Source organism: Chamaea fasciata, unplaced genomic scaffold (genome assembly GCF_029207755.1).
Source record: "Chamaea fasciata isolate MVZ Bird 193981 ecotype frontalis unplaced genomic scaffold, bChaFas1.0.hap1 SCAF_32, whole genome shotgun sequence".
Classification (NCBI taxonomy): domain Eukaryota; kingdom Metazoa; phylum Chordata; class Aves; order Passeriformes; family Sylviidae; genus Chamaea; species Chamaea fasciata.
Window position 1 is genome coordinate 2828245 of NW_027094117.1, and position 70838 is coordinate 2899082.

Here is a 70838-nt window from a genome sequence, read left to right on the forward strand (position 1 = left end):
TTCTGTGTTTTGGAGAATATGTGCCGAATTCTCTTTGTCTACTCGATGATGGTGATGTCATCCACACCATTCTGATTAGGCCATCACATTGGCCTTGCTGGGGCAGCAGTGAACCTTTCTTTTGACACCCAACTATCACTCCAACATTTTCAGAAGTATGCCCTTTATGCTGAGTTGAAGTTTTCTTTGTTATGCTTAATGTCATTCTGACATCATGCAGTATTTCTGGAAAGTAGGGCTGTTAGTATACATGACTGTTTTAAGCTACTGCTGAAATGGCGAAAATCTAGATAACTTTTAATCTAAATGTTACTAAGTGTTCTTTAAAGTAGGAACTCTCTCTGCTTGATGCGTGAGGTAAACAATGGATGGTAAATCACTGAATCATGGGATTGCTTAGGTTGGGAAACACCTGTAAGATCATTGACTTCACCATTTACCTGACACTGCCAGGCCCACCACTAAATCATGCAACTGGCCTCATACTATAGATCCAGCCTGCCATATCCCTCTGTAGAGCCTTCCTTTCCTAAAGCAGATTGACACTCTTGCCCAGCTTGGTATTATCTTCAAAATAACTGACCCAGTGTGCATTCTATCCCCTTGTCCAGATAGCTGATAAAGTCATCGAAAAGGGCTGGTCTCAGGACAGAGCCCTGGGGAACACCACTTGCCACAAGTCACCAGCTGGATGTATCTCCATCCACCATCACTCTCTCAGCCCAGCTGTCCATCCAGTTTTTTACCCATCTATGAGCACATCTGACCAAGCTACCAGCAGATAGTTTCTCCAGGAGAATGCCGTGATAAATGGTGTTAAGAGCTTTACCAATGTCCAGGTAAAAATCCACATATCCAGGTGACAATCTCACGATAGTGAAAACATAGGGGATCATAAAGAGTAATTTTTTACATATAAATACATATATGGCTCTGTAGTTTCTTGACTCCCAGGACAATTCCAGATACTGCAAAATACCAGAAAGCCATGGCTTCTGAAACTTCATGCACTCTTAGTCATCTGACTAGGCTTTCCAGCTGGCACATAATTAATTTGGGGGTTCTAAAACCTCCAATGCAACCAATCTTCTTTTACTGAGATGGCCATAGAAAAAGGAAATCTTGAATTCTGGGGGTCTCAGAACTCCAGAGATATCATATCATATCTATTTGGAAAGTAAATCTGAGATTTTCATTAGAGCTGCTTTTTCTGTGTAATTAGATTCTTGGCTCCTGACCATGAATGACTGGATTATCATATCTTTGCCTGTTTAGACTTCTGGCCCTGGACTTAACTGCTTGAACCAACTTGTGCTGTGGTGCCCCCAGACTGACAAACCTTGAAATCTCTGTAAAATGGAACCCACTTGCAGAAATATCCTGTATGTAACAGAAAATATTTTAGTTAACATAAGCAAGCTGAAAGTGCTGCCCCTTACCACTGTAGAGTGGAAGGAAATAATTTTTCAAATCTCTGTATTAGGTTGCTTGAATAAAATTAATCAGATTTAATTATTTTTTATTGGGATGGAAAGAGATGTGTATAAAGAGATAAGTCACATGTTAGTTTTATCATCAGATTAATTCTTGATTTTCTGATGAAAGCCAAATGAGTCTTCACAAAGGGCTTTAAAGGGTGTTTTTTTTTTTTACCTTTAATAATCTTGCACATTTCTTTAACAAAAGTTGTTGTTTTGCACAAAAATTATAAAACACAATTTCATCTAATTTAATACAATGTCCACTAATGACAAGCTAGTATCAGGAAAATGTGATATCTCTGCACCAGGAGCACCTACAGAAAATTTAGCTTAGCATATCATCCCATGCCTAAGGTAACACCCGTTTTACCTTGCAATTGCCATGTAAACAAAATTACAAAATGTTCTGGAAAGGCATAATATTCTCGTCAGAAAATAGTTCTAAACCTTTGAACAGATCTGTGAAACCTTCAAGTACTCTACAGCATTGGATGGACTTTGATGACAGCCTCAGAGCTGGGGCCATGTGACCTTCTGTCCCATAGATGTCAGTTTTCCATGAGGCTGCAAAGAAAAAGCAAATCCTGCCTTTATTCTTGCATAAGAGGTTTCCTGTCAAATGAGCTCCCTTTATCAATACACCCTGAGGTAGAATGCTCTGTTAAAAAAAAAAAGGATAGATCTGCAGGATGCCACACTAAAAGTAGGCTAAGAAGCACATACACAAGCTGCACAAGCTAGAAAGAATTTCAGAAAGACAATATGATGGTTGTCACGTCTGACTTTTTTCTTACACTCTCAGTGAATTACACAGACCACCACAGAACTCATCTTCTGGTTTGACATAAGCAGTTCTTCCTAAGTTTTTCAAAGGACTATTTCTATCTTCTCTTGCAAAAGCAACTTCAAAGCTATTCTTCTGTACCTGTACAGAAGACTGGTTTAGCAGTCTTCTCCAATTTACTTTTTACCCACTCTGTTACTGGATGCAAAGAGCACTTTATTGAAATGAATATATGCTATTGTCTTTTTCTTTCACATTAAAAAACTTCTTTTAAAAAACCCAAGAAAACCATTTGAGGGCAAGATTTCAGGAGACCAGGCGTGCCTGCTTGTCATTTGGAGGGGATGTTGAAGTTTTTGCAAAGTAAAGGCAAAGTCTTCATGGAGTCTTGGTTCTGTCATTACTTTAACTCATATTTTACAACTTCTGCTTGTCATTTGCGAAATTTTGTTGGCTGTTACTTCTGTTATCTCTTTGTTCCTGATTAGTTTATGCAATTTCCATGTCTTTATCTATACTTTCTTAATATTTAGACTTTTCATTTCCTCTTTCTTGCTTTAGATAATAGCATCTTCAGACCTCATATTCCAATGTTTAAGTGGTTTTCAAGTGAGATAATGATATTAATTTGAGTTTTTTCCCAAAAATTACCGCAGTTGCTTTACACATAGCAACACGGTTGCATAGCATTTTTTGACCTGAACTTTGATTTTGCTACACTCCAGAACAAATTAAATCAATTATTTTTATCTGTTATGTCAATATATGATATATATTTTGCATGTGTTTTACATCAGAATTTAGCTTGTTGGTCTCTTTACAGGTATGTTGCCCCTGCGAAGGATTTCTATTTTTTTTGACGGTCCAGTGTGATCATTGGAAGACCAAGCATGTATATATTGAAATGGGTGAATTTTTAAACTTTTTATTCCTGTCATAGTCTTGACAAATATATATACATCTTAACCTATGAACATTCTAGCTACATTTTGTCTGCCAGGCTGACCCTCATAGAGAACACCTGAGATTTTTTTTTATTATAGTTATTAATTTACCAAGAACATAATAATAACTTTTATAAAAAGAAAACATTTTTGCAGGGATATTTATTTATTTATTTATTTATTTATTTACTAAATAATGTATTTTTTTCAGACTAACATAGCAGATGTTATAGCAGGTTCATAACTTTCCAGACTTTCCTGGTTTGGTCAATTCTCTTTTGTACATGGAAATGAGCTGATATGTATTTCTTTCATACTTTGTTTGTTTGTTTATTTGGATTGCATTTGTTTGGAATTTTTTTGGTTGCAAGACATATCCATACATCTTAAAAAGAAATAAGTTTTGTTGACATCTAGCAAGTATTTCATGGGCCCCAGTGATTTAAAGTAAGAGTTGTGGACTTAAGGCAAGAAAGATATGCTTGTGACTGCTACTATTCTACCTACTATCTGTCAGAGACATAGAAGAGTAGTGAATAGAGTTTTGGTATTGGGAGTGGGAGACAAAAGAGTGAGATGAAATTAGAGGGATCACCTGGAAGAACCTACTAGCAATAGTATTGCCAAAGTAACTCAGTAGGATGTTGACCTGCTTGGCTACAAGGGCTCCTTTAACTCCTCTGAAAACATTGCTTGGGTAAAGATGAAAACTGGGAAGTATATATTCAGTTCTGCCTCTCCAAGGTATCTAACCAATATTAATATTAATGAGACATGAATTGGAATGCATGAAGTAATTTAAAATTCTCCTGATTTCAGAAAGCTTTGTGACTTCATCACTTTTAGTGGAGCCCTTTGCACCTTCACTGTTTAATATGTTAATTTTATTAAAATGTCTTTATTGTATTAGTCTTTATTCAACATTCCACTAACATGTTAATTTAAATAATTTTGTGATTATATGGCATATTTCTTCCTTCAAATACTAACTCATAAATTTTGATATTTTGTTGACATTCACAAATAGCAACTCTGAATTGCTAATCTCACTCTAATAAAAGGTGAATTTGATCAGAATTTTGAACTACTTTTAAGATAAGATTTAAATTACTTAAACGTCATCAAGGAGGAAATTTTCATCTGTTTCATTAGCATCTACCTTCTAGTTTAGTTTATGGTGAAACACACTGTTGCATATAAGTCTTAAAGGTATTCCAATAGGCATTTTTTTTCCTAGTTGCCTTGGTTAAAGACAAATTTTAGGAGGTGTTTACTCCAAAATGAGTTACTTTCCCTTTGTTTTAACCAATCCCTTTCCACAGATAACAAATTATGTCCAGCAGTGTGCTCTTAAGGCAAAGCCCACTGGGTTACTTTAGTAATATTATTGCTAGTAGGTTCAGGGGGGGATCTTTTCCTTGGGGGAAACATCTCGACTGCCAGACCTAGTTCTGGACTCTCAAATACAACAGAGATAAGAACATTCCTTTGAAAGGCAACAAAGTCGAGTAGAGGCTGAAGCATCTGTTGCTACAGAAAGATGCTGAAGGTGCTGGGATGATTCAAACCGGGGAAGGCAAGGAAGACAGAAGGAAACATAAGTATTTATAACTGATAAAGAACATGGAGACGTAGTCCTCTCCATTGTATTCAGTAAACATAGAACAGACAGTGGGCAGAAACTGAAATATAATAAATTCCATCTGAACATAAGAAAAAATACATTTTGTTTCTGAGAGTGCCCAACAGGTTCCTCAGAAAGTCTGTGCAGTCTCTTTCTGTAGAGCCATTCAAGACCCTACTGCATATGGTCATTGGCAACCTGCTCTAGCTGATCCGATTTTAGCAGGGCATTTGGAATAGGCAGCCTCAAGAGAGCCTTCTAATCTCACCTTTTCTGTGACTCTGTATTTATATCTATTTCATTCAGACCATACAGCAGCAAGATTTCTAGTGTTAATATCCACAACAACAGCTTTTTGGAACTAATTTCACCATGATTGTTGGTTTGTGGGGTTTCCCCCCTTTACTTCATAAACAGTTCTTCTCCATCTCCCTTCAACTAGTAGTGGTAGTTCATTTTAAATTTCAGTGGAGCACACCTTCATGTTCATTTGCTGCTTAACAACCCCTACAATGAAATAGTTGTAAAAAAAGTGCCCTCTCAAATAAACCTGTCACATGGCACAAAGACTTTTTTCTGGTATCCTTTAAAGGAAAAGAAGGGAATAGTAAGCCAGGATATTATGTTTGATTCATTAACTTTTTGGAAACTGACTTGTTTTCAAACACCTAACGTGTCCAAATCCATTTTTATTGTTTTTCAAAGTGTTTGGTGAGTCTGTGCACTGTCAAATGGAAAAGAGATTCTGCAGGTAGCAAGCCCTGTCTCACATGGAATCTGTCAACCACTGAATTATATTTATAAATAAATAGCTTGCTATGCTTTTGTGTTCTAAAGATTGCCAAAGTTTTGAATTTTCTCAGTGACATAGAGAAGGAGCATAGATTATAGATTAAAAGCCATAAAAGGAGAGACAGTTTTTGAGTGGAGGTGCACACAGTATATAGGAAACTGGCAAACTTATATAAAAATAAATGAACACAAAGTTTAAAGCTTACACAAGAGCAGAAAAAAAAATGTACAGTTTTCTTGCAGTGATGAAGCAACAACTTTACTACCAAATCAACATTTTAAGGCATCCTTCTGTTTTCTTAATCTATTTTTCAAATTATTTATCAAATTACTTTAAAGAATGATTTGGTAAATAGATATGAGCAGTAGCCTTCACACTGGCTGATTTCTGTAGCTTCATGTTTTTCATAATGACATTCATTATTTATTTTATTGATACTAATTAATTAATGCCTGCTGCTTAAAGGGAACCACCACTGAGGCGGCGGCGGAGCTCGGAGGCGGCCCCAGCGCGGGTGGGAGCCGCGCTCGGTTCTGCCGGGGCTCGGGGCCGGCTGCGGGCGGAGGGGGCGGCAGGGGGCTCTGGCGGGTTCCTTGTGCCGTGTCGGCGCCGTGTTCCCCGTGGCCGGAGGGCGCTGCGGGAGCGGCTGCCCGCGGTCTCCTTCCCGCCGCTGCCTCGGCTGAGCCCATTCCCCTGCTTGCGCTGGCAGGTGCCATCAAATGCATCCCAGGATCCCATCTCCCCACCTGAAGCCTCCAGTGCCCAGCCTGTCCTGGGCTGGTGGCAGCCAGCCTGACAAAAACCAACAGCCACGGGCCACCAGCGCCCAGGGGCTCAGAAGCAGGCGAGGGACGCTTTGGTTGGCAGGAGCGGAAGGGCCGGGGCTGCTCCCCTGCCTCTCTTTGCCTTGGGTTAGGATTCAATTTTCTTGCCTCTGTCCGAGGGGATAAAGGCATGGTTTTTCTCCAACACAGGGCAGGTTTTTTCTCTAGCATGGAGCCTTCCCCATGGCCCTTCTGGCCTTCCCCAGGCCCCTTCTGCCCTCTTGCAGAACCAGTGGCATTTTCCGCCACACGCAGTTTGTAACCCAGAGTCGAGTGCAGCCCAGAAGGCTCCAAGCAAGTCCTTCCAGGCTGACTCTGCAGATGCCGAGGCTGCTCTGGCCTCTGCCAGGCCTCTGCTGGGGCTCAGCTCTGGGCAAGGCTGGGCCCACTGTGGCCTCGCATTGCTCCGCGCAGCTGAGTCACAGGGGGAGAAGGATGGCACATGTCAAGGGAGTTGAGGTTGAAGGGAGTTTTTATTCCAAAAGCTGCCGTAACAAACAGGGTGTCACAACAACCAGAACAAACAGGCTGTCCTAACTACCAGAACTAACTGGCAGTGCTAACTACCAGAACTAAGTAGTTGTCCCAAGTAGAAGAGAAAGCGCTTCATGTCCTCCGCTGCTCTTTCAGTTGCTTTGCTGCAGTGATCAGAGGGGTCAGGCTGGAGAGAGGCTTGGCTGATGCTAAAAATGGGTGCTGGCCAAAGGATAAAAAAGAAAGAAGTGAAGCGTTACTTTCCAAAGTCAACTTCCTCCCAGGCTCTGTTGCAACAGGACAAAGGGGAATGGATTTGAAGTGCAGGGAGGGAAGCAGGCTCAGATTAGATGTAAGGAAGAATTTTTGTTTTTTACCAGGAGAGTGGGGAACACACTGACAGAAGGTGCCCAGAGATGTGGGAGGTGCCTCCTCCCTGGAAAGAGCCAAGCTCAGCTCAGGCAGGGCTCTGGGGCACCTGATCTGCTTGAAGATGTCTGCGCCCATTGAGGGCACCAGGTGCAGAGGACCTGGAAAGGAGCCTGCCAACCCAAACCGGGCGAGGATTCTGCTTGCTTTGCGCGTGCAAAGCAGCCAGCCTGGAGATTACGGGAGAGGGCCCCAGAAGAAAACCCCTCCCTGCCGCTGCTGTTTCCCCTGCAGCCGCTTGGCATTCACCTGCAGCAGCTCCTGGGCAGACCAGCGCCGCTCCTCGTCCCACTCCAGGCTGCACTCGAGGAAGTCCCGCAGCAGAGCCGACAGGCGCCGGGGCTCCTGCAGCCGCGGGGTCCCATTCTGCCGGATCAGAGTGCGAGCCTGCAGGAAAAGCAAACACAGCGCTCTGCCAGCTTCCGTCACACCCACAGTGCTCACATTGAGCCCAGCTTCTCAGCCCCAGCTCCAGGGGCACTTTCCTCCCTGGCAGAGATGCTGCTCATTTTTCTTTACCAACCAAAAAACCCAAAGCCTGATGCAGCCACAGCCATTGCAACATCCAAATGATCTGGCCTGGAGAGCCAATCTCATTGGCTTTCTTAGTAGGCACTTCCATCAGAAAGAGCAGATTTTGCTTCTCCAAATACCGACACCAGCGTTCCAGGCCATTTGCAAGAGTCACTGTGGTCTGACTGTTATTTCAAAGGATTCTTACATCAAACGCATCTCTGCAGGGCCACTGACACTCAAGGAAATTCATTTGTGATGCCCCATCCCAGAAACTGCCAGACAAGAAACAGGTTTGTGTTGCTGAAAGCTCAGGCTTGGTGACATGGAGAAAGGAGCTTGGGCTAGGAAAGAAACATGTTAGACTTTGGGCATGTTAAATAATCATCTTGAGGTGTTAGACAACTTTCCCAGTGAGAAGAGCCGGGAGGGACTTAATCTCGCCAAACCTGTTTTACAAACTCCTTCATAGATTTCTTGTGTTTGGGGGTGGCTTTTGGGGTGCGTTTGGGGTTTTTTTGCAAGATAACATTGGAGCTGATACTGGCTTGACGTTTTCAGGTCATCCTCACAGATAGAAGAGCTGAACACCTTAAAGCCCAAAGCACATTGTTGCCAGAGACTGCAGAATATTGGTCTGTGTTCAGGCTCGAGTCCTCTGGGAATTCCCTTCCCCATGTCCAGAAACCTTCAGCTGCTCCTGCCAGGGCAGGGCCACGCTGTGCTCACAGGCCTCTGCAAACACTGGAGAATCTGCCTCTTACCATGGCCGCCGTTTCCTTGAAGTAAGGAGGTTCTCCTTCCACCATCTCGATGGTCACAATGCCCAAGGACCAGATGTCCACCTTGGGGCCGTAAGGAGAACTGGTGACAACTTCTGGGGCCATCCAGTGAGCAGTGCCCACCATGGAGCTGGGCTGGTCCTGCTCAGGGCTGAGCTGAGCACAGAGGCCAAAATCAGCTGAGGACAGAAACAAACCCTGTCAAAGGCAGCTGGAATGAGGAAACCAACACCAAAGATTCCCCACTCTCAGTGTGAGAATGCAGTCGTGAATACAGCTGCAAAAGTCCTCACGGCTGGAGGCAAGGAAAGATGGAACTGGCCCCTTCAAGAAACCCTCAGCTTTCATGCAGTGGCTTTTACTGATTCCCTTGAAGATTTCCATTCCAACTCCTGCCCCTCTGCAAGGGCCATAGCCAGAGCAAAGCCACTCCTGACACTCCTGCTCCTCCCCTGAGCTCTCTGCAGGGGCAGCAGGAGCGCTTGCGGCAGTGCCACCAGCAGCACTTGTGGGGCTCTGGCCGCCACTGGCAAGCAGCCCCACACCCGCAGCCCGGGAGCGCCGTGCCTGGCCAGGAACACTCACCCAGCTTGACAGAGCCGTCCATTCCCAGAAGGATGTTGGAGCTCTTCAGATCTCTGTGGATCACCTGGTTGGAATGGAGGAAATCCAGGCCCTGCAGACACTGAGAGAGAAAAAGAAACACCAGGGTAAAAATCAATGGCTGGAATATATCAGCCAAGAAAGGAGAGTTTAGAATTCTGCCAGCAGAAACTTTCCTGTGACAGGCCAGGAGTGCAGTGCACACAAGCTCCAGGCAAATGGTTCCAAGGCAAAGCTGAGAAGAGCAAATCAAACCCAAAAAAGACAGAGGACCCCAACAGCAGGAAAGGGGACAAGAACAGAAGTGCAGTGATGCTGGCAGGCCATTCATTTCAGTGGCTCTTTCCTCTCCAGCTCATAAAAACAAGGCAGAAACAAAGCCCTGAGCGTGGAGCCGCTCCTCTTCTCCTGCCCTTCTGGAAGGAGCATCGTGTCCAAGCCATGGGAGGCACAAGCAGGATCCCTCACCTCCCGACTGACAGCTGCCATGTCTCCTTCAGCCATGCGTGTCTGTCTGACCACATCCTGCAAAGTTCCTCCATCCATGTATTCCATCACCAGCCAGAGATCTCCATCAACAAGGAAGCTGGAAAAGGAAAACAATGGCACAGAGATGAATGTGCAGTGCTCAATTCCCCCATGGCAAAGCCTCCAGTGGGGTTTTCTTTCCAGGTCACTTGTCAATGAGGACAGAATCCCATCTGATTTTCACAGGAGACACCTGTGAAAAAGGAGAGGCCTTAGATGGCAAGCAAGTGAAAGATGCACTTTTAGCAACAGCCCAGATCAATGTGAAACCACAACACTTGCCCCCAGCTGCTTCAGCATCTGAACTCATCACTTCCACCATTCACTCCACAACAAGGCAACACAACTTCCGGAGCTATCCAGGGAGGGAGGCCGTGCAGCACTTGGGATAAAAGTGGTCAACTCTTTGGAAAACCTTGCAGAACGTCTCTTCAGCAACAGGCAGGGCCATTGAAAAATGGGCAGATGAGGCCTTTCTGGAAACAAGAACCTGCTCTTCCTGGTAACTGAAGCAATGGAAAAGATTTGGGAAGAAGCCGCCGAGGGAAATAATTTCTGCCATGGATTATCAGCACTTGTTGTAAGACACAGAAAATAGGGTCCGCTTGAAGAGAAAACCAAAGTGGTGCAACAAAGGAACATGGAGGGAGTGAACTGCCAGGCTGTTGTTTTGGCAAGATATGGCCGGGTCAGGCTTCTCAAAACAGGCTACGGACTGCGGATGCCAGGAAAGATTAACGCAGGGCTCGTGCACGGGATGAGAGCTGAAGCACTCACCTGTCCAAAGAGTTGATAATGTTGGGGTTCTTCTTGTCCTTCAGGAGCAGGAGCTCATTCACAGCTCGTTCCCTCTTCTGCCCTCGGAGACTCATTTTCTTTATGGCCACCTGAAGGGACATTGCAGACCTTCAACTGGAGGAGTCTGTGGCAGGAGGCCACAGCAAACACGGAGCGAGTCTTTTTGGAGCGCCGCAGCCAGGCTGTGCCAAACTGCCTTGGGATGGGACACCAGAGCTCAGCAAGTGCCATTCCCACAGCCCATTGCTCTGCTGGCTGGGGGCTGCTTACAGGACACGTGGCCAGAGACATTTGGCCTTGTGAGCTCTGCAGAAATGGTCCCTCAGCTTCAAAGCTCTAACAACCTTCTCTGCACCTACACTCTTCTCAAATGGCCCTAGTTTACCACCACTCTTAGAATGATGATGATGATGTTCATTATTATTCAAACACATTTTGCAAGCAGGAGGTAATTCTGGTTCTGTGCAAACAGAGCAAAAGAGCTGGGAACCCTTTAGCAATTCTATGGCATTTGCTCATGATTTCAAACGCAGCTGCTCTGCTTGGGCTTGCACAACAAAGCAAACACACACATCCCATGCTCAGATGATCCCTGTCACAGGCTGGCACCCACACCAGAGCCAAAGACAACTGCAGGCTTTAGGAGAGAGCTTTGCTCTGGACATCCATCTTCTCATTGCTCTCCCTCTCTCTCTGTCAGCAGACACTCACCTCTCGTCCAGTGGCCCTGTCAAGTCCTTTACAAACGGCTCCGAAAGCCCTGCAGACAAAACAGCAGAGAGGAAAGAAGCAGTGCTTTAGACCCTGGGAGTGGAAGTCAGGAAGACAGGAGATCTTTTCTGCCTGTAGCATTCAGAAAACACCTGGGCGCGTCAAGCCTTGAAAGAAGGGCGCGGCAGCCACCAGCCCTCTGCCATGCAAGGTGTGCAAGGGAAAACTGAGGCCAAACATGAAGGAAAAGTGCTGGAGCAAACCCCAAATGTCCGTGATGAATTCCTTTAGTTCAAAACCTGGGCTGGGGGCCGACTGTCTAAAGAACTAGAAAAGAATGTATTTCATCCTTTTGCATTTCCTGCCTAAGAGCTGCAGGATCCACAAGAGCCCTGCATCAGGGCATCATGCATTTTCCCCTTGAGTGCAGCAGCTCTGTGTCTGTTACTGGATGTGTGGGGTCTACTACTTGTGCTGAAAAGAGCCCTTCTTAGTTCATCTCTGCTTTCTGTTTGGAAGCCATTCTCTTGATAATCCTGAGCGGTGAATAGTTTTGCAAGTAAAAGATTTGAAAGCAATCTTGTTGAGAACTCTTGTCTGACAGTCAGCAGATGGTGAGTTGCTCTCTTAGGCAATCCAATTGCATGGACAGAAGATCTTCCATGTCCTGCTCCTTGCTGCAGGCAGGACACTGCCAGCCTCAGGGGCCTTTGGAGGTGCCATCTGACCACAGTTGTCAATTCTGATCAGGACTGAGAGACAGCAGCATCATCCCCCAGTGCCTGAAGGTGTCTGCAGCTCTCCTGACTTCTCACTTGATCCTGCACCAGCAAAATACCTGGGCCCTGCTTGTGTAGAAGTAACTGCCTTGCACTCACCCTTGGCCAATCTGCTCCAGTTCCAGGTATTTCTCCGCAGGCTCTCCCACGCTCACGCTGTTTCCTGAAAGAAATCACATGGAAGACACTCTCTCCCAGACAGAGACCCCACCTTGCAGCAGAGCCAGAATGCAGCCCCACTCCCTGGGGGCCCTTGTTCTCAGCTGGGGAAGGACAATCAGTCACTCTGGGACATTCAGCTGCAGAGCAACACCGGCTGCAGCTGATGCTGAGACACACACACAGCACCTGCTCTGGCACACAGGAACAGAGCAGACGTACTCAGCTGCATCAGGCACTGCTCCCCTCTTTCCTCTGCCTGCAGGGCTGTGCTGCTGCCAGAACCTTCAGCCCAGGATCCCGCAGCAGAGGGAGGTTCTCCGTCCTCTTCACAAAACGCTGCAGGTTCTCCGTCCTCTTCCCAAAACGCTGCAGGTTGGCCATCGTCTTTCCAAGCCATGGGACGTTCACCCTCCACTTCCCATGCTGGGAGACATTCACCCTCCTCTTCCCAAGCCACAGGATGTCCTCCGTCCTCATCCCACACCGGGAGATGTCCGTCATCCTCGTCCCACGCCATGGCAGCTTGGCCATTCTCGCCCTGTGCCGAGTGACGTCCACCATCCTCGTCCCACGCTGGGAGATGTCCACTGTCCTTGTCCCACACGGCGGGAGCCTCGCTGTTGTATTCCCAATCGGCGGGATGTTCACCCTCATCTCCCAGAAGAGCGGGAAGTTCACTGTCGTCTCCCGGCACAGAGGGAAGTTCACCATTATCTCCCTGAAGTGTGGGAAGTTCACCGCTGCCTTCCTCCTCTTTGGCCTCCTCTTTGGAGGCAGAGGGAGCTGGAGGAGGTGCTGATGCTGCTTTTGTGCCCTGTGGACAGACGGTAGTGTGAGGGACGGGAAGTTCCATCTCAGTTATCACCTTATTTATCCTCAGCTACACATCCAGCTGCACTAAGCAGAAATAGGGTTCCCAGCTGTTCAAACAAACAAACAATGGGCTAAAGTCGACATTGCCACCTATTGTTGGGAATTTGATACTCCACCATGGCTAAAGCCAGCAAGCAATCTTCTGCCTGCAAAACCACACCTGCAGCTCTTCTAAAGCATTTCAACAGAAAAGGAGAAAACTGCCAGGGATGCCTTTGCTGCTGCTGCTGCTGCTGCTGCAAAGACACTGACAGGAACTTTCCTTCAGCCTCCCAGGCTTGCACTCGGCTGCCACACGCTGAGCTCACAACTTGCTGCACAATTCCAAACACCAAAGGTTCCCTTTGAACTCACCAAAGGAGGAGCTGCTCGAGATCCACCTGTCAGGTGCCCTGCAATGGGAGAAGGAACATGAACCAGATGCTGTCAGGAAAAGAAATGCCTGTGGTGGGAAATGCCACAGAGCAAAGCAACCCCAAGAGAGCATTTTGCTTTCACAGCATCCCTCCAGGAGCCACAGTCCCTTCACACAGCAAGCAAGAGAACAGCACCAAATACTGGGCTGTGTCAGTTCTGGGCCGGACCAGCAAACGGAGGGAGTTCCAGGCTCGGCTGCCACACACTCTCCCCTTGAGAGTACAGAACTCCCCCAGGCCTCAGTGCAAATGCTGTGCCCACCCTGCTGGCTGCAGACACCCCCTTTTTTCAGCTACAGCTGCTGGCAGCAGCTCTCCCAAACCAATGGTGTCTTCATGGCAATTTGGTTACAAAGTCAACCCAGTTCCCGAGGAAGAACAGAAAGCACACAGCAAGCTGAAAGCCACAGATGCTGCACCGAGGGAAAAGCTTGACTTACGTGCCAAGTGGGTCAAGAAATACACCGAATAAGCCACAGAGTACAGGCTGCAAACTGCAGCAACCAAATTCTGGAACATTTTGGCTGCGCTGCACACGTCTGCAGACTGTAGCCCTGCAAGCACAGAAGGACAGCCGTCAGGGTGTGGGCTGACCGCTGGGAATGCCTCGGGCAGGAGGATCCTTCTTCAACGAGCAGGCGCCCAGAGCCACTCTGGACACTGCGGCCTCTGTGTCCCACAGCAAGAGCAACACCACGGGGACGTGGCAATGCTCCTGTGACATCACAGCAGCAGCTCATGCAAAAACCGCCTGGAAGGTTCTCCTGTGTCACCAAGGAGCAGAAAGAATCCTCCCAGGGCACAGGCTATTGCCCAAAGGATGCAAGAGGAACTGTGAAAATGCAGCCCTAAGGACGCCTCATAGCCCAGCCTGAACACTGAGGAGGAACAAGGATGGGAGAAAACCAAAGGAAACGTGTCCTTTGGTCACTGATGCTTCTGACTAAAACCAGCAAGGCTCCTTCCATCTGGCATCTTTGTTCTAGTTCTAAAAACAAACAAGATTCTCCACTCTAAATATACAGAAGGCAGGAACTGGGGTGGAGGTGGGATTAGGAACGAGGAGGAGCAGGACTAGGAGGGAGACAGGAAAAGGAGGAGTAGGAAGGCGAGGAGTATGGGCGGGAAAAGAAGGAGAAACAGGAGGTTCCAATGCCCCCTGTGTCCGCAGCACCCCAGCCAGGGGACAATCACCCCCACAGCGTCCCATGGTGAGGTGAGCAGGGAGGGGAACTTTGTCCTAAATCTACCGGGGCTTCCCTGAGAGTCTTTTTATTGGGGTGTGTTTGGAGCTCGCAGGTTCCAGAATTGAGTCCCAGATATCATCTGCCATCCCTGGGAGTTACCCATTGGTGTGTGTAGGTGTGGATCTTGCAGGACCCCAAAGCTGAGCCCCTTGGGGGGATCTTTGGGGGTCCACGTGGCCGTCGCTCGATATCTGCGGAGGGAGGACATTGGTCCTGGGGACCCCTGGGAGAGCAGAGGAGGGAAAACCCTTGGACCCTCAGGGTGGGGAGAGCAGAGAGGGATGATCCCAGAGCTGGGGGACCCCTGGCAGGCTGGAAAGGGATGAGCCTGTCGAGGAGGGATCCCTGGGATCTCAAACTAGAGCATCAGGGGAGACGGGACCCCATGGGCCCCCACCAAAAGCCCCTGGATCATCCCTTAGCAGGACCTCGGAGAGAGGTGAATGCCTGGAGCCATGGGACCCCCAGGGAAGAGAAACCTCTGGAACCCCAAAGCATAGAGATCAGAGATCAGGAACACAGGGGAGGGTTTTTTGGGCTGAATCTTGATAATTTGGAGACTTTCATGGATGCAAAATGCCTGCTGTGTTCTAGAGATGGATTTGGGCAGCAGCCCAAGGAGGCCTCAGCCCAAGGAGGCCCCCCGCTTTTTCCCCCAAACAAGGATTTGTCATTCCCAAGCCAAAGCTAGATGGAGGAGGAAGAAATGTCCCACAAATGCTTGGAATGTGAGAAGAGCTTTATCTACAGCTCCCACTCGAGGGAACACCAGAACATCCACATTGTTGAGAGGTCCTACGAATTCCTGAGTGTGGGATGAGCTTCACCCAGACCTCCCACTTGACCCAAAACCAACGGAGACACCATAAGGGAAGCCCTGCGAGTGCCTCGAGTGTGGGAAGAGCTTTGTGCGCTGCTCCAGCTCCGTCCCCCAGGGGAGAATCAACACTGAAAGATCCCCAGTGACCCCCATTGGACAGAGCCGTGGTGACTCCTGCTCTGGGTCATCCCCATTGAGCGGAGGGAAGGTGTTGGAGAGATTTCTTCCCCTTGTCTTTTTCCTGCTCTGATTTGCTTGGTAACAAATTCCCTCCCTGTGGCCAGGCTGGGTCTGTTGTGCCCATGCGGGTGCTAAGGGCAAGATCTCTTCTGGTTATTTTATTACCTCCTGAGCCTTTCCTTTTATTTCCTCTCCCTGTGCAGCTCCAGAGGGCAGGGACAGGGTGGTTTTGGTGGCTCCCAGGCATCCAGGCAGGGCCAGCTCAGCCTCAGGGTTCCGAGGGGCTTCTGGGGATCCCCTGTTTGTGGGACATCCCTGCTGGAGGAGGGTGTCCCCCCTTTGCTGCAGCCCCAGCCCTCAAGCAGCGCTCAGCCAAGCAGTGAACAACTTTAGCTGGGGCCTAAGTTTTGGGCACACCTGAGCCCCTGGACATCTCCATCCCCATTCTGGGGTGCACCTGAGCTGCTGGATATCTGGGACCCCACTTTTTGGGATCTATTGGGTTTGCACAGAGCCTTGTTTTGGTAGTGGGGTGGGTTCTGAGAGAAGCTGCTGGAAGCGTCCTCCGTGTCTGGCAGAGCCAATCCGTGGTGGTTCTGAAGATGGAGGTGCCGCATGCAGAGATCCATGGGGATGCAGAGATCCACCCGCAGCCCCTGGAGCAGCCCCTGCAGGAGCAGGGGGATGGCTGGGAGGGGCTTTGGTGGGTCCTGGGGAGGCTGGGAAGGGATTGGGAGGAGGTTTCAGGGCCTCCTGGGTGGGTTGGGGGCAACTGGAAGGGTGCTTGGAGGGGCTTGGGGTGTCTGAGAGGTTTTGGGGGTCCTGGGCCCTGCAGACCCCCCAGAGATGCCGCTGGACACCACCTGCAGCAAGCTGCTGATGGGGATTGGGGGCTTCATCTTCCTGGTGCTGGGGCTCGGCTTCCCCACATCTCGCAGGTGAGCTGAGATGGGGAGCTCGCCCCAAATCTCTCAGGGGGTCCCCGAGCGGCCATTTTTCTTGGGGTGTGTTTGGAACTCGCAGGTTCCGGGTTTGAGCCCCAAATATCGGTAAGGGTCCCTGGGAGGGTTTCATTTTGGGGTGGGGGGGATGTTTGGATCCTGCGGGACCCCAAAGCTGAGCCGCAAATACCCCTTTGGGAGATGTTTGGGGTCTCCACGTGGTGATTGCGCAGTGCCAGCGTGGGAGGCGGACATCGGTCTTGGGGCCCCCCGGGAGAGAGGTGGAGGGGAACGCCGGGAGCCCGGGACTGGGGGGAGGGGCGATCCCGGAGCTGGGGAACCCCCAGCAGCTTGGAGACGGGGGGAGCCTGGATAAGGGGGAATCCCTGGGATCCCAGGAATGCCAGAGCAGAGAGTGAGCAGAAAGGGCCCCTGGGACTCCCAAAACCCGCCCGGATCATCCCTCAGCGGGACATCCCCCAGAGAGGGGGAAATCTCAGGAGCCACGGGACCCCCATCAGCCCAGGGAAGGGAGACGCCCAGAACCCCAAAGTGGAGACATCAGAGAGGAGGAACTCCGCGAAGGGTGTTTTGGGCTGAATTGTGGCTGCTTGGGACTTTTATGGATACAAAACACCCAGAGACATCCAGAGCTAGACCTGGGCAGTAGGAACCCCCCACCCTATGGCACTCAGCCCTTATTTTTCCTCCCAAACCAGGATTTGTCATTCTCAAGCTGTGGTCAGATGGAGGAGGAGGAAGCGCCCTAGAGAAAAGCCCTCCACACAAAGGAGGGGCTGCAAACCCAGCCCAGGGAGTTGCAAGGAGGAAAGACCCTCCCTGTGCTGGGAAGGCGGCCAGAGACCCAGCTGGAGCTCAGAGCCCCAGGCTGTGGAGAAGCCCCAGAAGTGCTTGGAATGTGAGAAGAGCTTCAGCTACAGCTCTGACCTGAGCCAGCACCAGAGGATCCACACTGGGGAATGGCCCCACAAGCGTGGGGAATGTGGGAACAGCTTTAGCTGGAGGGTTGACCTGAGAAGACACCAGCACTTTCACACTGTGGAGAGGCCGTGCCAGTGTCCTGAGTGTGGGAAGAGCTTCTCACAGACCTCTCACTAGACCAAACTCCAATGGAGGCAGCACTAAGGGAAGCCCTGCGAGTGCCCTGAGTGCGGGAAGAGCTTCGTGCGCTGCTCCAGCTCCATCCCCCATGGGAGGATCAGCGTTGGATGATCCCCAGTGACCTGCGTTGGGCAGAGCCCTGGTGATTTATGGTCCTGGTGATCCGTGTTGGGAAGACACCTGGCTGGGGGGCTCCACCGCTTCCTGGCTCCCCGTGGTAACCTGGGTGAATGCAGGGGCAGCAAGATCCATAGGGATGCAAACCGACATCAGGAATTCACTGGGGAGAGTGGATTTGTTGTCTTTCAACCCCCAAAAAATCTTTTGAGTTCAATCATATCTTCTGGTGGCATCAAGCAACACTTGAGGTCTTGAGGTCTTTTCCAACCTCAGTGATTCCATTCTGATTTTCTATGGCCCAAAGGCTTCTTCTGCAGACAAATGTTGATGGATTGGGCAAAGACCAAGATTTTGGAGACAGCGGGGTGGAAACCCTTCTGAAAAAGCTTCTTCCCTTCCACTCAAGCACATGGATCCTCACCCAGCACAGACATGGAAATCCTTTTCTTTTGGCCTTGATTTGCTTTTCATTTCTTTTCATTCTTTCAAAACATCTGAAATGGGAGTAAAAATAAAGACATTGAACTGAGACATGGGTGGGGACATGGAAGGATATAGACATGGTGGAACACTGACATGGGGACATGTGGACATGGATGGGGACGTGGCCATTCGTGGGGATGTGAGAGGACACGAGCATGGACAGAGGTATGGGGGACAATGACAGGGATGGGAATGTGGTGGGGAAACAGCCAATGGGTGAGGACATGGTGGGACATGGCCAGTGGCATGTGGGGACATGGCCATGGCCGGTACCATGGGGGGAACTTGCAGGGGCTGTGGGGGATGCTGGGTTTGAGGGAGCTGAGGGTTCCTGGGAGGGCCTTGGGGCTTGCTGAGGGCTTTGGGGACCCCAGACCGAGCAGTTCCAGCTGCACTGGGAGACCCTGGTGGAGGTTCTGGGGCAGCTGCTCAAGGAGCCCCTGACCTGGACCCCCAGCCGGGCATTGGGCTCCTGGGAGGGAATGAACATCCTTGTCCCCAGGAGGGAAATCCCAGCAGCCTCGGGGTGTCAGGGGCAGCTGAGAGGCCACAACAGGGAAGGGGAAAGCCAGACAGAGCTGTCCCCCTCCAAAACTGCATCCCAAAAATCCCAAAACTCAGGGATCCTTCCAGAAAAAAGCTGCCAGGAGCTGCCTGAATTGAGGGCAAGGGGGATGGTACCTGCAGACTGAGCAGTAGGGGCCTGGAATCCCCCAAACCAAGCACAGGGGAGAAGGGTGGTGGGGACTGGAGGGATGATGAGGAAGGCAGAGAAGAGGGTGAAAAAGAGAGGTCTGGGATCCCCAAAGAGAGTGAGAGAGGTGTGGGACCCCCAAACTGAGTTGGGAGGGGTCTTTGGGTTGGAGAAACAATGGGGGAGGGGAGGGAAAAGTGAGGCTGGGACATGAAAAGGGGTTTCATGTGGGTCCTTTCTTGTCCCCATCATTCCATCCCTGGAGTGATTCCCTGGGTCTCGGGGTGGGGAGGCAGGATGGATCTGCACTGGAGGGGTCCCCAAGCCCCCTGCTCATCCCTGGGGGGCTCATAGGGGGTTTCCCACACAGCATCCAGTGCTTCAGCGGCCATGGGGCAAGGGAGTGGGAAAGGGGGGGTCTGGGTTTGGTGGTTAGGAGGAGCAGGAGGAAGAGGAGGGAGGGAGGACAAGGAGGGGGAAAAGGAGGAGCAGGAACAGGAGCAGAAAGAGAAGGAGCAGCAGTAGAAACACGTGGTTCCCCCACCCTCCTGCTGAGTCCGCAGATTCCCCGGCCCCAGCAGGTGAACAGGGAGGGGAAGCTCGCCCCACATCTCTCAGAGGGTGTCCTGGAGGGCCTTTTGCAACGGCTGGGATGTTTGGATCTTGCAGGACCTGAAAGCTGAGCCACAAATGTCCCTTGGGAGAATCATGGAGGATCCACACGGTGATTGCCCAGTACCGGAGGACCTGGGGGGTGACATCGGTTTTGGGGCTCGCGAGGAGTGGGGAGAGCAGCATGGGGAGATCCCGAAGCTAGGGTTCCTCAGCAGCCTGGCAGGGTGGGGGAGGATAGAGATGAGCAGGGTCTCGGCCCACCCAGTGGTCAACAGGTGGTGACTTCTTGAGCGAGACTTGGGCAGCGGGACCAGCTAACCCAAGGTGCTCACCCCTGCCTTTTCCCCCAAGCCAGGATTTGTCAACCTCAGACTTTGTCTAGATGGAGGTAAAGGAGGCTGCAAGGAAAAAAGAAGATGCCTGGGATACTGAGGCAGGTGAGGAGGAAGTCGTTGCCCCTTTCCCCCTCTCCTCTGCTGCATCTCCCAGCCCAGCATGGCCCCCGGCTGCAGGACAACCCCACTGCCGACGCTGTCCTGCCAGGGGTAGGCTGGGGGGGATCTCCTTCCCCTTCCCTCTGACAGAGGCAAATCCTATCCTCTCCTTCCTTCCTCTCGTCATTCTGTCCTGCTTCCTTCCTCATTCCTTCCTCTCCTTGTCTTTCCTTACTCCAGGCACTGAGCTGCAGAGACCAGGGAGAAGAAATCCCCGCCACGGAATCTTGTGGAAGAGGCTGTTTTGAGTGGCTCCCTGGCACAGGAATCCAGTGGGGAGGAAAAGCCCACGAGCACCCACACAAGGAGGGGCTGCAGACCAAGCCCAAAGAGCTGTGAGGAGGAAAGACCCCCACCCCTGTGCTGGGGAGGTGGCCGGAGATACAGCCAGATCTTGGAGCTGGTGGAGAAGGCTCAGGCCAGTGAGTAGCCCCACGGGTGCTTGGAATGTGGAAAGGGCTCCAGGTGGAGCTTCGAGCTGAGGAGACATCAGAACATCCACACTGGGGATTGGGCCCTACAAGAACGGGGAATGTGAGATGAGCTTCAGGCGGAGCTCAGCCTATTCCTGGTGCCTCCAAAGACAGCGGTGCCAGATGCAGAGACCCCCCTGCAGCCCCTAGAGATCCATGGGGATGCAGACATCTCCCCGCAGCCCCTGGAGGAGCAACGCTGGAGCAGGGGGATGCCTGACAGGAGGCTGTGAGCCTGTGGACAGAGGGGCCCCCGCTGGAGCAGCCTGTCTCTGAAGGACTGACCCCGTGGCAGGGGACCCATGCTGCAGCAGTTTGAGGGGGGCTGTTGCCTATGGGATGGACTGAGGTTGGAGAAGTTCCGGAGAACTGTCCAGTGGGAGTTCCCCAGGGTGCAGCAGGAGAATGGCTCCTGTCCCTTAGCAGAGGAAGAAGCCTGAACTGAGGGGCATGAACTGAGCGTGGCCCCCCATTCCCTGTCTCCCTGCACTACCGGGGTAGGAGGTAGAGGTGGAAGGAGGGAGAGCTGGGGATGGTGTTTTGAAGGGTTTTTTCCTCTCATTATCCTACTCTGAGTTTGTTAGCAATAAATTCAATTCATATCTCCAGTTTGGAGCCTGTTCTGCCCGTGACGATGTTTGATGAGGAAACTCTCTTGCTCCTTAACTCATGAACCCTTGGTTAAATTTTCTCTCCCCTGTCCTGCTGTGGAGGGCACTGACAGAGCAGCTTTGGTGGGTGCCTGGCATCGGACAGCACCACCCCACTACAATGGGACACGTCCTTGTGTGCCCCCGTGCTATGGTGCCACTGTTGCTGTTGCTTTTGTCTCCCTCATCAATTTTATCTTTTGCATTAAATGCTTGCGAAGTGCCCCCAGTGTCCCTCGTGTTCCCCCGGTGCCGGCAGCCCCGTCCCTTCCCTGCTCCCCCTCCCACGTCCCGTCCCGGCTGGCGGAGCCTTGGAGCTGCCGTGGGGGCCGTGGGGCTGCCCCGGGGGCTGCGCCCTGAGCCGGGGCCCCTTCCCAGCGCTCCCAGTCTGCCCATCCAGCCCGGAGCAGCCGGCGAGGGCTTCAGCTGGGACGGCAGGGGGGCGATGCTGAGGGGTGGGACCCACCTCGCTTGGGTTTGCTTTGTTCTTCCCAGCCTCAGGAAAAAAGATTTTTGGAAGTTTCTGCCAGAAATCTCTCCCCTCGTCCACTCAGCCCAAGGGCCTTGGGGGGTCTTCCCTTTTTTTTTGGCGAAATCAAAGCCATGCACTTCATGCTCCTCATTAGGGCCCGGAGAAGTGACGGCTTTCCTCGGAGCCGGTGCCGGGGAACACGCCGGGCTGGGAAAGGCGGGCCGGGAGGTGCGGAGAAGTTTGTTTGTGTTTCCAGCTCAATCCCGACTCGGGCCCGGGCCCGTCCCAGCGCTGTTCCTCATCTGCGGCTTTCCCCTCACACAGCCCGGGGGCGGGGCCTGAGAGCGCGGGGCGGGTGTGGGCCGTGTGCAGAGCCCGCCCTTGACGCGCTTCCATTGGTGAATTTTGCCGTCACACAAAATTCTCACGCGCCGATTGGGCCGAGCGGGGCCAAGCCCGGCCCCGGGGCCGCCCCCCGGGCGGGCGTGGCTCGGCAGAGGCGCCATTGGCGGAGCGTGTGTGCGGGCCCGGGAGCGGCGGCAGCGGCCGGAGCCCGGTGAGGCGGCGGCGGAGCTCGGAGGCGGCCCCAGCGCGGGTGGGAGCCGCGCTCGGTTCTGCCGGGGCTCGGGGCCGGCTGCGGGCGGAGGGGGCGGCAGGGGGCTCTGGCGGGTTCCTTGTGCCGTGTCGGCGCCGTGTTCCCCGTGGCCGGAGGGCGCTGCGGGAGCGGCTGCCCGCGGTCTCCTTCCCGCCGCTGCCTCGGCAGGAGCCGGTGCCGGAGCAGCGCTGCCTCGTCCCGCTTCCTGCGGGTAGGACGGAGGTGGCCGCCCTGTCCCCGGGGCTGTGCGGGAAAATTCCCGTGGCCAGAGGTTTGTGTTCCCAGAGGAGACCGAGGAGTCCTGTAAAAGTGACTTTATTCCTGAACAAAGGGAGAGGCCGTGCGGCATTTGCCGTGGGGTCTCTCCAGTTGTTGTCGTACTCGGCCTCCTTTTTATCCTGATTTTCCCTTCTGCGTCTCCCTGTCCCTTTGTCCAGTGGTGAAGGTCCTTGGAAACTTCTGACTTCCCGATCCGCCTCCAGCATGTCCTCGTTAATATGCCCCCCCTTTTCTATAACATCCGATATTCACGGCTCTGTTCAGTCTTTTTTCTTCTTCTCCGTGTTCAGGAATTTTCGCAGGATCTTGGCTGAGCAGCAGTCCTTGTCAATGAGTAACATTTTCTCAATCTGATGGTTTCTCCCGTTCCTTCCTTATCTCCAAGTCCCTGTCCCTGTCTCCAAGCAGATTGACTCTGTTTTTCCTTGCTGGGTCCGCTTTGGTTTTGGGATTATTGTAAGTGCCCTCATTCCCTGTTGTTTTGTCCCATTCCCATCCTTTCCACATTTCGACCGGCACATGATCTGCTTTCTTATTTCCTTTGTTATCTGTTTCACCACTTTTCAGTTATCATCTATTTGTCAACAGCAGCTTGAGTCATTTAATTTTCCACCCTGTCCTCCTCCTTCTGCTAATGGATAATCTGATCCCATCCCACGGTGAGATGTTGCATTCTTTGAGTGGATTGGTGGGCCAGGCTGAGGAGCTGGATGTGTCTGGTTGGTTATTATTTTGTGGACATCTTGTAATCTACTTCTGCCATTGTAATGATCAGTGGGTTCTCTGGCTCCTGATCTGAATTGGTTCGGGTTCCCAGGGGCTGGTCCATGGTGTTGCAGGATTTGTTCTGATGGCCGTTCATCTTTTCCCCATTTTTGGGTGCTCTGTCCAGCCAGTGCTGTATCAATTTTTGTCTTTTCTCTAATTAAATCCTCACACACTTGGATTCCCAAGTGATTTCTCTGAACCTGTGGTAGCACAAACACCCCAGTGGTCTAATGCTCCCTGTGTGACACAGACAGTGAGAGCACATGTTGGAGTGGGGAGAGGGATGATTCCCCTCCACTTCTTTTAGTGAAGTTTTCACAACATTCTCCATTTGCTGTTTCCCTTTGCAGCTGAAGCAATTTGTGTTGCAGAGTCAGCTCTCCTCCCTGTGGGCTCTGCCTTTGGCTGTGCCAATTCCATCTGTGCCAGCAGGCAGAGCTTGGGGTGAGGGACAGAGGGAATGAGCCCAATTCCTCCCCCGGGCAAGAAGAGCCTGGTGCATTGTCCACACTTTTCCCCAGCAGTGTTAATTTGCATTTCTAAAGCTCCTCTCCTGGCTGCCTGGAAGGAAGCTTCTCTTCCAGAGCAGCCTTTGGATGACTCACACGTGGTCCCCCCAGAGTCTGTCTTTTGTTTATTTGTTTCTAACAACATTCTTTTAACTGTTTATGGGGAAAGGGTCGCCTTCAAAGCTCTTCTAGTTTTGCAAAATGCAGCCTAAAGATGAACATCGAAAAACCCAAACCGAAGTTTTGCCATCACTAAGAGCCTCACACAAACATACACAAAAAACATCCCAAAACAATCAAATTTCTTCTACTTCTCCTAGGACTAAAAATTGTTTCTCACACCCCTGGTCAAATCTAACTGACCACATAAAAGTAGGATTATTACCGAAAATGTTCCAATGGTGTAATCCTTTCACTGAAACTGCGAGAAAAACGAAAATTCTCCAGCAAGATTTTTAGTGTTAGAGAGTCAAGGCATTACTTCATTTTGGCCAGGATGTGCAACACAAATCATTTCATCCACACATAGCCTGGGTGTGCAGAGAAAATCATTCCATGACACGTGAGTTTTACTGGATTTTCCCTAAACGTTAAACAGTCTGAACCCATAGAAATCCATGGGTTTGATATTCATTGCTTCCAAGTTGTGAAGTTCTCAGTATTTGGTTTCCTATTGGAGCTGGATTTCTTTGCCTCTGCTGTTAATTAGGTCGGCATTCCTGGATTTCCTTACCAGCCTTTTCCAGACCAGGTGTCTCCAGCTATTCCAGGGGCAGTGTCTGGGGTAGATGTTGGTTGCTGTTTGCTGATGGTCGTTGATGTTTTGTTGCTGGTCGTTATCTCTGTGGGTGTCTTTTGGGCTATTCCCAGTCTGTTGAGATGTTAAACTCATCTCTGTTGAGTGGTGTAACATCCCTTTTAAAAAAATCATCTAAAATTCCTTTCCCCAGGGCAAAGGCAAACCAAGCCTGAGTGGAGAAATTCAAAACCCCCTAAATTTAAAGCCGGTATGTTTTCCCACAATGTAATCGCATCCAGCCCAGTGTGTGAGTGTGATTGAGAGCCAGAGTGGAATTCTCCCGTTGTCTTCCCCAGCCCTGTGGTGAGTGCAGGCACAGAAACCACTGAAGCTCCAGCAGTGGCAGCAAGGCTTGGCCCCCAGTGTGTGGAGATGCCCCAGGAGGTGCCCAGGCAGACGATTCCAGCAGAGGATCTGTGGGCAGGCACAGGGGCTTCCCCCGCTGTGGAGCCCTGGCTGCTGCTCCGGTGCCTTCAGTGCGGGGTCAGTCGTGGCCTGTTTGACATCCACAGACAATTCCAATTCCTTTTCTGAGTGTGGGAGAGCCATGGCTGGGGCATCAATCATTTGGGGATTTTTTCATTTTCTCATGTTTTATTCTCTTTCTCATGTCCATACCGCAACATTGTGGCTGTCTGGGGTTAAAAAGTCACACAATGTTCTGGATACAATAGAGAATCCTCGATCCAGGTCCTGCAATTCCCCATTAATCCTCAGAGTTGTCCCAGCTCCATTTTAGTCCTGGGTAACATTACTTCTGAGATTCCCTGGACCCTCTGTGGGTCCATACACCACAAACCTTCAGTCAAAATATGTCCCAAATATTTAACTTTTTTCACCAGCTTTTGCGCTTTTTTGGGGGGGTTTTTTTGGTTTTTTTTGGTTTTTTTCAAATACTCCATGATGCTTTTTAGCCTTAAAATTGAGCTAATTCACAAAGGCTTCTTCTACCACTTCTTGACTGAAGCGAGTCATCCACATCCTGCATTACAGGGATTCAATATCAGTCTGTAAGCCCTTCCTTCCCTCCCTTGGAACAGGGGATTGCTTTTAGACACCACTTGTCCTTGTTGCTGCAGAGTCATTTGGAGAGGCTGGGTATCTGATTTTCCCTCTTTCTCTGGGGCTGCCCACACTTGTGGGTTCACTTCAGCACAGGCCTTGCCAGACATTTGACACAAAGGTACAAGAGAACTAGCCTGTGTTTCACCTTTTACAATATTGATTTGCATTTCCAATATAGCCATCAAATACCTCCCCATTAAATTACAATCACGTTTAGGAGCAAATAAAAATTCCTGCATTTCAAACCCATCCCCCACATCTGCCGATAGTGGTTGGATAAAACACTGCTGCTCACCTTTCCCACTTGTCCCCTGAATAATCAAGGACATTTTTGGGATTTTCCCCCCTTAGGTCTAAGATCCAGAGCGGATGGAGAGGCCCCTGTGTGTATGAGGAAAGGCCTCGTGTGGATGCAGCCCCAGCCTGAATGTTGTCAAGGGCTGCAGTGTGGTTGGTCCCTGGTGGAATGGGAGCTCTGGCAGCCCCAGGAATCCATGTCCATGCAGGGCTGGACTTGCTCCTGCTGAGGGTGCTGCCGTGTGTGCCTGCAGTGTCCTTGTGGCCTGCAGATGGAACCCTGCTTCCTTGCCAGGGGCTGTTTGGGTGGGCTCTCCCCCGCCGAGGAGGGCAATGCCTGTGCCAGGTGCTTGTGGCCGAGCCCGTCCCCTCGGTGCTGGGGCCCCCTTGGGCGCTGGGGTTCATCCCTCAGGGGCTGTAGAAACTCTGCCATGGCCTTTGCCTTCAGCTTGGCCTTTTCCTCCTCCCTTCTTGCCTTCACCTGCTGTGCCTTTGTGCCCAAGTGCTCCAGGGGCTTCTTGTGCCGCTCCTGCAGCCCCCCTGAGTGCCTGTGGGTGCTCCTCCTCTGACCGCTGCTGAGCTTTCTGCAGAGTCATTCCTTTCTCCAGCGATCCAAACAAAATCCTTAAAGGAGAATCTCGATCCATCCACATTTCCCAGCTGTTCCTTCCTTCCTGCTGAGCCCTGGCTGCCCCACAGCTCCCCACAGGCCCCCAGCCCGTGCTCCCGGTGCCGCACCTCTGCGCCCGCTGCTGCCGCCCCCCAGCATGGAGAAACTCCCTGGGATCCTGACCTCCTTGTTTTCCTCTCCTGGAAACCGGGGGCACAAAGGATCTGCAGCAGCTGGCAAATTTAGAGGATAAGACCCTGCTGAAAAATGTCCCAGTCCTCAGTATTTCTCTCTTCCTCCTCTTTTCCATCATCTTTTTTCTTACCGCAGAGATTCCTCCTGCTGCTTCTTGCCTTGATCAAACTCTTGCACCCTCCCCTTCACCCTCACCCTGCACAGCAACACCATCCATCCCCTGTTGTCTAAATCCCTTCTCGACCTCCCTTATTGCCCCTCTGGGTGTCCATGTCCTTAATTACCTCTGGGAGAACGATGCCTTGGGAAGGCTGAACTGTAACAGGGACTGCACAGAGCTAGAGAATAAAGTCGATATTTATTGAAAGCTCTTTAGGGTACACCTTGGGCAGGGCAGGAGCCTGACCAGGGCTACACTCCAGGGGGACATAGAATGGTCGCAAAATGGACGACTGGTCACAAGGTCCTAAATTTTGTTAAGTTTGGGCCATTTGCATATTGGAGCCCAGTTGTCCAACCACAGCCTCAGGTCGTGAGGTGTCGTGCTCCTTGTTTGTCTCTTTAGTCCACCGTTTTTTATGTATTTGGGCTTGAAAGTTGTGCTTGTTGTCCTTGGTCTTCAGCAGGAAAAGGATTTGTTTTGTGTACCTACTCTGTAATGAGAGTTTAGCAGCACTTAATCTGAGGCTCAGAACTACACCCCTATGCAGCGCAGAATCTGAAAAACATGAAAGGTAAAACTCTGGGCAAACTACCTCAGCATTCTCCCAAGGGACTCTTCAGAGTTATTTTGCGATCGTCATCCCTTTTGCCAGGACGCCTTCCTGGCTTTCCCTTTTCCACCCTCCATGGGTGCCCTGCCATGTTCACTCCCTGAAGATCCCAGTGTCCTCACTGATGAGATTTTCAGTGCTCTCTCCCTGCTGACTCTTCACAGACCCCCCTGATGTGTCACTGCTGATCTGTCTCCTGGACACTCTCGGGTCCCCAGTCAAACCCCCGGTGCCGCCGCCACCCCAGGGAGCCGATCACCCAAACTGGGTGAGGCACCTTCAGCTCCACTCACTGCCCGCCGCCCCGGACGGTGGAAGGAATTCCAGAGGAGCCCCAAGGTGTGTGGAAAACTTGACATCACCAGGGGTTTCTGTCCACAAAGTAGACAGAGGAGTCCTGTAAGAGTAATCTCATTCATAAAAACATGAAGAGGCCGTGGGACATTTCCCATGGGATCTCTCCAATTGTTGGAGAACGCAGCCTCCTTTTCATCCTAATTTTCCTCTACTTCTTTTCCCCATTGGCTGAAGAACTTGAGAGGTACAGACTTCCCAATCCACCTACGACATACCTCCCTTAATATGCACCCCACTTCTGTATAGATAACGATAGTCACAGCTCTGTTCAGTCTTTGTTCTTCTTGTCGCAGTTGATGAATTTAGCAGGACCTTGGCAGAGTGAATTATTAAAAAAATATGAATATCGCCCTAATGCCGATATCCAACTATGACGGACAAAAGACTCTCTAACAGTTTAAAGTTAGGAAGTGTACGTTTAATGACGACGCCGGGCAGCGTGCGGGATAGCTCCCAAACACACGCGCCCCTACAGAAGATCACAGGGTCCTTCTATGTACAGAAGGATTGAATACCCAAAACGCAAGTGTATATTCATGACTTTAGTACATCCCATTCCCCGCTTCGTATGGTAATTAGCCAAAAGCTATTAAGCATGCGTGGTTTGTTCTTTGAAATGGGTCAGTGGTCTTTTTTATGGGGCAAGGTCTCAAAATGATGGAGTAAGTGAGTCTTCTTCTCTTTGACTTTTTAACCTTTTAGTGTTGTGTGACAACTGAATCCTGTTTTCCCAGGAGTATTTGATTTATGAATTCATTGTCCTTCTTGAAGCCTATTGATTAGTCAGAATACACAAACATAAGTTGACAGGCCTCATGATTTATCAGTTCCTTAAATCCGGCTTCTGCTTATCAAAAGGGAAGTCTATCTGTCTTACTTCAGCAATATCTGGTTTAACTAAAATCTTTAATTCTTCAAAATTAATGTTACAAGAGCAGCAGGCTGCGTGGTCAGTTAATATTTTCTGGAACTGATGCCTTCTTCTGTCCCTTCCATATGTCCGAGTGCCTGGCCCTATCCCCAAGCAGATTCGCAGCATCTGTTTGTAAAGACACTTTCCTCTTCTCCCTTTCATGGGGGTTCCCCGTTTGCGGGACATCCCCCCTGGAGCAGGGTGTCCCCCGTTGCTGCAGCCCCACCCCTCGGGCAGGCTCAGCCAATGGGAGCGCGCGGCGCTGATGACTCACCAGTTGCCAGGCAGACCCGCAGGTCCCAGCGGTGCCCCCCTGGACCCCACGTGCGCCCCGCCCTCGGCCGCAGCGCCCCCGCGAGGGGAATTTGGGGAGGTGGGAGGGGGGAGGTTTTGCGAGGGGCTGAATCTTTATGTTGTAGAAAAGTTTTTGTCTGAGTCTCGATGTGTGGGGAGTTTTTGATCTGTGTCGATGTTTGGAGGAGTTCTAGGCTGAATCTTGGTGTTTTGGAGGTTTTCACAGACACAAGGTGGCCGCTGACTTTTTGAGAATAACTTGGGCAAGGAGGAACCCCCAGCCTAAGGTGCTCTCCTCTTGTTTTCTCCCTAAACCAGGATTTGTCATTCCCAAGGAGTGCCCAGATGGAGAAGGAGGAAAAGCCCCGGAGATCCCGCAGGAGGAGGGGCTGCAAACCCAGCCCAGGGAGCTGCGAGGAGGAAAGACCCGCCCTGTGCCAGGAGGGCGGCCGGAGATCCAGCCGGAGCTCAGAACTGGTGGAGAAGCCTCATGGAGGGGAGAAGCCCCACAGGTGCCTGGAATGTGGGAAGGGTTTCAGCTACAGCTCCCGCCTGATCCGACACCAGAGGATCCACAGTGGGGAACGGCCCTATGAGTGTGGGGAATGTGGGAAGAGCTTCAGGCACAGCAGTAGCCTGAGGAGACATGAGAGGATCCACACTGGGGAAAAACCCTACAAGTGTGGGGAGTGTGGGAACAGCTACAGGAACAGCTCTGCCCTGTGGAAACACCAGATGATCCACACTGGGGAAAAACCCTACGAGTGTGGGGAATGTGGGAACAGCTTCAGAGACAGCTCTACCCTGTGGAAACACCAGATGATCCACAGTGGGGAAAAACCATACGTGTGTGGAGAATGTGGGAGGAGCTTCAGAGACAGCTCCAGTCTCGTCCGGCACCGAGTGATCCACACGGGGGAAGGGCCCTACACCTGCTTGGAATGTGGGAAGAGCTTTGGATTGTGCTCCGACCTGAGAAAACACCAGCGCATCCACACCGGGGAGAGGCCCTACGAGTGTCCTGAGTGTGGGAAGAGGTTTGCAAGGAGCTCCAATCTCCTCAAACATCAGCACATTCACACGGAGGAGAGGCCCTTCCGCTGCCCTGACTGCGGGAAGGGTTTCAAGCAAAACTCCACCCTCACTGTCCACCGGCGCATCCACACTGGGGAGAGGCCCTACGAGTGTCCTGAGTGTGGGAAGAGCTTCTCCAGTAGCTCTATCTTGACCAGACACCAACGGAGGCAGCACTAAGGGAAGCCCTGCGAGTGCCCCGAGTGCGGGAAGAGCTTCGTGCGCTGCTCCAGCTCCATCCCCCATGGGAGGATCGGCATTGGATGATCCCCAGTGACCCCCGTTGGGCAGAGCCCTGGTGATCCGTGGTCCTGGTGATCCATGTTGGGAAGACACCTGGCTGTGGGGGATCCACATCTTCCTGTCTCCCCGTGGGCACCTGGATGAACACCGGGGCAGAAACATCCCTTGTGACGCAGACTGACATTGGCAATTCCTTGGGGAGAGTGGATTTGTTGACTTTCAACCCCAGAAAATTTTTTTTTGTTCAGTCCTATCTTTTGGTGGCATCAAGGAATACTGGATGGTCTTCGAGATCTTTTCCAACCTCAGGGATTCCACACGATTTTGATTTCCTATTGCCCGAGGGCATCTTGTGCAGCCACATGGTGATGATCTGGGGCCAAGACCAAGATTTTGGAGGCAGTGGGGTGGGAACCCCTCCATAAAAGGTTCTTCCCTCCCACCCAAGAATGTGGATCCTCAGCCAGCATGGACAGGGAAATCCTTTTCTTTTGGCCTTGATTTGCTTTTCATTTCTCTTCATCCATTTAAAATATCCAACGCTGGGGTAAAAATAAAGATGTTGAACTAAGACATGGTTGGGATGATGGGGGGGGACATAGACATGGTGGGACAGAGACATGGAGAGTGGCATGGGCGCACATGGACATTTGAGTGGGACGTGGCCATTCATGGGGACACAGGGGGAACACGGGAACAGATAAGGACGTGGGGGACAATGACAGGGATGGAAACATGGTGGGGAGACAGTCGTGGGTGAGGACATGGTGGGACATGGCCAGTGACATGTGGGGACGTGGCCACGGCCGGTGCCATGGGGGGAACTTGCAGGGGCTGTGGGGGATGCTGGGTTTGAGGGAGTTGAGGGTTCCTGGGAGGGCCTTGGGGCTTGCTGAGGGCTTTGGGGACCCCAGGCCCAGCGGCTCCGGCTGCGCTGGGAGACCCTGGTGGAGGTTCTGGGGCAGCTGCTCCAGCTGCTCCCTGGGACTGGGGCGAACTGGGAAGCTTTATTGGGAGCACTGAGATCGTCTGGGTGGGGACTAGAGTGACAGCAGGGCTTGGAGAGACACATGATCCCCCCAAATCAGTGCGGGGACGGAGCAGGGGGGCCCGGCCGGGCCCGAGGCCACGGGGAGGGGCAGCGGCCGCCGGCAGCTCAGGAGCTCTGTGGGCAGAGAAAAGGGGGTGACACCGGGCTGGGGGCCCCGGGGGGAGCACACACGCTGCGGGGGAGGGTGGACACGACCCCAAGGAGCCCCCCTCACCTTCTTGCACAGGTAGAAGCCCAGCCCCAGTGCCGGGAAGACCAAGCCCAACCCGAAGGCCCCGATCCCCGTCAGCACCTTGCTGTGGGCAGCGTCCGGCGGCATCTCTGGGGTCCGCAGGGTCAGCCCGGGCTGCAGCCCCAGGGCTCTGCGGGGCGGGGCTGGGGCTGTCGGGGGCACCGTGGCCAAAGCCTCCCGGGGCTCTGGGCACGGCACGGGCTACAAGGCCACAAGGCCGGGGCTGCTCCGGGCGCTTCCAGTCTGTCCCTCTGCTGTTGGGGGCCGGGTGTGGCCCTTTGTGACACGGGCGGTGTCAGGGCCCTCGGTGATGCGGGGTGCCATTTGCTGTGCCCCGCGCGGCTGCGGGGGCAGGGACAGAGCGGCTTTGGTGGGTGCCCGGCACCGGGCCGGCCTCAGCCCTGGCCACGGGCACCGCCCACATCCCGCGCCGCACCTGCCGACACATTTCTGGCCACACCTGAGCTCCCACCTGCCCCGCAGCCCGGGGTTCCGCCGTGCCCAAAAACCCCCAAAACCACCCAAAAAACCCCGGGGCGGGGCTGCGGCGGCCCGGAACCCGCTCAGCCAATCCCAACACGGGCGGGGCGCGCTGCAGCCAATGAGAGCGCGAGTTGGTGTTTTTGGGCCTCATCACTGGCCGGGTAGAGCCTGGGGAAAATCGGCTCCCAAAAGTGCTCTCGGCCAATCAGAGCGCGCGGCTTTGCTGCTGCTGAGCCCGCGCTGTGTCCGGGCCGGTGCTCCCCGGGCAGCGCGGCTGCTTTGGGGCTGGCGGCCCCTGGCCGGCGCTGGCCATGGGGCGAGTGGCGGCAGCTGGGGCCCGACTGGTGGCACTGGTGGTGCTGGGAGCGCCCCCGGCTGCGGGCGCGGGGCTGTCGGGTGAGCGGGGGGCGGGAGGCGGTGGGGCAGGGGGGGAGAAGGGGGCAAAGGGGGGAGCCCGGAATGGAGCCGGGGGAGGAGGAGTAGGGGACCCCCGAAAGGAAGAGCGTCATGGGCTGAGGGTCGGGGGAAGGTGAGGGAGGGATGGGAGAGGGTGGGAAAAAGGGGAAAAGGGGAGGGTGGGACACGAAAACTGAGCGGGAGAGGGCTGGAAATTGGGGGGATTGTGTTTAAAATGTTGGGAAAGGCGGGAAAAGCGCAAATAAGCGGAACGGGACCCCAAAATAGATTTGCGGCGTGGCTAGAGGTGGGAGGGGAAGGGAGAGGGTGTGAAAGGGGAAGTGGGGGAAGGGTGGGAAAGAGGAAGCGGCAGCGCGGGCAGGAGGGTCCCATGGCGGCCGTGGGGCACAGGGGTGCGGAGTGGGGATCCGGGGTGGCCCCCGGAGCTCTGGGGGTGCTGGGGGGGCACCCCCTGACCTGTGTCCTGCACACTCAGCGGTGTTCCAGGAGGTGCATAAGGCCGAGTGTCACTTCATTAACGGCACGGAGAAAGTGAGGTTCGTCACATCTACAACCGGGAGCAGAACACGATATTCGACAGCGACGTGGGGCGCTTCGTGGGCTACACGCCCTGGGGGGAGAAGTGTGCCCGGCAGTGAAACTGCGACCCGAAATGGATGAAATACATACGGGGTTTTGGGGACAGTTGCTGCCGGCAGAACTACATGATTTGTGCCCCGTTCAGCGTGGAGCGCAAAGGTGAGCGTAGGGCAGAGCGTGTCGCCCGGGGCCCTGCCCTGGCAATGACCCTGGAGTTCCTCAAAACCTCCCTGCGAATCACCCCAGAGGCGTCAGCCCTCCTTAGGACCGTCCCCGGGGACTCCTGTCCATCCCAGCGAAACCCGTGGTCTCCCAGTCCATCCCAGTCCATCCCAGTGTTCCCCCGCGCGTTCATCCCGGCCCCGCGTGGAGATGACGCCTCTCAGCCAATGAGAGCGCGTCTCTCTGATGACACTCCAGTTGCCAGGCAGACTCTCAGGACCGAGTGCCCCGCGCTGGACTCGGCTTCCCAGCGCCGCGCACTTCATTCCCAGTCCCTCCCAGTCCTTCCCAGTCCATCCCAAGCCCACACCGCCCCTCCCCTCTCTCTCCCAGTTCCCCCCAGCTGATCCCAGTGTGTCCCCGCTCTCTCCCAGTGCCCCCCAGCGTTTTCATCTCGCTGCTGCCCTTCAGCTCCCAGGCCGGCCCCAGAGGCCTGCTGTGCTCCGTGATGGATTTCTACCCCGCCCACATCCAGGTGAGGTGGTTCCAGGGCCAGCAGGAGCTGTCGGGACACGTGGTGGCCACCGACGTGGTCCCCAAGGGGGACTGGACCCACCAGCTGCTGGTGCTGCTGGAAACGCCGCCCCGGCGCGGGCTCACCTACACGTGCCAGGTGGAGCACGTCAGCCTGGAGCAGCCCCTGAGCCGGCACTGGGCTACGGGGGAGCCACTGGCCGGGCTGGCAGAGGCACTGGGATGTGCTGGGAGTGACTGGGAGGGAGCTGGGGAGAGGCCGGTGGGAAGTGGGAAAGGGGCTGGGGGGCTGTGGAAGGGCTGGGCAGGAGTTTGGAGGATGCTGGGGAGGATGGGATGGGGTTGTGGGGGTGCTGGTGGGCGCCGGGAGGGAGTCTGGGGGTGCTGGGTGGAACTGGGAGGGATCGGAGTGAGGCTGGAGGGGCTGGGAGGAGCTGGGTGATGGGAAAGAGGGGCTCGGGCTGAGGTTGGTTGTGCTGGGAAGAGACTGGGAGGGGTGTGGGAGAGTCCTGGAGGGGCTGGGAAGGGACTGGGAGAGGGTTTGGAGGTCCTGGGAGGCAAGTGGGAGGGGGTTGTGGGATGCCGAGAGGGACAGGAGGGGCTTTGGTGGGTGGTGGGGAGGCCGGGAAGGGATTGGGAGGAGGTTTCAGGGGCTCCTGGGTGGGCTGGGGGAAAGCAGGAGGGAACTTGGAGGGACTCGGGGTTTCTGTGAGAGGTTTTGGGGGGTGCTGAGCCCCACGGCCCCCCCAGAGATGCCGCTGGACGCCGCCCGCAGCAAGGTGCTGACGGGGATCGGGGGCTTCATGTTGGGCTCGGTGTTCCTGGCGCTGGGGCTGGGCTTCTACCTGCGCAAGAAGGTGAGGGGGGGTCCCGGGGCTGGTGGCCCCCCATGGCCGGAGCGTGTGTGCTCCCCCCGGGGCCCCCAGCCCGGTGTCACCCCCTTTTCTCTGCCCACAGAGCTCCTGAGCCGCTGGCGGCCGCAGCCCCTCCCCATGGCCTCGGGCCCGGCCGGGACCCCCCACTCTGTCCCCATGATGATTTTTGGGGGGTCGTGTGTCCCCCCAGCCCCGCTGTCACTCTGTCCCTGCCTGGCTGCTCCCAGTGTTCCCAGTAAAGCTTCCCAGTTAGACCCAGTCCCAGTTATGGGGGGGCAGTGGGGAGGGACCTGGGGGCACCCTGTGGGTGGACCATGATTGGCGATGGAGGCAGAACCGTCCTGGGATGGATCGAGAATGGGGAGCCCCATGTGTCCCCCCTATGTCACCCCACTCTCAGACTCCTTGGGAGACACCTGAACCCCAGCACGGCACCCAGCGATCCCCAAAAAGTGCAGGGACCCCTCTAAGCCACCAGGGAAATTTGAGGGGGGGGGCGCCCAGGCCGGGCCAAGAGCCCAGAGCTGCCCCAGCCCGACCTACCCCGGCTCCATCCTGGGGATTAGAGAGGAGATGTAGTGCATGCCCCACTGGGTTCCCCAGGGGGACAGAAGGATACAGGGGTTGAATTAAAGTCTTTAGAGAAATTAAAATATATTAAGCCATGTAAATATGAAGTAGAAGTTTAGACTTTAGTTGTAAGTAAACAGACTCTAAGTGCCTTAAGAATTTGCTAGGTAGCCCAGAGCCCTAAGGCCTGGTGACTTGGCTTTAGACATAACAAAAACATCGCTCACAGTACTAGATAGAACAGGTACAATTTTTACGTGAATGAGATAGAACCTTTTACATTAATAGAGATGCTATATGCGTAGGTTTTTGTGTAAGGATTGATACCATCCTTTGCAGTTTTTTGTAGTTTTATGTACTTTCAAAATTAGGTTTAGACTGGTGTAAAAGAATGTTTTAGATTTGTGTTCTTAGTTAATTGGAAAACCTATAGATAAGGATATGAATATGCGTTTATGGTTTATGGATAAAATCCACTGTTAATGGGGACACCCCTGGAAGCCACCGCCCATGCTCAGCACACAAGGGACCGTGCGGAAGTTGCTGCGCGCCCTGACCCACCACCCAGCCCGTACCGTGCCTCGGAGCCAAAAACATCTCCAGCAGCGTCAGTGCCGCCGTTGTCGCGCCACATGAATCCCCCTGAACGTGGAAGGGGCCCAGCACATCCGATTCACGTCACCCCAGCGCTGAACCACGCCATGCTGCCGACACCACGCCATGCTGCCGACACCACGCCATGCTGCCGACACCACGCCATGCTGCCGACACCACGCCATGCTGCCGACACCACGCCATGCTGCCGACACCACGCCATGCTGCCGACACCACGCCATGCTGCCGACACCACGCCATCCTGCCGACACCATGCCATCCGGCTGACTGTGCCTGCAGCTGTCATCGCCCTCCACGTCACCCAAAGTGTCTCCTCACACCCCTTGGGCTGCTCCCACCCTCCCAACCCCAGCACTGGACATGGACCACAACAATAACGTGTCAACAAGGAGGGGGATGAGGAGGGAACATGACGGGACACCAGGACAAGGCATTGATGGAAGACACCAGAGGGCTGTTATGGATCAGAGGGGAGGCACCAGTGATATTGTTTCGGACAATGATTCGGATTCATCTATCACAGATATAGCAGACTCAAACTGGGAAAGAGACTTACTGTCCCCTGACCAGGTACACTGCCCAGCTCTGCCTGAGTCAAGGCACCCTCCGAGAAGGACTCAGCATCTGTCTCTAACAGACTGGGCAGCAGTCAGACGCCAAGCAATCAAAGACAAGGACTTTAATTTGGCTGAAGGATCGCTTTTAGCTTTGCCAGTTACGGATGCCAGAGGGGGTGTCAATCAAGGTGGAAACCACCGAATCATGAATACATTGAAAATGCTGTTTGCAAAGCTCTGCTGTTGACTCAGCTGGTGGGAATCCCTGAAAGGACTTATACAGAAATAAAGCAAGGAACATCAGAGCCATTTCTTACATTCGTAGATTGCCTGATAGATGCAATAGAGAGACAATGCAAGGATGACCTGGCATGTCTTTATCTGCTTCAAAATTTTGCCTTTGTTAATACTAGTGAAGAAAGTAAACAAATAATTAGAGCCTTGCATGATCCACAGCCTTCTATACATCAAATGATCTAGGTTTGTAGAGAAAAAGAAATTTCACCATATATTACAAAAACTATTGCTGCTCTAAAGGTAACACCTCAAGCAGAAGCAAGGGGTGAAAAATCAGTAAAAGCCCTTGAAGTTCTCAGCTCAGCACTTCAGCAAAACAACAAGACATCACAGAATGACAAGAGACTGTGTTTCCGATGTGGGAAGCCTGGACACATATCAAAGTTTTGCAGAGCCAGCACAAAACTCAAACCCACCTTTCTGCTGTCCAAGATGTAAAAAGAAAAGACACCATGCCAAGCAGTGCCACTCCAAACCTCTGTCTAGCATCCCTTCCAGGCTCCTTCAGTCCGGTCGTAGGGAAAGTAGCCACTACCAAACAGAACAATACCTAACTTGTAGTCTGATCTATATTAACAAAACAATCAGAGTTACAGGTCTCCTGGATTCAGGAGCGCAGGTCGCAGTGATTTCTCATCTGTGCTGGCCAAGGGGCTGGACTTTGGTGACACCTTTAGATCCTCCTACAGAAACTGGGGGAGTCACCGGATGTCTACAAAGTAGATGCACGATTACAGTTAAAGGACCTGAAGCAGCTATTCGCCCCTTCATTGTACAGAAACTTATCGCAATGGGGAGTAGAGTGAAATTTTACTTGGAGTCACTTAGTATATTTATGTCTGAGTTAAGTTATATTTTAATATTCTGTCAAGATTAATTTCTGTGTGGTTTGGTTTAAGTATAGGCTAAGTATTGGTCAGTTAAATTACGTTGTTTTAAGTTCTGTTAAGTTTGGGCCCTGTTAAATTCAGGTTATTTTTAAGTTTCGACAAGTTTAATTTTTATAGGATTTAGATGATATTAAGTCTATATCCTATTAATTTAAGGTTTTATTACATGTAACTTTTATTAGCTCATATAATTCAAAAATTCTTTCATATAATTTAAAACTCTGTCAAAATTTATTCATATTAAGCACTGTTTGATTTTAGAATTACCTGAAGCTCTGTTAAAATATGCTCATCTTATTTGCAAAGTTTAATTATTTTTAGAGAGAAGACACTTTGACCGAAACAGCTGTGATGAAATATTGGTAAACACCTGTTTGGGGATGGAAGAAGATGCAGTTTACCACATCCTTGGTTTCATGAAAGGTTTTATTGCTTGGTACAATTTCACAAATCCACGTCGTAAGCTGTTTTAGTGGGGTTTTTTGTAGGTCATAAGTATATGATAGTTTAGAAAGGTGTTATTTCAACTTCCTAAGATGATTAGTGTTTATGTATTAATTATATAATGTAAATTTGTTAATTTTCCTAACTTACAGCTGATTTTTTTAATATGCTTGAATATCCTTTTTCTAATTATCCAAAAGACATGTGAACTTCAAGATCCTTCCTTTTATTTTTTAACTGTTTAAGCATTTTATAACGTCGATTGTTAAGAGCCTTGTTTTAAAAAATGTATTAAGGGACATCACTCCAGTTTAGAGCTTGAGTCCTGGCCAGACCCTTCACTTTGTCTGGATGGATGTTCTGCCAACAAGATGCGATGTTTTTTGCATCAAAAATAAATTCAAGTCACTTTCACTTGGAAATTTGACCTTATAAGTAAGACAGCTGGACCGATTTTTGGAGTGCACTTGAGCACCTTGCCAGGGAAAGGGTGTCCTGGTCCTCACTGGAAAAAGATTCTATAAGCTGTTTGCAGACTCTGAGATGATAGTGCAATATTTTAGTAATTAATAATTATCCGATTTCACACGTGTTATCGTTAACAACCATTAATTACGCTTTTCATCTGAAATATTCTTAATTGTTATACCTGAATTTTTCCTGATTGCTATCAGTTCTTAAGAGTCATACATTTTTTCAGAGTACCTATGCACTTATGCAATGTTTGTATTTCCAGGTACCAAATTAAAGCAAACATAAATACATGTGCAGTCTATCAGCTGGTGCAACCCCCTGTATCTACAGGAGCAGTCAACTCATGACAATTGAAGAGCTTGTGATTATAGTAAACAAATCTTATCAAATACTCATTTTTTGAGAAATACAAAATATCCATCTGTCAGTGGATATATCTTTAAGTCCAATTGTACATTGGTACACAGGGAAAATCAAAAGAAAATCCTTTAGCTCAGAAATCCAGAAACAGGACAAATTGAAGGTCCACTTTCTCTATTAACTTGGGGCAAAGGGGCTTGCTTCCATTTCTGCAGATTTAGAACCCAGGTGAATTATTCCAACAAAGAATGTGAAGGACATATCAAGCACAGAAAAACACTGACCACTCTGCAGGCAAAGAAGAGAGCACACAGACGTGAACTGTGCAGAGACTCCAGCTTGCACCTGCTGTCGTGTGCTTCAGCCATTGGAGGCTGTGAACTTTGGGATTTAGTGTGGGAATCAGTAGTAATGTAGAACCTTCTGTTGGTCAGCATGGGGATCAATTGTATGCTTTTGCTCTTTTGCTTTGCTTGCTTTTAGTAGCACAGATTTACCCATTAGTCAACCTAGAACAAATGTTTGGGTAGCTTTAGCTAATGCTTAAGGTTTAGATACTATGTTTGTCTTACACAACCCCAGAAAAACCATTTTCCACCAGTTTAGTTGGTATACCAGTGGACAACTGGCCAATTCCAAAAGAAATTGATGAAGCCATGCAAGGTATATATATATAGAAACAGCTATATAGGATCTTGGACCCCAGTAGATGAGTGGGATTGGTGGGTTCCTCACCTTCCCAAGGCATCTCTTGAACCTCAAAAATTAGAAATCTTTGGTTCCGTGAAAATGACCTTTTGTGCCAAATTTAATTACACAGGAAAAAAATCAAGCTTTGGTTAAAGATATTTCTCCCTATATGATATATATAAAAATCAGAGCTTTTGATGTAATCATACTGCTTTAGTGCAGTCTGCAATCAGTAACATTTCCTATCAATTGCCATGACAAATATTTTTATTTGTGATGACAGAACTTAGCCTGCTATCCCAGCAAATATTGTAGGTGGACCACGTAGCATTGGAAAACTTACTCTGCTAACACCCGATGTAAATTGGGGCGTTGGCTGAGTAAGGATTTCAATTTTACTTCTCTTGCATTAAGTAACATGCACACAATTTTGTAAAAAAGGGCTGCAATTTTTCTTTTATCAGCACAGGGACATGGATGTGAAGGTTTTGAGGGAATGTGTTGTATGAATTTGTCTGATCACTCAGAATCTATCCGCAAAAGCATACAACAACTTAAGGAAGGTGTATCAAAAATTGGAGTTAATGATGGTGAGATAAATAAGCCCTACCCCAGAAATGACAGAAGTTGTGGTTCAGTATTCCATGTTGCTGTGTTCCAGGTTGTCAGTTCAGTGTTCTGTGTTGGCAGTTCAATGTCCCCGGTAACCCCCTGTAAGTGTTTCCCTTTCCATCCAGTCATGGTCAGGCCCTGCTGCTCCCCAGGATGGTGACAGGACGTGAATGCAAATCAGCCACCGGCACAACACCATCCTGACAGAAAACCCTGACAGACAACGAGCCAATGCTTGAAATGGAAAACCAAAGAGCACATGTTGCAGTTGGGAAAGAGGGGCATCATCCCCCAGCTTTGCCCTCCCCGCCATGACCAGCATGAGACTGACCCAGAGAGACACCCCTGGACTTTCGAGCCAACAGCGACTCCGGGTGTTCCCGCGAGGACAGAAGTCCCGGCTCTGCTTGCATTGCACTCCAGTGGGAAGAGCTGCACACCTCCTCCTCCGAGTCGCTTCTGGGAGCAGCGGCGGTGTGCGCGCGACCCGTCGGGCCCCCACCCCGAGCTGATTCCAATAAGGGTGTTAAAAAAGAGGAAAGGTCTCCTGCCCTGTTTTTATCAATGGGACTTGGTTAGATAGGCTGTTTGATGGAGGGAATTTGACATCATGGATGAAAAGATTTCTAAAAATGGGATTGCACATTTAAGCGAATCATGATGCCTTGTTTGCTCCAATGCACTCAACAAAAAATTAAAGCTATTAAGGGAGTCTACATGAATCAACAAGGAGATGTCGAAGTGCACCCCCCCCCCCCCCCGGGTTCTCCAGGGCGGGAGAAAGATACAGGGATTGAATTAAAGCCTTTAGAGAAATTAAAATATATTAAACCACATAAATATGTAGTTTAGACTTTAGTTTTAAGTAAACAGACTCTAAGTGCCTTAAGAATTTGCTGGCTAGCATGTTGTGGTGCATGTTTCTCCCAGTGGTTTGTACCTGAGTTCCCCACCATTCTTCCCGGAGCTGGTTCAGCCCTAAGGTCGTTCCCTCCCTTTTTCTATCTAGCAAGTTAATCCTACCCCCTCCTCCAGAACCCTCTCTGTCAAGCCCTGGTTGTCCCAACCCCTTGCCGTGCCCCCTCCCTGCAATTCCCCTAATCCTCGAAGCCCTATTAGTCAGTTCAAATTGTATCCACCCCCTCTACCACCCCATTGGTTGTGGGCTTTGAAAGTCCCTCCCTGCACTCCTCCCCTATTGAATTCTGATTGGTCATGCTGTTGTGTCCACCCACTGTTCCACCCCTGTTTAAAAACCGTGTTCACTCCTGCTGGCAGCTCTCCTCAGCTCCTGAACCCTTCAGCAATAAACCTACCCTGCTGGAACCTCAGACCGAGAGCCTCCGTCTCCTCCTTTACCTGGTCCTCAATGCCGTCTGGCACAGGGTCCTAGAGCTGGTGGCTCTAAGGTTCTGCCCGTGGCAAGGCTAATGCCAGGGCAGTTCCCCACTCCCGGCGCAGCACGGCTGTGCCCCCTGGAGCCAGTGGGACACCGGTGACTGAGGGCGTGCATCACTAGCACGGAGCCCAGAGCCCTAAGGCCTGGTGATTTGGCTTTACACATAACAAAAACATCGCTCACAGAACTAGACAGAAAAGGTACAATTTTTACATGAGTGAGATAGAACCTTTTACGTTAATAGATACGTTATATGATAGAATCTTTTATGTTAATAGATATGCTATATGCCTTTGTGTAAGGATTGATACCATCCTTCCCAGTTTTAAATACTTTCAAAATTAAGTTTAGATTGGTGTAGAAAGAATGTTTTAGAATTGTGTTCTTATTTAATTGGAAAACCTATAGATAAGGATATGAATATGCATTTATGGTTCATGGATAAAAATCCTGTTTCGGGGGCAATGGCATCGACTCATCGATTCTTCAGTGACGGATCCATCCTCCTGCCATCTACAACAAGAGACAACGGGGCTCTGTCAGGGAGCCGTGGCCAGGGGGCCGTGGCCAGGACTTTGTCAGGTATCACCACTTGGGGGGTGCAGCTGCTGCTGCTGCTGCCGCTGTTACAGCTGAAGCCTTTGCTGCTGCGGCCACTGCTGCAGAGAGCGCTGCTCGAAATGGGACTCTGGGCCAGGAATCTGCCTTTTCCTTCTGGCTGGGAGCCCTTGTCAATCTGCCTTCCCCCCGTGGCTGGGATTCCTTGTTAGTAAGTTATTGCCCCCGAGGTTGGAACTGTCTGTTAACCTGCTTCTACGCCCCACTGGGACTTTAAGTATTGCAACTTTTAGTAAGACTACATACTTAGGACTCCTGCTTTTTGGATCGATGCATTTATATAATAAACAACTCGTAATAACCAGAAAATGTTCTTGGCCATTTAAGACCCTATACCCACGAACAGCTTGACAGAGTAGGACCCCTCCCAAAGCAATCTGTTGGTCCCAACCCCTCCCCCACTCTTTTGGGGTCCCAGGCCCCCCATTTCCCCCACTCTTCCACCTCTTCCCCACTGCCCCCCAATCCCCCACCACCATCTCCCCATGCTTGGTTCTAGGGGTTCCAGGCCCTTCCTGCTCAGTCTGGGGGTCCCATCCCCCCTTTCCCTGAATTCAGGCAGCTCCTGGCAGCTTTTTTTCTGGGAGGAATCCCTGAGTTTGGGATTTTTGGGGTGCAGTTGTTAGGGGGGACAGCTCTGTCTGGCTTTCCCCTCCCTGTTGTGGCCTCTCAGCTGCCCACGACACCCTGGGAGTGCTGGGATTTCCCTCCTGGGGACAAGGACGTTCATTCCTTTCCAGGAGCCCAATGCCCGGCTGGGGGTCCAGGTCAGGAGGTCCTTGAGCAGCTGCCCCAGAACCTCCGCCAGGGTCTCCCAACGCAGCCGGAGCCGCTGGGCCTGGGGTCCCCAAAGCCCTCAGCAAGCCCCAAGGCCCTCCCAGGAACCCTCAACTCCCTCAAACCCAGCATCCCCCACAGCCCCTGCAAGTTCCCCCCATGGCACCGGCCATGGCCATGTCCCCACATGCCACTGGCCATGTCCTCACCCATGGCTGCCTCCCCACTGTGTCTCCATCCTTGTCATTGTCCCCCACGTCTCCATCTGTGCCCGTGTCCCCTCATGTCCCCATGAATGGCCACGTCACCCTCCATGTCCATGTGTCCCAAAGTCACTCCCCATGTCTTATGTCCCCACCCAGGTCTTAGTTCAACGTCTTTATTTTTACCCCAGTGTTGGACATTTAAAAGGCATGAAGAGAAATGAAAAGCAAATCAAGGCCAAAAGAAAAGGATTTTCCTGTCCGTGCCAGCTGAGGATCCACATGCTTGGGTGGGAGGGAAGAACCTTTTTTGGAGGGATTTCCACCCCACTGCCTCCACAGTCATGGTCTTTGCCCCAGTTCATCACCATTTGTCTGTGGAAAACACCCATGGGCAACAGGAAAGCAAAATCATGGAATCCTGACACTGGAAATTACCTCCAAGACCATCCAGCATTCCTTGATGCCCCCAGAAGATAGGACTGAGCACAAAAGATTTTCTGGGGTTGAAAGTCAACAAATCCGCTCTCCCCGAGGAATTCCCAGTGTCGGTCTATGTCCCGATGGATGTTCCTGCTCCTGTGTTCATCCAGGTGCCCACAGGGAGATAGGAAGATGTGGAGCCCCCTCAGCCACATCTCTTCCCAACACAGATCACCAGGACCACGGATCACCAGGGCTCTGTCCAACGCGGGTCACTGGGGATCATCCAACGCCGATCCTTCCATGGGGGATGGAGCTGGAGCAGCACACGAAGCTCTTCCCGCACTCAGGACACTCGTAGGGCCTCTCCCCGGTGTGGATGTGCCGGTGGACAGTGAGGTGTGAGTTGCGGTTGAAGCCCGTCCCGCAGTCGGGGCAGCGGAATGGCCTCTCATCCGTGTGAATCTGCTGATGTAAGAGGAGAGTGGAGCTCCTTGCAAACCTCTTCCCACACTGGAGACACTCGTAGGGCCTCTCCCAGCTGTGGATGCGCTGGTGCGTTCTCAGGTGGGAGCTCCATGCAAAGCTCTTCCCACATTCCGAGCAGATGTAGGGCCTTTCCCCAGTGTGCACCACCCTGTGCTGAACAAGAATGGAGCAGTCTCTGAAGCTCTTCCCACATTCCCCACACTTGTAGGGCTTTTCCCCAGTATGGATCATCTGGTGTTCCTTCAGCTGGAATCTCTGGATGAAGCTCTTCCCACATTCCCCACACTCGTAGGGCTTTTCCCCTGTGTGGATCCTCTGGTGTTTCCTCAGGCCGGAGCTGTACCTGAAGCTCTTCCCACATTCCACACATTCATAGGGCCGTTCCCCAGTGTGGATCCTCTGGTGTTGCATAAGACTGCCCTTCTGGCTGAAGCCCATCCCACATTCCCCACACTCACAGGGCCGTTCCCCACTGTGGATCACCTGGTGTTCAATCAGACTGTACTTCCGGATGAAGCTCTTCCCACATTCCCCACACTCGTAGGGCTTTTCCCCACCGTGAATCCTCTAGTGTACCACCAGGCTGGATCTGTAGCTGAAGCTGTTCCCACACTCCCCACACTTAAAGGTCCGTTCCCCGGTGTGGATTCTCTTGTGCTGGATCAGGCTGGAGCTGTGGTTGAAGCTCTTCCCACATTCCCCACACTCGTAGGGCCGTTCCCCAGTGTGGATCACCTGGTGCCGGATCAGGGCAGAGCTGTAGCTGAAACCCTTCCCACATTCCAGGCACTTGTGGGGCTTCTCCCCTCCATGAGGCTTCTCCACCAGCTCTGAGCTCCGGCTGGATCTCCGGCCGCCCTCCTGGCACAGGGTGGGTCTTTCCTCCTCGCAGCTCCCTGGGCTGGGTTTGCAGCCCCTCCTCCTGCGGGATCTCTGGGGATTTTCCTCCTCCTCCATCCGGCCACTCCTTGGGAATGACAAATCCTGGTTTGGGGAGAAAACAAGAGGAGAGCGCGTCAGGATGGGGGTTCCTCCTTGCCTAAGTTCATTTCAAGAAATCATTGCCACCTTCTGTCCGTAAGAACCTCCAGAACCCTAAGATTCAGCACAAACATAATGACCGAGATCAAAAATTCCCCCAAAAAAGATCAAAACTCAGCCAAAACATCTTCTATAAAAAAAAGATGCAGCCTCTTACAAAAAATCAAAGGACCAACATTTAGCCCATCATAGCACAGAAACACCAAGATTAATCCCCATGAAAAACGTGGATCTCCCTCTCCAGTCACCTGCTGCCTCTGGAGGGGGCAACGCTGCTGGGGCTGGCAGGGGGTTGCAGATACAGAAAGGGATGGAACCTTAAGGAGCCTCCTCTGCCTGCTCCTCCTCCTCCTGTGTCCCTACTCCTCCTCACACTCCTCTTCCTCCTACTATTCCTCTTTCTCCTGCACAATCCCACCTTCTCCTCCACCGTGTATCCTTTGAACATTTTGTTCTTCAGCCCTGCTGCTCCTTCCCTTCTCCTGCCCCCAGGCCCAGCACCCACTGCCGGCTCCCTCTTCCCCCCAAACCCACAGCACCCCGCCGAGGGCGGGGCGCACGTGGCATCCAGGGGGGCAAGGCTGGGACCTGCGGGTCTGCCTGGCAACTGGTGAGTCATCAGCGCCGCACGCTCCCACTGGCTGAGCCTGCCCGAGGGGTGGGGCTGCAGCAACGGGGGACACCCTGCTCCAGGGGGGATGTCCCGCAAACGCGGAACCCCCATGAAAGGGAGAAGAGGAAAGTGTCTTTACAAACAGATGCTGCGAATCTGCTTGGGGATAGGGCCAGGCACTTGGACATTAGGAAGGGACAGAAGAAGCCATCACTTCCAGAAAATGTTATTAACTGACCACACAGACTGCTGCTCAGCCAAGGTCCTGCTAAATTCATCAACTTCGACAAGAAGAACAAAGAACTAACCAAGCTGTGACTATCGTTACCTATACAGAAGTGGGGTGAATGTTAAGGAGAGTATGATCAGAAGACAGATCCGCAGTGAGAGATCAGGGGAGTCTGTGAAGAGTCGGCAGGGAGAGAGCACTGAAAATCTCATCAGTGAGGACACTGGGATATTCAGGGAGTGAACAAGGCAGGGCACCCATGGAGGGTGGAAAAGGGAAAGCCAGGAAGGCGTCCTGGCAAAAGGGATGGCGATCCCAAAATATCTCTGAAGGGTCCCTTGGGAATATGTTGAAGCAGTCTGCACATTCTCCCAGAGGGAATTAAGGACATGGACACCCAGAGGGGTACAAGGGAGGTCCAGAAGGGATTTAGACAAGAGGGCATGGATGGTGTTGGTGTGCTGGGAAGGGTTAGGGTGAAGAGGAGGGTGCAGGAATATTCTTTAAGAGGCAAGAAGCAGAAGGAGGAATCCGTGTGGTAAAAAAAAAGGACAGTGAAAATGAGGAGGAAGAGAGAAATACTGAGGACTGGAAAGTTTTTCAGCAGGATCTTATCCTCTAAATTTGCCAGCTGCTGCAGATCCTTTGTATCCCCAGTTTCCAGGAGAGGAAAACAAGGAGGTCAGGATCCCAGGGAGTTTCTCCGTGCTGGGGGGCGGCAGCAGCGGGCGCAGAGGTGCGGCACCGGGAGCAGGGGCTGGGGGCCTGTGGGGAGCTGTGGGGCAGCCGGGGCTCAGCAGGAAGGAAGGAACAGCTGGGAAATGTGGATTACTCAGGGAAGGATCGATACTCTCCTTTAAGGATTTTGTTTGGGTCGCTGGAGAAAGGAATGACTCTGCAGAAAGCTCAGCAGCTGTCAGAGGAGGAGCACCCACAGGCACTCAGGGGGGCTGCAGGAGCGGCACAAGAAGCCCCTGGAGCACTTGGGCACAAAGGCACAGCAGGTGAAGGCAAGAAGGGAGGAGGAAAAGGCCAAGCTGGAGGCAAAGGCCATGGCAGAGTTTCTACAGCCCCCGAGGGATGAACCCCAGCGCCCAAGGGGGCCCCAGCACCGAGGGGACGGGCTCGGCCACAAGCACCTGGCACAGGCATTGCCCTCCTCGGCGGGGGAGAGCCCACCCAAACAGCCCCTGGAGAGGAAGCAGGGTTCCATCTGCAGGCCACAAGGACACTGCAGGCACACACGGCAGCACCCTCAGCAGGAGCAAGTCCACCCCTGCATGGACATGGATTCCTGGGGCTGCCAGAGCTCCCATTCCACCAGGGACCCACCACACTGCAGCCCTTGACAACATTCAGGCTGGGGCTGCATCCACACGAGGCCTTTCCTCATACACACAGGGGCCTCTCCATCCACTCTGGATCTTAGACCTAAGGGGGGAAAATCCCAGAAATGTCTTTGATTATTCAGGGGACAAGTGGGAAAGATGAGCAGCAGTGTTTTATCCAACTACTATTGGCAGATGTGGGGGATGGGTTTGAAATGCAGGAATTGTTATTTGCTCCTAATTGTGATTGTAATTTACTGGGAAGGCATTTGATGGCTAAACTGGGAATGCAAATTAATGCTGTAGAAGGTGATACAGAGGCCAATTCTGTGGCACCTTTGTGTCAAATGTCTGGCAAGGCCTGTGCTGAAGTGAACCCACAAGTGTGGGCAGCCCCAGGGAAAAAGGGAAAATCAGATACCCAGCCTCTCCAAATGACTCTGCAGCAACCAGGACAAGTGGTGTCTAAAAGCAATCCCCTGTTCCAAAGGAGTGAAGGAAGAGCGTACAGCCTGTTATCCAGCCCCTGTTCAAGGCAGGGTTTTGGGAGCCAGGCATCTCTCCCCATAATGCTCCTCCTATGCTGCCAACCAAGAAATCAGATGGAATCCACAGAATGGTGCAGGACCTAACAAGAAGAAATGAGATGATCAAACCCAGGCACCCCACAGTCTCAGATCCTTACACCACCTGGAACCAGGTTCCCTCCTCACACTGCTGCCATTCAGGATTTGATGTCAAAGATGCTTTGGGGGATGCCCACTGACACAGGATGCTGAACAGGATTTGGCCTTTGAGTGTGAACAAGAGGGAGAAGGGAAAATGGGAAAGACATGGACGGTCCTTCTGCAGGGATGCACAGAAGCACCAGCCTTATTCGGGCAAGCTTTGCAGAAAATTTCAAAAGAATTTACCTCACCCCCAGGGACAGGGATAATGCAGGATGAGGATGACTTGCTCCAGTCAGGAGGACACGAAATGGTAGAAGAAGCTACTGTGGAATGGCTCCATTTTCAGGCTAAAAAGCATTTTGGAGTATTTGAAAGAAAAAGCGCAAAAGGTGGAGAAAGAAGTTAAATATTTGGGGCATTATTTGACTGAAAGTTTGTAGTGAATTGACCAACAGAAGGTCAAGGGAATCTCAGAAGTAACTTTACCCAGGATAAAAAGGAGCTGCAACAATTCTGAGGATTAATAGGGAATTGGAGGACTGGATTGAGGACTCTCTGTTTTACCCAGAACACTGTGTGACATTTTAACCCCAGACAGCCTCAATGTTATGGTATGGACATGAGAAAGAGAACAAAACATGAGAAAATGAAAAAACGAAAATGATGGATGCCCCAGCCATGGCTCTCCCAGACTCCCAAAAGGAATTGGAATTGTCTGTGGATGTTAAACAGGCCACGACTGACCCTGCACTGAAGGCACCGAAGCAGCAGCCAGGGCTCCACAGCGGGGGAAGCCCCTGTGCCTGCCCACAGATCCTCTGCTGGATCTGTGGGTCAGACTGTAGAAAGTTTAGGGAAAATCCAGTAAAACTCACGTGTCATGGAATGATTTTCGCTGCACACCCAGGCTACATGTAGATGAAATGGTTTCTGTTGCACATCCTGGCCAAAATCAAGTAATGCCTTGACTCTCTAACACTAAATGTATTATTGGAGAATTACTGTTTTTCTCGCAGTTTCAGTGAAACAATTACACCATCAGAATAATCTCTCATAATAATCCTACTTTTAAATTGTCAGTAATGTTTGGACCAGGGGTGTGAGAAACAATTTTTAGTCCTAGGAGAAGAAGCAGAAAAAACTTGATGGCTTCGGAATGTTTTTGTGTATGTTTCTGGAAGGCACTTAGTGATGGCGAAATTTTGGTATGGGTTTTTCGATGTTCACCGTTAGGTTGCATTTTACAAAACCAGAAGAGCTTTAAAAGCAACCCTTTAACAGTAAACAGTGAAAAGAATTAAACAGTTAAAGTCACAGTTAAAACAAAAGTAGATTGTAGGGAACCACATGAGAGTCATTCAATGGCTGCTCTGCAAGAGAAGCTTCCTTCCAGGCAGCCAGGAGAGGAGCTTTAGAAATGCAAATTAACACTGCTGGGGAAAAGTGTGGACAATGCACCAGGCTCTACTTGCCCGGGGGGAGGAATTGGGCTCATTCCCTCTGTCCCTCACCCCAAGCTCTGCCTGCTGGCACGGATGGAATTGGCACAGCCAAAGGCAGAGCCCACAGTGAGGAGAACTGACTCTGCAACACAAATTGCTTCAGCTGCAAAGGGAAACAGCAAATGGAGAATGTTGTGAAAACTTCACTAAAAGAAGTGGGGGGGAATCATCCCTCTCCCCACTCCAACATGTGCTCTCACTGTCTGTGTCACACAGGGAGCATTAGACCACTGGGGTGTTTGTGCTACCACAAGTTCAGAGAAATCACTTGGGAATCCAAGTATTCAATGATTTAATTAGAGAAAAGAGATCAATTGATGCAGCCCTGGCTGGAGGGAGCACCCAAAAATGGGAAAAGATGAACAGCCATCAGAACAAATCCTGCAACACCATGGACCAGCCCCAGGGAACCCGAACCAATTCAGATCAGGGGCCAGAGAACCCACTGATCATTTCAATGGCAGAATTAGATTACAAGATGTCCACAAAACAATAACCAACCAGACAGATCCAGCTCCTCACTCGGGCCCACCAATCCACTCAAACGAAGAATGCAACATTTCACAGTGGGATGGGATCAGATTATCTATTAGCAGAAGGAGGAGGACAGTGTGGAAAATTAAATGACTCAAGATGCTGTTGACAAATAGATGACAACAGAAAAGTGGTGAAACAGATAACAAAGGAAATAAGAAAGCAGCTCATGTGCCGGTCCAAACGTGGAAAGGATGGGAATGGGACACGGTTTCGTGGTTCCCTGGCACACCATGGGTTAAACGAATGCTCCTTCTCCTCTGTTGTGCTCCAGCAACTCTCATCTTTGGACCGTGCAGGACACCTCGCTGAGGGCAGCTCATTCAGCAGCTGAGCAAGGGGATGCAGGTGGCAGCCAGGCCTCCTGATCCACACACGGCTACAAAAGGACAGGGAATGAGGGCACTGACAATAATCCCAAAGTCAAAGAGGACCCAGCAAGAAAAAACAGAGTGAATCAGTGAATCTGCTTGGACATAGGGACAGGGACTTGGAGAAAGGAAGGAATGAGAAAAACCATCAGTTTCAGAAAACGTTACTCATTGACATGGACTGCTGCTCAGCCAAGGTCCTGCAAAATTCCTGAACATCAAAAAGAAGAAAAAAGACTGAACAGAGCCATGAATATCGGATGTTATACAAAAGGGGGGGCATATTAACGAGGACATGCAGGCGGCGGATCGGGAAGTCGGAACTTTCCAAGGACCTTCGCCACTGGGCAAAGGGACAGGGAGATGCAGAAGGGAAAATCAGGATAAAAAGGAGGTCGAGTACGACAACAACTGGAGAGACCCCACGGCAAACGCCGCACGGCCTCTCCCTTTGTTCGGGAATAAAGTCACTTTTACACGACTCCTCGGTCTCCTCTGGGGACACAAACCTCTGGCCACGGGAATTTTCCTGCACAGCCCCGGGGACAGGGCGGCCACCTCCGTCCTACCCGCAGGAAGCGGGACGAGGCAGCGCTGCTCCGGCACCGGCTCCTGCCGAGGCAGCGGCGGGAAGGAGACCGCGGGCAGCCGCTCCCGCAGCGCCCTCAGGCCACGGGGAACACGGCGCCGACACGGCACAAGGAACCCGCCAGAGCCCCCTGCCGCCCCCTCCGCCCGCAGCCGGCCCCGAGCCCCGGCAGAACCGAGCGCGGCTCCCACCCGCGCTGGGGCCGCCTCCGAGCTCCGCCGCCGCCTCACCGGGCTCCGGCCGCTGCCGCCGCTCCCGGGCCCGCACACACGCTCCGCCAATGGCGCCTCTGCCGAGCCACGCCCGCCCGGGGGGCGGCCCCAGGGCCGGGCTTGGCCCCGCTCGGCCCAATCAGCGCGCGAGATTCTGGAGTGACGGCACAATTCGCCAATAGTAGCGAGCCAGGGGCGGGCTCTGCACACGGCCCACCCCCGCCCCGCGCTCTCAGGCCCCGCCCCCGGGCTGTGTGAGGGGAAAGCCGCAGATGAGGAACAGCGCTGCGACGGGCCCGGGCCCGAGTCGGGATTGAGCTGGAAACACAAACAAACTTCTCCGCACCTCCCGGCCCGCCTTTCCCAGCCCCGCGTGTTCCCCGGCACCGGCTCCGAGGAAAGCCGTGAGTTCTCCTGGCCCTAATTATGAGCATGACGTGCATGGCTTTGATTTCGCCAAATAAAAGGGAAAACCCCCCAGGCCCTTGGGCTGAGTGGAGGAGGGGAGAGACTTCTGGCAGAAACTTCCAAAAATCTTTTTTCCTGAGGCTGGGAAGAGCAAAGCAAACCCAAGCGAGGTGGGTCCCACCCCTCAGCATCGCCCCCCTGCCGTCCCAGCTGAAGCCCTCGCCGGCTGCTCCGGGCTGGATGGGCAGACTGGGAGCGCTGGGAAGGGGCCCCGGCTCAGGGCGCAGCCCCCGGGGCAGCCCCACGGCCCCCACGGCAGCTCCAAGGCTCCGCCAGCCGGGACGGGACGTGGGAGGGGGAGCAGGGAAGGGACGGGGCTGCCGGCGCTGGGGGAACACGAGGGACACCGGGGGCACTTCGCAAGCATTCAGTAAAAACCCCAAAATTATAAAGAATACAGAAACAGCAGCAACAGTGGCACCCTAAATACTGATGGAGGACATGCAGGGTCATTCCACAAAAGGCTCTGAATTGGAAGGGACCCACAAGGATCGAGTCCAACCCTTAAGGTAATGGTACCTGTGGGGTTAAATCACACATTGGCATTATTGGCACCTTGCCCCAACCAAGGTCACATCCACATGGAAGCACTTGTTTGTGGTCTGTTTTCACAGTGTTATACCTATAGAGATATAAAAGCTTAGTGTATAAATACAGTGTTAGAAGAATGCATTTGAAATCTGTTTCCAGAGTGTTATACCTACATATATATACAGGCTTAGTGTATAAATGTGTAGTGCAAGAGAAACAGGATGAGTCCTGGAGTGGCTGCAGAAGGAGAAAGAAACCCCCAGCCCCAGCACAGGCAGCCACACGTCAGCTTCCACATCACGTCCTATTCCTGCAGGTTCATCTCCTGGAGACCAGGCACTGAGGTGACCCTGAGACCAAACAGGGTGAGATGTTGATGAGATCAGGCACTGAGGTGACCCTGAGGGACAGTGCAAGGCAGACACTGCGCCTGAGGAAGGACATCCCAGGGTTTGGAAAAGGGGCAAAGCTGTGACTGCCCAGCACAGAGAAGGTGCTTTGTCCATCCCCTGTCACAGGCGAGTTTGGGGTCTGCTGCACAGATAGGGCATTGGATTTGAGCAGGTCACACTCTCAAAATGATTCTCAGCCAGGTATACACACTCTGCATCACCCAGGACAGGAACCCTGCAAGGAGGAGCAGAGACAATGCTGGCACACAAAAGGACACTTCCTGCCCCATCCCCTGTCCATCCGCACATGCCCCGACATGCCCCCCAGGTCCTGCTCGGCTCCCTGGGACTCACCAGGAGTTGAAGCTGCTGCCGTCCTCCCAGTGAAGCTGCTGTCCCCGTCTGCGAAGCCCAAGCCAGCAAGTGACGTTCCCGCTGAGGCAGAACAGGAACCGCTGGGAAGTGGAGAGGAGCCAGCAGTGGGAGCTGCACCCCCAGCCCAGGAGCCCCCAGGCTCCCCTCGGCCACCCCACACCCTCCCAGCCCCTCACTCACCATTTCCTCATCCCTGAGCACGGCCAGGGAGGCCCCGAGCTCAGAGCACTGAGCCTGACCCTGATCCCAGGTGCACTCATCCTTCGAGAGGAAGTGGCACATCCCATTGTACCCAACCCACCCAGCAGGACAGGCCAGCAGCCGCGGAGTGTCAGGAACAACTGGAGTATTTCCTTGTCTTCCCCCTGCAGAGGGAAGAGGAGAAGGTCCAGGATTCCCCTCCACAGGCAACAGGGACCCTGCTGTGCCCCCAGGGGCTGGGCTGAGGCAGCTGCCCCTCCCTTACCTGACAGCACAGCCAAGGCCGGCACCAAAGCCAGGACCAGGATCACGAGCAGAGCCAGGATCAGAGTGACCTTGGGATGGGATATGAACGTCTCCCCTGGAACAGTAAAGAGCCTCTGGCTGTTAGGACGGGGCTGTCCTGAGTGCGCCCAGCCCTCACATCCCCCCACCCAACACCCGGGGGACACAGGAGGGACCCCCCATTCTGCGGGGGGTCCCCAGGTCACTTGAAAGCCAGGGCTGGGGCTGAGAGAGGCGGGCAGATCCCGGTGGTGCAGTTTGGGAGATGGGGAAGTGAAAGTGACAGAGGGAGTGTGAGGGGACAGGGGGACAGGGGGAATATTAGGGAATTCACCTGGGTCCCCTCCTCAGACCTCCCTGGATCTCCCCGGACTGCCCTGACACCCTCCATGGCCACGCACTGTGGGACCCCCGGGCTGGGCTGTGCTGAGCTCCGGGGCCCTGCACTCAAACTCTGCCTGGAACTTGCTGGATTTGTCCCAAAGCAGGGGAAGCAGCGGGAGCAGTGGATCCAATTTTTCTTGTGGGTACGGGTTCCTAACCCTGGGCCGGTAGATCCCCAGTTAGCTCTGATTGCTGGCAGCGCCAGGGGCCATTCCTGAATCTGCTTGCTGTCTCAGGTAATGGTGCAGAACAAGGCTGTTGTTCTACGGCAACAGGTGTTGGAGTGTCCAGGTTTCAGAGCAAGGACCAGAGAAAGCTCTTTTCCATATGGTTTCTCAGAGATCTTTATTCCCGAAGAGAGGGGGGACGAAAAAGAGATCGAACCAAGCCTGTGTGCCCACCTTTCAACTGGGGGATAGAGAGCGCGAAGCAGAAAGGTGATTGACCCCAGGCTGGACTGACAGGTATTTCTCTATAACATAGGGCAGGGTCAGGGGGAAAATGGACAGCTGACCAAAGCTTCCAGAGCAAGGGCAGGGTCAGGAGAGATGGACAGAGGGACAGGGGGGGAAGATACCTTTGGATGGTACCTGATTTATTGGGGGGAGAAGCAGGGATGAACCATTGGGATCCAACTCCAAAACAGCTTAACAAAACCCACCACCAGACGTTCCCATTCCCAGGGGAGAAGGACTGGGCACTGGGACTCCAATCCCTGATTCCAAATCTCCTCTCCTCTCCTCTCCTCTCCTCTCCTCTCCTCTCCTCTCCTCTCCTCTCCTCTCCTCTCCTCTCCTCTCCTCTCCTCTCCTCTCCTCTCCTCTCCTCTCCTCTCCTCTCCTCTCCTCTCCTCTCCTCTCCTCTCCTCTCCTCTCCTCTCCTCTCCTCTCCTCTCCTCTCCTCTCCTCTCCTCTCCTCTCCTCTCCTCTCCTCTCCTCTCCTCTCCTCTCCCTTTGGGTGATCATAAATCCCAGAGCAGCTTAAGAGCCCCATTGCAAGTTCAGGTTTCCCAGGAAAGGGAGGCCTGGGGGTGAGGTGCCCCAGGATGGCCAGGAGTGTGGGTCTGGGGGCCCCCGAGGCAACGGAAACAGGGGATCAAGGGTCTGGGAGAGGAGGATAGGCGGGAAAGAGGGTGCAGGGGGATGTTGGTGGGAGATAAGGGGCTGCAGGGCATCCCGGAGCTGAGGATGGAGATGCAGGGGGGTCCCAGTGCCCAGGAACGCGGAAGGGGGGCAGGATCTGGGAAACAGTGGTGGTTGCCAGGAAGGGACTGGGACAGAGAGGGATGGGCTGGGACAGACTGGGACTCTGAGACACGCCAGGACTGGGACAAGAACCCATTGGCAGCAGAATTGGGGCAACAGGGATCGTACTGGGATCTACTGGGACCACACTGAGGGCTACTGGGAGCATACTGGAGACAACTGGGAGCAGATGAGCATGACTGGGAGCATGCTGGGGACAACTGAGATGTACTGCGAGAGACTGGGAGTGGTTTGGATCATCCTGGCACTGATTGGAATCATCCTGGGAGTGATCAGATCTATCGTAGGGGTGAACAGGAGAAACTGGAACAATGCAGGGAATAACTGGGATCATGCTGGGAGGAGCTGGGCCCATGCTGGGGTCATGCTGGGGTCATACAAGATCACTTGGAGTGACTGGCACAGTCCTGGGGGTGTCTGGGATCATACTGGGTGTGACAGGGATCAAACTGGACTGATACTGGGAGTGTCTGAAGGTTACCGGGATCATACTGGGGTAACTGGACTTACACTGTGAGCAAGTGGGACCACAGCAGGGGCAAATGGCATCATAGAAAGTGTCACTGGGTTCGTAGTGGAATTGACTGGGACCACACTGAGCTATTCCTGAGAGAGAATGAAAGGAACCGTACAGGGCATGAGTGGGAGCCACTGGGACCATGTTGTGGACGACTGGGATCCTAGCGGGGGCGATTTGGAACATCCTGGGTCGTGACCGGGATCATCCCGGGGGTGACCGGGAACCACCGCTGAGGTGGTGGCAGAGCTCGGAGGCGGCCCCAGTGCAGGTGGGAGCCGCACTCGGTTCTGCCGGGGCTCGGGGCTGGCTACGGGCGGAGGGGGCGGCAAGGGGCTCTGGCGGGTTCCTTGTGCCGTGTCGGCGCCGTGTTCCCCGTGGCCTGAGGGCGCTGCGGGAGCGGCTGCCCGCGGTCTCCTTCCCGCCGCTGCCTCGGCTGAGCCCATTCCCCTGCTTGCGCTGGCAGGTGCCATCAAATGCATCCCAGGATCCCATCTCCCCACCTGAAGCCTCCAGTGCCCAGCCTGTCCTGGGCTGGTGGCAGCCAGCCTGACAAAAAACAACAGCCACGGGCCACCAGCGCCCAGGGGCTCAGACGCAGGCAACGGACGCTTTGGTTGGCAGGAGTGGAAGGGCCGGGGCTGCTCCCCTGCCTCTCTTTGCCTTGGTTTAGGATTCAATTTTCTTGCCTCTGTCAGAGGGGATAAAGGCATGGTTTTTCACCAACACAGGGCAGGTTTTTTCTCTAGCATGGAGCCTTCCCCATGGCCCTTCTGGCCTTCCCCAGGCCCCTTCTGCCCTCTGGCAGAACCAGTGGCATTTTCCGCAGTTTGTAACCCAGAGTCGAGTGCAGCCCAGAAGGCTCCAAGCAAGTCCTTCCAGGCTGACTCTGCAGATGCCGAGGCTGCTCTGGCCTCTGCCAGGCCTCTGCTGGGGCTCAGCTCTGGGCAAGGCTGGGCCCACTGTGGCCTCGCATTGCTCCGCGCAGCTGAGTCACAGGGGGAGAAGGATGGCACATGTCAAGGGAGTTGAGGTTGAAGGGAGTTTTTATTCCAAAAGCTGCCATAACAAACAGGGTGTCACAACAACCAGAACAAACAGGCTGTCCTAACTACCAGAACTAACTGGCAGTGCTAACTACCAGAACTAAGTAGTTGTCCCAAGTAGAAGAGAAAGCGCTTCATGTCCTCCGCTGCTCTTTCAGTTGCTTTGCTGCAGTGATCAGAGGGGTCAGGCTGGAGAGAGGCTTGGCTGATGCTAAAAATGGGTGCTGGCCAAAGGATAAAAAAGAAAGAAGTGAAGCGTTACTTTCCAAAGTCAAGTTCCTCCCAGGCTCTGTTGCAACAGGACAAAGGGGAATGGATTTGAAGTGCAGGGAGGGAAGCAGGCTCAGATTAGATGTAAGGGAGAATTTTGGTTTTTTACCAGGAGAGTGGGGAACACACTGACAGAAGGTGCCCAGAGATGTGGGAGGTGCCTCCTCCCTGGAAAGAGCCATGCTCAGCTCAGGCAGGGCTCTGGGGCACCTGATCTGCTTGAAGATGTCTGCGCCCATTGAGGGCACCAGGTGCAGAGGACCTGGAAAGGAGCCTGCCAAGCCAAACCGGGTGAGGATTCTGCTTGCTTTGCGCGTGCAAAGCAGCCAGCCTGGAGATTACGGGAGAGGGCCCCAGAAGAAAACCCCTCCCTGCCGCTGCTGTTTCCCCTGCAGCCGCTTGGCATTCACCTGCAGCAGCTCCTGGGCAGACCAGCGCCGCTCCTCGTCCCACTCCAGGCTGCACTCGAGGAAGTCCCGCAGCAGAGCCGACAGGCGCCGGGGCTCCTGCAGCCGCGGGGTCCCATTCTGCCGGATCAGAGTGCGAGCCTGCAGGAAAAGCAAACACAGCGCTCTGCCAGCTTCCGTCACACCCACAGTGCTCACATCGAGCCCAGCTTCTCAGCCCCAGCTCCAGGGGCACTTTCCTCCCTGGCAGAGATGCTGCTCACAGCTCATTTTTCTTTACCAAGCAAAAAACCCAAAGCCTGATGCAGCCACAGCCATTGCAACATCCAAATGATCTGGCCTGGAGAGCCAATCTCATTGGCTTTCTTAGTAGGCACTTCCATCAGAAAGAGCAGATTTTGCTTCTCCAAATACCGACACCAGCGTTCCAGGCCATTTGCAAGAGTCACTGTGGTCTGACTGTTATTTCAAAGGATTCTTACATCAAACGCATCTCTGCAGGGCCACTGACACTCAAGGAAATTCATTTGTGATGCCCCATCCCAGAAACTGCCAGACAAGAAACAGGTTTGTGTTGCTGAAAGCTCAGGCTTGGTGACATGGAGAAAGGAGCTTGGGCTAGGAGAGAAACGTGTTAGACTTTGGGCATGTTAAATAATCATCTTGACGTGTTAGACAGTGAGAAGAGCCGGGAGGGACTTAATCTCGCCAAACCTGTTTTACAAACTCCTTCATAGATTTCTTGTGTTTGGGGGTGGCTTTTGGGGTGCGTTTCGGGTTTTTTGCAAGATAACATTGGAGCTGATACTGGCTTGACGTTTTCAGGTCATCCTCACAGATAGAAGAGCTGAACACCTTAAAGCCCATAGTACGTTGTTGCCAGAGACTGCAGAATATTGGTCTGTGTTCAGGCTCGAGTCCTCTGGGAATTCCCTTCCCCATGTCCAGAAACCTTCAGCTGCTCCTGCCAGGGCAGGGCCACGCTGTGCTCACAGGCCTCTGCAAACACTGGAGAATCTGCCTCTTACCATGGCCGCCGTTTCCTTGAAGTAAGGAGGTTCTCCTTCCACCATCTCGATGGTCACAATGCCCAAGGACCAGATGTCCACCTTGGGGCCGTAAGGAGAACTGGTGACAACTTCTGGGGCCATCCAGTGAGCAGTGCCCACCATGGAGCTGGGCTGGTCCTGCTCAGGGCTGAGCTGAGCGCAGAGGCCAAAATCAGCTGAGGACAGAAACAAACCCTGTCAAAGGCAGCTGGAATGAGGAAACCAACCCCAAAGATTCCCCACTCTCAGTGTGAGAATGCAGTCGTGAATACAGCTGCAAAAGTCCTCACGGCTGGAGGCAAGGAAAGATGGAACTGGACCCTTCAAGAAACCCTCAGCTTTCATGCAGTGGCTTTTACTGATTCCCTTGAAGATTTTCATTCCAACTCCTGCCCCTCTGCAAGGGCCATAGCCAGAGCAAAGCCACTCCTGACACTCCTGCTCCTCCCCTGAGCTCTCTGCAGGGGCAGCAGGAGCGCTTGTGGCAGTGCCACCAGCAGCACTTGTGGGGCTCTGGCCGCCACTGGCAAGCAGCCCCACACCCGCAGCCCGGGAGCGCCGTGCCTGGCCAGGAACACTCACCCAGCTTGACAGAGCCGTCCATTCCCAGAAGGATGTTGGAGCTCTTCAGATCTCTGTGGATCACCTGGTTGGAATGGAGGAAATCCAGGCCCTGCAGACACTGAGAGAGAAAAAGAAACACCGGGGTAAAAATCAATGGCTGGAATATATCAGCCAAGAAAGGAGAGTTTAGAATTCTGCCAGCAGAAACTTTGCTGTGACAGGCCAGGAGTGCAGTGCACACAAGCTCCAGGCAAATGGTTCCAAGGCAAAGCTGAGAAGAGCAAATCAAACCCAAAAAAGACAGAGTACCCCAACAGCAGGAAAGGGGACAAGAACAGAAGTGCAGTGATGCTGGCAGGCCATTCATTTCAGTGGCTCTTTCCTCTCCAGCTCATAAAAACAAGGCAGAAACAAAGCCCTGAGCGTGGAGCCGCTCCTCTTCTCCTGCCCTTCTGGAAGGAGCAACGTGTCCAAGCCATGGGAGGCACAAGCAGGATCCCTCACCTCCCGACTGACAGCTGCCATGTCTCCTTCAGCCATGCGTGTCTGTCTGACCACATCCTGCAAAGTTCCTCCATCCATGTATTCCATCACCAGCCAGAGATCTCCATCAACAAGGAAGCTGGAAAAGGAAAACAATGGCACAGAGATGAATGTGCAGTGCTCAATTCCCCCATGGAAAAGCCTCCAGTGGGGTTTTCTTTCCAGGTCACTTGTCAATGAGGACAGAATCCCATCTGATTTTCACAGGAGACACCTGTGAAAAAGGAGAGGCCTTAGATGGCAAGCAAGTGAAAAATGCACTTTTAGCAACAGCCCAGATCAATGTGAAACCACACCACTTGCCCCCAGCTGCTTCAGCATCTGAACTCATCACTTCCACCATTCACTCCACAACAAGGCAACACAACTTCCGGAGCTATCCAGGGAGGGAGGCCGTGCAGCACTTGGGATAAAAGTGGTCAACTCTTTGGAAAACCTTGCAGAACGTCTCTTCAGCAACAGGCAGGGCCATTGAAAAATGGGCAGATAAGGCCTTTCTGGAAACAAGAACCTGCTCTTCCTGGTAACTGAAGCAATGGAAAAGATTTGGGAAGAAGACACCAAGGGAAATAATTTCTGCCATGGATTATCAGCACTTGTTGTAAGACACAGAAAACAGGGTCCGCTTGAAGAGAAAACCAAAGTGGTGCAACAAAGGAACATGGAGGGAGTGAACTGCCAGGCTGTTGTTTTGGCAAGATATGGCCGGGTCAGGCTTCTCAAAACAGGCTACGGACTGCGGATGCCAGGAAAGATTAACGCAGGGCTCGTGCACGGGATGAGAGCTGAAGCACTCACCTGTCCAAAGAGTTGATAATGTTGGGGTTCTTCTTGTCCTTCAGGAGCAGGAGCTCATTCACAGCTCGTTCCCTCTTCTGCCCTCGGAGACTCATTTTCTTTATGGCCACCTGAAGGGACATTGCAGACCTTCAACTGGAGGAGTCTGTGGCAGGAGGCCACAGCAAACACGGAGCAAGGCTTTTTGGAGCGACGCAGCCAGGCTGTGCCAAACTGCCTTGGGATGGGACACCAGAGCTCAGCAAGTGCCATTCCCACAGCCCATTGCTCTGCTGGCTGGGGGCTGCTTACAGGACACGTGGCCAGAGACATTTGGCCTTGTGAGCTCTGCAGAAATGGTCCCTCAGCTTCAAAGCTCTAACAACCTTCTCTGCACCTACACTCTTCTCAAATGGCCCTAGTTTACCACCACTCTTAGAATGATGATGATGATGTTCATTATTATTCAAACACATTTTGCAAGCAGGAGGTAATTCTGGTTCTGTGCAAACAGAGCAAAAGAGCTGGGAACCCTTTAGCAATTCTATGGCATTTGCTCATGATTTCAAACGCAGCTGCTCTGCTTGGGCTTGCACAACAAAGCAAACACACACATCCCATGCTCAGACGATCCCTGTCACAGGCTGGCACCCACACCAGAGCCAAAGACAACTGCAGGCTTTAGGAGAGAGCTTTGCTCTGGACATCCATCTTCTCATTGCTCTCCCTCTCTCTCTGTCAGCAGACACTCACCTCTCGTCCAGTGGCCCTGTCGAGTCCTTTACAAACGGCTCCGAAAGCCCTGCAGACAAAACAGCAGAGAGGAAAGAAGCAGTGCTTTAGACCCTGGGAGTGGAAGTCAGGAAGACAGGAGATCTTTTCTGCCTGTAGCATTCAGAAAACACCTGGGCGCGTCAAGCCTTGAAAGAAGGGCGCGGCAGCCACCAGCCCTCTGCCATGCAAGGTGTGCAAGGGAAAACTGAGGCCAAAGATGAAGGAAAAGTGCTGGAGCAAACCCCAAATGTCCGTGATGAATTCCTTTAGTTCAAAACCTGGGCTGGGGGCCGGCTGTCTAAAGAACTAGAAAAGAATGTATTTCATCCTTTTGCATTTCCTGCCTAAGAGCTGCAGGATCCACAAGAGCCCTGCATCAGGGCATCATGCATTTTCCCCTTGAGTGCAGCAGCTCTGTGTCTGTTACTGGATGTGTGGGGTCTACTACTTGTGCTGAAAAGAGCCCTTCTTAGTTCATCTCTGCTTTCTGTTTGGAAGCCATTCTCTTGATAATCCTGAGCGGTGAATAGTTTTGCAAGTAAAAGATTTGAAAGCAATCTTGTTGAGAACTCTTCTCTGACAGTCAGCAGATGGTGAGTTGCTCTCTTAGGCAATCCAATTGCATGGACAGAAGATCTTCCATGTCCTGCTCCTTGCTGCAGGCAGGACACTGCCAGCCTCAGGGGCCTTTGGAGGTGCCATCTGACCACAGTTGTCAATTCTGATCAGGACTGAGAGACAGCAGCATCATCCCCCAGTGCCTGAAGGTGTCTGCAGCTCTCCTGACTTCTCACTTGATACTGCACCAGCAAAATACCTGGGCCCTGCTCGTGTAGAAGTAACTGCCTTGCACTTACCCTTGGCCAATCTGCTCCAGTTCCAGGTATTTCTCCGCAGGCTCCCCCACGCTCACGCTGTTTCCTGAAAGAAACCACATGGAAGACACTCTCTCCCAGACAGAGACCCCACCTTGCAGCAGAGCCAGAATGCAGCCCCACTCCCTGGGGGCCCTTGTTCTCAGCTGGGGAAGGACAATCAGTCACTCTGGGACATTCAGCTGCAGAGCAACACCGGCTGCAGCTGATGCTGAGACACACACACAGCACCTGCTCTGGCACACAGGAACAGAGCAGACGTACTCAGCTGCATCAGGCACTGCTCCCCTCTTTCCTCTGCCTGCAGGGCTGTGCTGCTGCCAGAACCTTCAGCCCAGGATCCCGCAGCAGAGGGAGGTTCTCCGTCCTCTTCGCAAAACGCTGCAGGTTCTCCGTCCTCTTCCCAAAACGCTGCAGGTTGGCCATCGTCTTTCCAAGCCATGGGACGTTCAGCCTCCACTTCCCATGCTGGGAGACATTCACCCTCCTCTTCCCAAGCCACAGGATGTCCTCCGTCCTCATCCCACACCGGGAGATGTCCGTCATCCTCGTCCCACGCCATGGCAGCTTGGCCATTCTCGCCCTGTGCCGAGTGACGTCCACCATCCTCGTCCCACGCTGGGAGATGTCCACTGTCCTTGTCCCACACGGCGGGAGCCTCGCCGTTGTATTCCCAATCGGCGGGATGTTCACCCTCATCTCCCAGAAGAGCGGGAAGTTCACTGTCGTCTCCCGGCACAGAGGGAAGTTCACCATTATCTCCCTGAAGAGTGAGAAGTTCACCGCTGCCTTCCTCCTCTTTGGCCTCCTCTTTGGAGGCAGAGGGAGCTGGAGGAGGTGCTGATGCTGCTTTTGTGCCCTGTGGACAGGCGGTAGTGTGAGGGATGAGAAGTTCCATCTCAGTTATCACCTTATTTATCCTCAGCTACACATCCAGCTGCACTAAGCAGAAATAGGCTTCCCAGCTGTTCAAACAAACAAACAATGGGCTAAAGTCGACATTGCCACTTATTGTTGGGAATTTGATACTCCACCATGGCTAAAGCCAGCAAGCAATCTTCTGCCTGCAAAACCACACCTGCAGCTCTTCAAAAGCATTTCAACAGAAAAGGAGAAAACTGCCAGGGATGCCTTTGCTGCTGCTGCTGCTGCTGCTGCAAAGACACTGACAGGAACTTTCCTTCAGCCTCCCAGGCTTGCACTCGGCTGCCACACGCTGAGCTCACAACTTGCTGCACAATTCCAAACACCAAAGGTTCCCTTTGAACTCACCAAAGGAGGAGCTGCTCGAGATCCACCTGTCAGGTGCCCTGCAATGGGAGAAGGAACATGAACCAGATGCTGTCAGGAAAAGAAACGCCTGTGGTGGGAAATGCCACAGAGCAAAGCAACCCCAAGAGAGCATTTTGCTTTCACAGCATCCCTCCAGGAGCCACAGTCCCTTCACACAGCAAGCAAGAGAACAGCACCAAATACTGGGCTGTGTCAGTTCTGGGCCGGACCAGCAAACGGAGGGAGTTCCAGGCTCGGCTGCCACACACTCTCCCCTTGAGAGTACGGAACTCCCCCAGCAACTCTCCCCTGCAAATGCTGTGCACACCCTGCTGGCTGCAGACACCCCCTTTTTTCAGCTGCAGCTGCTGGCAGCAGCTCTCCCAAACCAATGGTGTCTTCATGGCAATTTGGTTACAAAGTCAACCCAGTTCCCGAGGAAGAACAGAAAGCACGCAGCAAGCTCAAAGCCACAGATGCTGCACCGAGGGAAAAGCTTGACTTACGTGCCAAGTGGGTCAAGAAATACACCGAATAAGCCACAGAGTACAGGCTGCAAACTGCAGCAACCAAATTCTGGAACATTTTGGCTGCGCTGCACACGTCTGCAGACTGTAGCCCTGCAAGCACAGAAGGACAGCCGTCAGGGTGTGGGCTGACCGCTGGGAATGCCTCGGGCAGGAGGATCCTCCTGCAAGGAGCAGGCGCCCAGAGCCGCTCTGGACACTGCGGCCTCTGTGTCCCACAGCAAGAGCAACATCACGGGGACGTGGCAATGCTCCTGTGACATCACAGCAGCAGCTCATGCAAAAACCGCCTGGAAGGTTCTCCTGTGTCACCAAGGAGCAGAAAGAATCCTCCCAGGGCACAGGCTATTGCCCAAAGGATGCAAGAGGAACTGTGAAAATGCAGCCCTAAGGACGCCTGATAGCCCAGCCTGAACACTGAGGAGGAACAAGGATGGGAGAAAACCAAAGGAAACGTGACCTTTGGTCACTGATGCTTCTGAGTGAAACCAGCAAGGCTCCTTCCATCTGGCATCTTTGTTCTAGTTCTAAAAACTAATTCTTGGCTTGAAACAGGGGAAAATGGGAAGTTGATCCATGGGGAAGAGAGGTGGCGGGGCCGGGTGGGTGGGAGCAGCGGGATGAGCTCTTGCGGGAGCTCTTGGCTTTCCCTGGGAAGAGGAAAGGGGCTGGATGCAGCTCCTTGCGCAGGACTGCACAGGCGGCGATTCCTGCAGGGATGAGAGCGGGTCGTGGTGTTATCTTGTCCCAGGTGCACAAGATGGACCGCGGAGGATTTCGGCGAGGGAAGAATGCAATCAATCATTATGATTGGTAAAGCATTGTTCAACTTTATTGCTCATAACATCCGTTATTATACTTTTGCCCGAAGCGTTCAGCATACTTGTCAAATTATAATTGGTTAGCATCCACTACTCATCTATACTTGATTGTCTATATCAAGCGTGAGAAGGTTCCTCCTCTTGGCATGCTGAAAACTTTGGATACGTGCTTACTGCTACGCTCTCTTAACCACAAGTTCTTTTATCTTTGGCCTGTAACCGTGCTTACTGCTGTCCCAAGGACAGCTTGTCTCAGCAGCACGTAAGGCTGCTAGCACTTGGTATTGGGCCATAAAGCCTGTAATGATCAGTGGCCTTCTCTGTTAGCCATTCTTCAACAATTCCCCCTTTTTTATTTTGTGCAACAAAGGCAGCCTGTCGAGTAGTTACTGTTTCTGCTACACGATACATCATCTGTTGCAAGCAGCGAAAAAAGCAAGGTACAAAAAGTACAAGCAGTAGCCCTGTTGTGCTGTTTATACTTTTGCAAAATCATCGAAGTATTGGGGGTAAGTAATGAGAGGCGACCCAATGTGCAAGGTCCACCTACCAGCCGTGATGGAATACCTGCCCATGCTCTGACTCCACAAATAAGAAACACTCCTGGGGGGAGTTGAATAGGATTATTGGAGGAGTGGGAATTTTTCCCACTGGTATAGTTACACCACAGAGAGGCATTTCTATACACAGGCAGAGAGGAATTCGCGTTCACTGTGGAAATGGACTGTGGATTCTGCCTGCGTATGCTTGACCAGTTCAAGTTTGCACACCAATCTGCTTTAACCGATCTTAGCAACTCCAACTCCTGTGGTTCCAGGTGGGCCCCTGGAAAGTGTGGGACCGTCTGATCCCATTGATCAGCATATGACTGAAAATCATTACGGCGGCAGCTGTGTACTGAGACCGGGCAGGGCAGCTCTTCCCGGGGTATCCCTACCAAACAGGTGGAGAAGGGATTACCAGGAGAGGACAGGGACAGGCATATTGCTTCCTGCCCTGTTTTGTTGGCTAAAGTAACCCAAATGTTTTCCTTCGGTTGTGGAGGCACCCAAACCGACTCTACCTCAGCTCCGCCTCTCCCTGTGCCTGGTCCTAGGACGATAGCGATGACACATATGATCCCGATTCTCCGGTGCCACCTGCCATTGCTGGGGAATCCCCACTCCCTGCTTACATATTGCTGCCAAAACATGACTGCTGTGCAAAGCAACCACTCTCTGTACTGTCTTGTGAAACCGCCAGAGCAGTTGCAGGTTTTCTCTTGCCCCTAAATCTTCAATTAAGTGTACCCCCTCTAACCCTGGCTGTCCAGAAGCGATGTCGCTCTTGCAGGGTCATTAGCGGGACGGATCCATTTGCTAGGTATCCATTGGGGCCCTGCTGAAATTCGTCTTGTGGTACTGCAACAGAAACCAACTGATCAGCTATGGCATTACCCTGACCCAAACCTTCTGACCATTTGTGGCTTTGAATATGCAAAATTGCAAAAGGAGCTGAGCGCAGCCGAACAGCTTGCCTCGGCTGCCTCAGAAGTTCCCATAACCTGTCATTCTTTATATCCTTTATCAATGCATCCTCAATCCGCAGCACCACCCCTACTACGTATAATGAGTCTGTGACAATATTTACACCCTGACCAGGCCAATTCATAATGACCCAAAGGACAGCCCTTAATTCTAGCGTCTGCAATGAGTCCTCAGTAGTCGCCTCCACGAATTTCTTAATCAACGTGCCCTCCTCCATCCAGACAGCCGCCGCTCGTCTGGATTTTCTGCCTGCATCTGTGTATACAGTCAGCGCATTTTCCAAAGGTCTATGGGATACACGTGGTTTTTCTATCCATTCATTGGAGCGCACCCACTGTAGTAGAGGGTTTTTGAGCAATCTTAACTGCACATCCTGTGCTGTTCCCAAAAGACTGTCCTGTAATTCAGGGGAATGATAAAGATACCACATCAGGTCCTCATTCCAAAGTGGCAGATAGATTGTGTTCGGTTCTGCCCCTGTAACCTGTCGGCACCGAATTCGGCCTTTTTTAATGAAGGCAGCAAGGTTAGCAACATGGCTCTGAATGGTGGTACGGGGCTGTACCGTTGTGAAAAGCCACTCCAGCACCAGTGGCGTGTCCTTGGCATCCAGCTGGGTGAGAGCTGCCATAAAAAATGGTTCGGCCCAGCAAGAATCGTGAGATCCACTGCAGTATCGGGTAGCATCCGTGACACAGTTGGGTTAGCTCTGGTATCTGCTAACTGTTGCAGCAGTTCGTGCTGCTGCTGAGACAGCACAACTGGCGATGCAGGATCAGTGCCTTTCAGCAGTGGACAAAGGGCTTCCAAATCGTCATTGGAGAAGCCGACCACGGGCTGGAGCCACTGGAGATCAACAAGAAGGCGCTGTGCATCATGTAGAGTGGCAATTTGAGTCCGCAGCTCTAGCTTCTGTGGTGAGATGGTAGCGTCAGCTATCGTCCACCCTAAATACCTCCAAGGAGCAGTACGCTGGATTTTTTCAGGAGCTACTACCAGTTGATTACTCCAGGTATTATCACTAGTCCTTTCAGGGCTGCAGATGACCGTCCCAGTAACAAAGCCCCAAGATGACTGTCCATTAACTTTAACAGATCCTTTAATTCCGGTAGGGATTTTAATAGGTTTATTGTCCCTTAGCAGAACACCTACTGCGGCTGCCAAGTCCAGGCCGATGCTTCCCCTTGTGGCGGGGCGTAGGCTGCCGGCAGGGAGGAGGGGGAGGCTGGGTAGACTTGAGCTGCTGTTGGTGTCATTGCGCCGCGGCTCCTCGCGCTCCGCCGTCCGTTTCCTGACTTCTTTCGGCAGGCGTCTGTTGAGTGGTTGTCCGCTTGACAATCCTGGCACCAGACTTGTCCGCTCAGCACTCCTTCCTCATATGTCCAGGCTTTCCGCATCGGAAGCATTTTAATTGCGCCTTGGGATTAGTGGACCCTTGGCTCCTTCCTGCACGGAATGGTTGCAGCGCAGCAGCAGCAAAAGCCTGAGCTTGTGACTGCCCCCCCTTGATAGTTTCTGTCAGGTCCTTAACAGCCTCAACTAGCATAGCCTGCGTTCCCTGAGGGATCCTACTCATATGATCTAAATACTGCACTACACCCCAATCACCCGGGAGAGTAACAAGAATTGCTTTTATTCGGGGATTACAATTTTGCATGATGCATTCCCGAAGAAGTGCTCCTTGCATGTGTAAAGGAATGCCAGCCCTTTCGATTGCGGCTGAGACGCAATCGACAAATGCAGAAAATGACTCTTGGTTCCCCTGCTTCACATTCATAGAAGAGGGTGCAGTACTATGAGTTCTAACCTTTCCGTATGCCAGCCTTGCTAAACGCATAGTCTCTCTAATGAGATCAGGACCTAACATTGCCTGAGCCTGTGGTGTTGAAAACTTTCCTGTTCCCATATAATGCTCTAGTGTGGCCCCCCGCAAAGGAACACCTGGCCCCCTCTGCACATCAATTGCTTCTTGACACAAGGCCTGCCAATGAGCCTGCCAAAGCATTATTTGTGATTGAGATAATCATTTTCAAAAGATTTTTCATGTCTTCCTGGAGCAACAGTCCAGCTCCCCAAATATAATTTAGCACTTGTTTGGTAGGCTCACTGTGCAGTCCAGATTCATTGACCGTGTTCCGCAATTGCATTAATAGCTTCCAATCTAAAGGGGATACTGTTACATCCATCCCTCCTGCAGCGTTAGGCATGTATGCCACTGGAACCGCTTGTTTATCTTCCTGTATTTCTTGTAATGTTGCTACAGCACCTGAATCTCCGCTCCCCAAAGCTTCCCTCATAATGCCCTGCCAATCAACCCTGCCCCTAATTTTGCCCCGACCCTGTCGAGCACTGTTTTCATTCTCATGATAACGGGCTGCCTCATCCTCTAAGGTAGTTTCCTCAGAGGGTGACAGTCCTCCCCCCGAATTGCTTGGATGCGGCGGGGCGGACGGCAAGGGCTCATCTGGGGTCCTAGGTGGTAATGTCAGCCCATTCACAGTGATCGGCTGTGGCAGGTTTTCCCCACCAAACGTAATCATTCCCTCCTTTGAAGGAGCTGATTTCCCTTCCAAGTGCAAGGCTGCTGCCACGGCAACGCGTTGTTCTGCTTTAAATTTTTCCAGGCAATTAACCACAGCACACCACGGTCAAGCTAACTTTATTGCCGCCTTATCATCATCTATTACAGCCTGCCACAGGCAATCTCCCACCTTTTGCCATTCCTCGAACTGATACACGCTTTCAGGGTCCCGGAAAAAACCCTTTTTCTCAGCATACTCTACGAGGCCAGGAAGTTCCTTTTTCAAATCTACCTCCTGCACTCCCCACTTTTGTAAAAAGCATTTAAACAAATCATAGGCCACCTGTTTCTCCATTGCCTGCCCCTAACAAACTATCTCAAGGGGAGCAGTCAGGGAAAGCTGTACCTTTTACCAGTGCGCGCGCATGCAGCCTGTGCGAGGTGGCACGCCGTCGGTTTAGCAAGCTTCCTTCTCTAAGGTCAGCCTAGGCACGGAGCGGGGTGTACGCCCGCGTACGGAACCCTTCTGCCTTCCGAGCGCTGCTTCTCGGAGCTTCGCCGCTCGCTTACCTCCGGGTGGGTATCACGAGAGCAGTCCCAGTCGCTATCACGTCGGGGGTCACCAACTGCGGAGGATTTCAGCGAGGGAATAATGCAATCAATCAATATGATTGGTAAAGCATTGTTCAACTTATTGCTCATAACATCCGTTATTATACTTTTGCCCGAAGCGTTCAGCATACTTGTCAAATTATAATTGGTTAGCATCCACTACTCATCTATACTTGATTGGCTATATCAAGCGTGAGAAGGTTCTTCCCCTTGGCATGCTGAAAACTTTGGAGACGTGCTTACTGCTACGCTCTATTAACCACAAGTTCTTTTATCTTTGGCCTGTAACCGTGCTTACTGCTGTCCCAAGGACAGCTTGTCTTAGCAGCACGTAGGCTGCTAGCACTTGGTATCGGGCCATAAGGCCTCTAATGATCCGTGGCCTTGCTCTGCTAACCATTCTTCAACAGTGGACCTGGGCTGTGGAGCCCATGGAGAGCGGGAGCTGCTCCCAAATCCCACCTGATCCTGCTCCATCCACCCTGTCCCAGTCCTGCTCCACCCATGCCACCTGTTCCCACTCCAGAATCCAAGCCTGATCCTGCTCCATCCATTCCACACCAATCCTGCCGCATTCATCCTGCACCAAACCTGCCTCATCTATCCATGCCCACTGATCCTGCTCCATCCAACCTGCACCAATCCTGCTCCATCCATCCCAACTGATCCCCCTCCAGCATCCAGCGCCAAACCCACTCCACAATTTCATCTGATCCTGCTCTGGACCCCTGCTCTGATTGGAATCCCCCCCTGATCCAAGTCCATCCATCTTGCCCCAGTCTCCCTCTGGAATCCCACGCTGATCCCCTTCCGTACCTAAGGTCAGGCCCTTGCTTCCCACATCTTTTCCTGCAGAAAGACAAGATCCATCAGATTCCAGCACAGATCACACACCAGGATTAATCCCAGCATCCATCCTGGGATCCACACAGAGGGGATCCAGAGCTGGATCCGCCACTGGCACTCACTGGCTGCCATGTTGTATCCATTCCTATCCCTCTTCCCTTGGGAAACAAAGTGGGATCAGTGTCAGTGGCACAGGATTCCCGGAGCGGTGCTGGGTGGATGCCCCTTCCTGACCCCCATGCAGTGTCTTACCAGATTGGAGCTTCCAGACTGTAAGAGACGGTCTGAAGATCCCTCATCTGCCTCACCACCATGGTCAAGGACAGAGACTGAAACCCCTCGAAGGGACTTGAAAATCTCAAGACGGGAGTTGTGGCCTGGCTGAGGTGGGATGTTGGCCAAGTGCTGCCTGCAGGTGTGTTTGATGGAAAAACCCAGCACCCACATGGGAACATCAGAACCTGAGCAGAAACAATGGGCAAGTCACGGTGAAGTGACCGCACCTGCTGACTCGTACTGGTCGACACCGTACCTGCTGACGACCGACTT

The 70838-nt window shown here is 52.3% G+C and overlaps 1 protein-coding gene and 2 pseudogenes across 1 annotated transcript; 2 read left to right on the forward strand and 1 right to left on the reverse strand.

The window, feature by feature from the left end:
- The first annotated feature begins 29276 nt into the window (after window positions 1–29276).
- LOC136303350 (zinc finger protein 502-like) lies at window positions 29277–31173 on the forward strand. Its single transcript, XM_066207042.1, has one exon. The coding sequence runs from the start codon at window positions 29629–29631 to the stop codon at window positions 30535–30537; it is 909 nt and encodes a 302-aa protein (XP_066063139.1). The 5' UTR covers window positions 29277–29628; the 3' UTR covers window positions 30538–31173.
- Window positions 31174–31846: 673 nt separating this feature from the next.
- LOC136303372 (class II histocompatibility antigen, B-L beta chain-like) lies at window positions 31847–41773 on the forward strand (annotated as a pseudogene).
- A 1828-nt stretch (window positions 41774–43601) lies between these two features.
- Window positions 43602–51156, reverse strand: LOC136303324 (zinc finger protein 135-like; annotated as a pseudogene).
- Between the last annotated feature and the right edge of the window lie 19682 nt (window positions 51157–70838).

Coding starts and splice junctions, on each gene's coding strand:
- LOC136303350 (XM_066207042.1), top strand. CDS start 29,629: ATGGAGAAGGAGGAAAAGCCCCGGAGATCCCGCAGGAGGAGGGGCTGC.